The sequence below is a fragment of the Phascolarctos cinereus genome, unplaced genomic scaffold (assembly GCF_003287225.1).
Source record: "Phascolarctos cinereus isolate Bilbo 61053 unplaced genomic scaffold, phaCin_HiC Scaffold_5;HRSCAF=322, whole genome shotgun sequence".
NCBI lineage: Eukaryota > Metazoa > Chordata > Mammalia > Diprotodontia > Phascolarctidae > Phascolarctos > Phascolarctos cinereus.
The window spans coordinates 371,566,200-371,617,737 of NW_027555958.1; the positions used below are offsets into that span (position 1 = coordinate 371,566,200).

The following is a 51,538-nucleotide window of genomic DNA, read 5'->3' on the forward strand; positions in this document are numbered from 1 at the left end:
GGGAATGGGTGTTGGGATAACACTCATACTATCTACCTTTGTAGCTCCTGAGCCTCCATCAATGTGCTTCCCATTTACCCAAAATCAGTCATTCGCAGTGACAACACCATTAACCTTTGTGCACCAATGTGCATAGGAGATAGTGGGCACAGCCTCATTGAAATCTAGGAGGATGGTGTATGAATGGAGCACCCCTGTACCCTGGTGCAACTCACAACTGTGAAGTGCAGGCCATAATTTTCTTGGGCTTTTCAGGAACAATATGCACCAGACCAAACTGCTCTTCTGCTATCTACTCCCCATTTGGTTCTCAACCTCTATACTATTGGGCAATCTGATCTTCTGCTCTAAAGCTAGCGAAGCAGTATATGGTAGGAGGAATATCCTAACCCTTGCCCTCATCCAGGTTAGGCTAGTTTTTCCTTAAATGATGTGGAAAACATTCTTGAGACTTGATTGGCTCAGGGGACTGGCAACTAGGGGGCACAGAGGGTAAGAGTGCTAGATTTGGAGTCAGAAGACTGGAGTTCAAATCTCTCCTCTGACTCTTCTTAGCTGTATGACCCTGAGCAAACCACTTAAACTCTCTCAGCTTCAGCTTCTTCAATTGTAAAACAGAGATAATATTAGTGTTGTTGTGAGTATCAAACGAGATAACATATCATCACAAAGTAACAGCACTTGGCAAACCATAACTCACTATATAAATGCTAGCTATTATCATTACTTTTCATCATTGCTGTTTGCCCAAGTATGACACAGTCACGAGGAGCTCAAGGAATCCTGTCAGATGCTTGGCTGCTAACTCAGGCAAGAGAGCATCCTTCCATCAGCTGAGTCAACTCAATGTCAGGGGGTCTGTCCTTATTGCCTATTCTAAATATCTTTCTCCTGCCATGGCTAAGAGGATCTCTTTTTATTAACTGTTGAATGACCTATGAATGTCTTGTTTTGTTCCGAATACCCAAAATAACCTATGAGGATTAAGCACAAGCACTTCAGCCTGAGTCAAGTACAGCCCAGAGCTTACGTAGTTGTGCCAGCCTGAAACAGAATGATCTCACCAAAGTAGGGACTGGGTTGCGCAGAGGAAGATAAATCCAGACTGGCCTTTGTGCTTCTAGTGGTGCATTTGTTATTGCTTCTAGAGATGGTGATTGCTTACTGTGAAGCACCCCCTACTCCTGGGAAATTAGAGCCTAAACTTCCTGTTTATGCAAGTGCATTGATGGAGGCTCAGGAGCTACAAAGGTAGGAGAGGATGATGAGAATATGTTCTGTGTGCTTAAGAACTGTACCTTAAAGACAACTATGATAAACTCTCTTTTACACCCACCAGGTGTATTCTCCCTGTGCCTTCTAGCTTGATAATTTTGCCCTTTGACCAAGTTCTACTAGGGGTTCTCCTCAGAACTCAGTTTATTTTCATAGTGATTAGGATGGATTTTAAAAAGTTTTTTTAGGATTAAAAGTGATTTCCCCATAATAGAAAAAGGACAAATTCAGAGGAATAAGATGTGCCCCACCTTTGTATTGCTAATGGTTATCATTTAATTACCTTTGGGAGAATCTGTGGAAAAAAGGCCCCTCCCAACTTGGAGGAAGTCTAGTCACCATTTGTGTGTGAATGGGGAAATAACTGGTTTTGAATGGCTTTGGAAATGATAGTCCAGAAGAACAAGCAGTCCTCAGTCCTGTCATTGCATATAGATGTGTTTTGCCTTTGAGCAGTGGCATAATGTACCTGGCAGTGAAAGAATGCAAACAAAGGCAGATCCCTGAAATTTTAGGACTGTCTAACTACTGTGCTGAAGGAACTGCTTGAATTTGGTTTTGTCCTTTTTTTTAAAAGTTGGCATCTGAGAGGCCAACTGGAATTTTGCCACATGGACTTTGTTGCTATTCTTTGGTGCAAGCCATTGGGGGAAGGACTTAAGAAGACAATGTTTAATTTTCACAAGGAGTCCAGAGACATTTCTGGAATTGGAGATATGGACAAATGTGTTAAATGCATGGCCTCCTTCACCCCCACCAGATAATTTGTGGAAGATGGGCAGGGATGCTGCATGCATCAGATTAAAATGTTTCTATTCTCAGCTCTGACTATGAACTGTGAATTATAACTATCTCTGTCTGTCTCTGTCTCTCTGTCTCTCTGTCTGTCGCTGTCTCTCTCTGTCTCTGTCTGTCTCTGTCTCTGTCTGTCTCTGTCTGTCTCTGTCTCTCTCTGTCTCTGTCTCTTGCGCGTGCTTTCTCCTTGGTGCTCAGGCCACCATGGCAGGAAGAGATGTTGTCTGCACAATAGGGCACAAGTACTGACCTAAAGGTCTCTGGCTTGGTTGGTTTTTGTTTTGCTCTCTGCCTTTTCTGGGCAGAAGTGGCAATCCTCAGCTGGACATTCCTAGGCTTGGTGGCAACCTGGTGGGTTTGAGGTGTCAGATGCTCCTGGGTCCTTCAGTGGAGGCTAACTTGAAGCAGGAAGAATTTTCTGAATTGGAGAGGATGGTTGCTGAGAAGAGTGGGAAACCCAACCCCAGTAGGATAGGCCAGAATCCTTTTGAGTAACTTGACTTATCACACACACATGACAGTTTCTGAATTCAGTGACTATGGTAGACCAGTCAGGGGCAGTGACACTAAAGCCTGCAGCACCTGGCCCCAGCTCTGGAGGGCAGGACTGGGCTTTAGTAATCTAGTAGCATCCGCAGTGCTCTTGGCAAACATAGGAGGGAAAGTGCAGGCTTACCACCTAAGGGGAGGGGAATAAGGCCTGCCATTGCGTGAGCAGAGTTAGGCCTTAGCACCTAAGCCTAGAGTAACACAAACCCAGCCTGGGAGGAAGGGCTCAGACCTGCCTAGTAATGGCAATTATTCTGCTCTCATACAGGGCAGTAGTAACTGACCTTGACAAAAGTGATAGTGGGCAGTAGATCCCAGAGGCAGTGGACAGTAAAGCTATTTATTAATGTAATAAATCTCTTACTCAGTTTTATTACAAAGCAGTGGCAGGGACAGAAGCAGACAGAGGAGTAGCTTACAGTGGAAGAAAAGTGGGCATTGGCCTGTGTAGTAGCAGAAGGTGCCTCCACTGTAGCCTATTGCTTCCTCTCTAGAATGTGATCTAGAACTGATTGACCTTCTCCCAGTTGCTACCAGTAAAATATCCAGTGGTTATTATGCTACTTGTCCCCAGGGAGGGATTGGAGGGATAATTTTGCACTTAATAAGCAATTAATAGATGCTTTTTTCATTCATTCATTCAGTTCAGGTCAGTTCAGCTCTAAAGCTGAATCAGCTCAAAGTGTCCTCAATGCCTATCACTGCTGAACATCATTCTCAAGCTATGGCTAAGTAGGTCTCATTATTTGAATTCATACTATTCAAAGATATAATAATATGTAAAATATAGTAATTGACTCCAGCCCAATGGAAATATGCAATGAAAAAATTTTTAAATATATTTTTAATCTGTTCACTAATCGCGAAGGATAAGAAAAATATTTGGTTCAAATTTATTACAAAGTAATGAGTAGTTATAGAAAGCAAAAATAAAATATAGAATATATTTTATATAGAATATATATTCTATATAAATTTATATAGAATTTTATATAGAATGTAGAATAGAAAAATATAGAAAGCAAAAATAAAAAATACTGAATATATCTAAATATGAGCCTATGCTGATGATTATAGAAACATAATTATTGTGGTTTAAAATATTTTAATATAGATTGAATTGTCTTCTGTTTAAATCTTCATACACATTCTAGGAGGAACAAAGAGCTTTATTCAATCTCTGCAAATTTGCATGCTCACGTTGCATGACCTAGGCACTATCTAAAATCAGTAATATTTTAAACAGGATATTCTTGACCTTGCAATATTTTTTCAACAACTAGGCTAAAATAACTTGAAAACCAGTCTTCAAAAATAGCTTTAAGTCAACCATACTTTCTTATTTGATCTCCAAAGAACTAGAAATGATTGATGGTTGTAGCTCCTCAGAGCTTTCAAGAATGATAAACAAGAATTGGTTTTAATTTAAAATCCCCTTCTCTATTCCCTCCCAATAAAAGTGTTAGGTAGTGGACACTTTAAATCTAGGTTTAAGTTTTTTCTTTCTTAGATATGTAAGCTCTAGAAAGCATCCTTTTCTAGAATAAGCCTGTTTCACCCACATTAAACTTTTATTAATCAGTGTATTCATGTTTTTTGAATATTTTCTTAAAAATATCAGAATATTTAGCTGCCACATCCTCATTTGCATTGGCTACCTCTCTGATAATTTTAACATTATTCAATTATCTTGATTTCTAAACTGATGAACTAATATTTGCAGTAAAAGTTTCTTCACTGTCCATTTCATTTCTCTTCTCTTTCATTGCTTTAAATAAATGTGAAGCACTTTCCTGAAAGACTGCTCTGCTAAGAGTAGTGCATTTTGGATTGCTTTCAATTTACATAGTTAAAAGATTGCTCATTTCTATTACTATAACATATCCATTCCTTGTAGTTGTTTTGCAACCACAAAAAGCTGATGTCACTGTGTTTTTCTTTTATTTCACCTCTGTGTTTTGTAATATCCATAGATATCGTAGAGTTAGACATTCTGACATCTCATCCTATTTTAGAGTTAATAATAATAATGACAGCAGCTAGCATTTCTTTAACACTTACTGTGTGCCAGGCACTGTGCTAAATGCTTTACAAAATATCTCACTGAATCCTCACTACAACTCATGAAGGTAAGTGCTAATATTACATCTGTGGAAATGGAGGAAAACAAAGGTTAAGGGACTTGCCCAGGGTCACACAGCTAGTTAGTGTCTGAGGCCAGATTTGAACTCAGATCTATCCTGACTCCAGGCCCAGTGCTCGCTCTACTTTACCACTTAGCAACTCACAGAGTTACTCTGACCGTATTCATATCATTCAATTCCAGTAAATTTTTATTTCATGTAACAAGAAGTTCCTTCTCCTCTGTTTGCAATGGTAGTGTCCTACCTGAAATATTCTTGCTTTGGTCCATTTCGTTTTTGTTGTTGTGTAGTCATTCAGTTATCTCTGATTCTTTGAGACTCCAGGGATCATAGAACAACAGGCCCTTCTATTCTCCACTGTCTCCTGAAGCCTGTCCAAGCTCATGTTGGTTCCTTCCATGACACTATCTGTCCATCTTATATCTGCTGCTGTCCCTTTGCCTTTTGCTTTCAATCTTTCCCAACATCAGTCTTTTCCAATGAGTCCTGTCTTATGTGGCCAAAGTATTTAAGTTTCAGCTTTAGTATTTGACCTTCCAGTAAATAGTCTGAATTAATTTCTTTAAGTATTGACTGCTTTCATCTCCTTGCTGTCCAAGTTGCTCTCAAAAGTCTTCTCTAGCACCACAGTTTGAAAGCCTTGATTCTGTGGTGCTCAGCTTTGCTTATAGTCCAACTCTCACAGCCATACATTACTACTGGAAAAACCATAGCTTTGAGTATATGGACCTTTGCCAGCAAGTTGATGTCTCTGCCTTTTGGTATGCTGTCAGGCTCTTACAAAACATAACACAATTGTTGGTGATATTGTACGTAGCAGTGCATCACATCCACACTTGACGATAAGCAAGTTCAGACAGACAACATAGCATATTAAAATCTTGATTGTCTTATGTGCTTCTACATTAATTCAATTTTGTCTGTATTAAGTGCAACCTGATATTTTCTTATAAATTCACACCAAATCAAATTTCACATTATTGTAACTCAAATTAATTGAGACCTAGCAGCTAATCTCTTTTTCTTTCTTTTTCTTTTTCTTTTTTGGCTAGGCAACGAGGTTAAGTGACTTGCCCAGGGTCACACAGCTAGTAAGTGGTGTGTGTCTGAGGCTGGATTTGAATTCAGGTACTCCTGACTCCAGGGCCAGTGATCTATTCACCGTGCCACCTAGCTGCCCCATATCTCTTTTTCTAAACTGCTGAGTGACCTATCTTATTTTGTTCTAACACTAACCCAAAACTACCGAGGTACTGGCCTGAGTCAAGCCTAGTAAGAAAACAGTGACAAGCTCTTTTAACAGGGTACTAAGAACTTGTTATGCTCCTGTAGTGATAAGCAGTTCCTTTGATCCAGAGAACTGCCAGACTCTTCCTATTGGTTCAGGGACAATGCAGAAGAGTCCAGTCAGATCTTCACTCAGTGGGATTCTATTTTGTCCCATCAGGCCCTCTTCTAATTGCAAAACTCCTTGGATTTGCAAATAGCAGGGGTTTCTGCTTTGTCCAATCAGCCTTAAGTCTCTTCACAGCAAAATAGATGGGAAGACTATTGTCTTCTCAATGTGGAAAAATTGGAACACTAATACATTATTGGTGGAGTTGTGAAATGATCCAACCATTTTGGATAGCAATTTGGAAAGCTGCTCAAAGGGCTATAAAATTGTGCATACCATTTGACCTAGCAATACCACTTCTAGGTCTGTATCCCAAAGAGATCATAAAAATAGGAAAAGGACCCACATGTACAAAATATTAATAGCAGCTCTTTTTGTGGTGGCAAAGAAATGGAAATTGAGGGGATGCCTATCAACTGGGGAATGGATGAACAAGTTATGGTATATAAATGTAATGGAATACTACTGTGCTATATGAAATGATGAGCAGGCAGACTTAAAAAAAACCCTGGAAAGACTTACATGAATGGATGCTGAGTGAAATGAGCAGAACCAGGATAACATTGTACACAGTTAACAGCCACATTGTAAGATGACTGACTTTGATAGACTTGGCTCTTCATAGCAATGCAAGAATCTAAGACAACTCCAAAAAACTCATTATGGAAATTGCTGTCCACATCTAGAGAAAGAACTGTGGAGTCTGAATGCAGATGGAGGCATACTATTCGCTCTCCTTTTCCTTTGCTGTTTTTGTTTTATTGCTTTATTCTTGTGGTTCCTCCCATTAGTTCTAATTGTTCTTTACATCATGACTAATGGAAAAATATGCTTAATATAAATGTATAAGTAGAGCCTATATCAGATTGCATGCCATGGTGGGGGGAGAGGAATGGGAGGGGGAAAATTTAAAACTCAAAAGCTTATAGAAGTGAATGTTGAAAACTAAAAATAAATAAATTAATTATCAAGAAAAAAAAAGACTATTTTCTTCTCCTTTTTGTTTCTTCCACTCCCACCATAAAGGCAATAGAGAGCAACCAGGTATCTCTGAGAGATTCCCCTCTTGCAGGCTGGTGCCAAACAGCAGCAGAATTCAGTTTTCTTAATAAGCTTCCTAGAAATTCTTCCAGTCAAATAGCAAAGTAATGCCTCTCTACCAATTAGCAGACTCAGAAGCAAACCAGTTGAGGCCCTCCTATCAGTTTACTCTCTTTGTAGCTTCTTAATAGGTGGCTTTTCCCTTTGTTCTCATTCCTCAAATCAGGTAATACTGGTGGTCAGTGACTCATTTTTACCTTATGATGTAAAACCTATATCTACCTTTAATTTACCTTATGATGTAAAACTCACATCTACCAAAAACTAAATCTACTTTTCTGTTGGACATGAACCTGATTTTTAATTTTTAATCTTCCCCTAGTCTCTAAACATTATTTTATTGAAGACTTTGTCAACTGAAAACACTCCCATGCAAATGAACTGATGGACCACAGTGTCCTGTAGCCATCTCTACCTTCAAAGAAGTCTTTTCATCTGAAGAGCAGTTTTCTGTCCAGTCCTCCTAACTGTTCCCCTTTACATTTTATCTGAGAAAAAATTTCTTCAAAAGTGGATTTCATCCTTTTTTCTGTGCACCAAATTTCTTTTTTTTTTTACCCATTTCAGTAACCAAACTGTTCACATAGGAAAGTGCTAAAGTTAGTAGTAGCTTATTTCCTGGCTCAGTGTCTTTGCATAGATTATTTATGTTTGGAAAATGCTTCCTTTCTCACTTCTGCCGCTTAGAATCCTAAGCTTATTTCAAGAACCAGATCACCAACCACATCCTCTGTGAGGCCCTAGTTTTCAATGCTTTCTCCTTCCTCAAATTGCTTTGTGTTTACCTAGAGTAGACACTACATGTTTGTATGCCCCAGTAGAATGTAAGCTTTTTAAAGGCACAGCCTGAAATTGTTTTTCCCTCCTTTCACAGTGTCTTGCTCATAGTGTTTAATTAATGCTTGTTAAATTGAATAGATCACAGTTTCTAGTCGGGGTTTAAAAGAAATTCTTGTTGCTTTCCTTTTCAAAGCCCCTTATTAATATGCTACTGAGTCAACAGAAATAGTTGCATCTTGGTACCACTGCTGTTCTCATGACCCTGGGACAATTGAGGGGTTGGTAGCCCACAACTCCATCAACATTAAGTTTAGTCCCCTTCCAACAACAGAATATAAGCTCCTTAATCGCAGGAAGGTTTTTTAGCTCCTTTGGTATTCCCAAACATCTTGAATATATGTAAGAGTAGTTGATAGAGGTAAGCAATCAACTTACTCCACCCCACTTAACCCAAATGATAAAATGGTATGCCCTACTAGCTTAAACAAATGGGAATACAGCTTTATTGAATCAGAGCAATCAAAGGCATTCCAACTAAGTGTGCAAAGGCCTTGACCAATTTAGATGTCTCTGGCCATTGGATGAGCTGGAAGTGATGTTGCGTGGGGTATGTTCAATTTGGCTAAGGAAACTTCATCACACTCTAGGGGTCTTTTATAAAATATCAAGGCAGTTCAGCTAGAGGGAAATTTGACATACAGCAAAAAGTAGAAATGTAGAAGTGCCACTTCCAGGAATAAATCTGTTTTGGGGGGTGAGGAGGAAAACACCTCAGTCTTAACTTCCTTCCTCTATGCTAGGGCTGCAAAACATATGGATTTCAGGTGGACTGAGAAAAATGTAGAGCATGTAAAAGAAAGTAAAGATGTAATGAGTGCTTTGTCTGTGCCCCACTTAACCTGTCTTCCACTAATCACTATTGTGCCCATCATGTAACTTGGTGAGTGGGTTGCCTCTGAATACTCTCTCCTGTTTATCACATGACCACAGCAACCAACTTTTGTCAGTCTGTCTCTAGTCTGAGAGGATCGATTTCATGATAAATAAAAATCTTAAGTAATAAGTGTAATTAATTTATTATTAATTAAAATTCCCCTTTTAAAAAATATGGTTTATTTGCAAAATAGTTTAATCATTATTTATACCTTTACTTGGAAAGTGAGCCACTAAAAACCTCTCTGCTGCTCGAAGAAGTTTAGCCTATTTTAATTTTTGCCCCTATCTATTGACAAGTTGTGTAGGTCTGCTCTATCCCTTCCCCAGTCATGGCCATAGAAGGACCTTGAGGACTTTGGAGATCTGAAGGAATTCCCCTGAGATCCTGGCAGCGTCCTTATTAGAGCTATCATCAGTTTCTGCACGGAGGGCCAAGGACAGACCTGACAAAAGATTGGCAACTCCATAAGGATCCCAGAAAAGAAGACTCACCACCCCCAAGAGAAACTCCTTGAGCACCTCATCCTGTGAATTACCTATTTGCCACTTGTTTTTCTAATTGTGAGCCCACTTTTCCTTAGACTCTGTACGTACTTGTGGGAGAGTGTGACTTTTGGTGGAGCGTGTTTTGTACCAATTGCTATTACAATGCCACCTTGGTAAATATCTTTTCCTAAACGCTAATTAAGTCTGGCTGACTATTAATCAATTCATAATCATGGAAGGAAGCTCATCAATAGGAACTTATGAGTAGTAACACTAAGAAGCACCCCACTCTGAAAAAAAAAAGCCCTTAGATCTACCCCTAGAATCCCGGTGGGGGACACAGTAGTCATGTTCTGGGGACCTGACTCATCAGAGCAAATGAGAATTGGGATAGTCATTCCAGAGCATGGGACACACATGAACACACATACATATGTATTTTCTGGTTTGACAATGTTCTTTCCTAAGTATGGGGAACTTCCACTGTTATGAACTGGTAATTTAGTAATTTATAATTTTAGAGTAGGGGTCTTAACTATTTTTATGTCATGGACCCCTTCTCAGAACAGCATTTTTAAATGCATAAAACAAAATACATACAATCACAAATGGAACCAATTTGTTATCAACCTGTTGAAAAAACCCAAATAAGTTCACTTGATCCCAAGTTATGGACTTTCCTTTTCCTTATGGACTGTCTAGACTAAGGGATTTGCCCAGGTCCCACAGCCAATCAGTGTCTGAAGCAAAACTTCAGCCCATGCCTTCTTGCCTCAATTGCCTGTCTTCTGTGTGCTCCATGGTCCCCATCCCACCGCCATTAGTAAATTTGCCGGCTCCATATCACCTCCAGAATCTAATATAAAATTCTCTCTTTACCATTCAAAGTCATTTATAAAGTAACCCTTCCTGGTTCATAGTAAGTGCTATATAAATGTTAGCTTTTTTATATAGAAACATGTTTTGCATGACTTTATATGTATAACTGATATTATATTGCTTTCCTTTTCAGTGGCTGGGGTCAAGTGGCAGAGGGGCAAGAAGGAGAGAACACGGAACTAAAAAAATTCTTTTTACTGAATGTTAAAACTGAATGTTAAAAAAAATAAAAATTTTGAAAAAGAAAAATACATTAGCTATTATTAGTAGTGCCTAATAAAACTTGATTTTCCTCAATTATTACCAATCTAAAGCAAACTGCATCCTTCCTAATCTCTCACAAAATGGGGAAAACGACAGTCTTCTGGAATAAAATAAAAATAATGATAATAGCCAGCCTTGATGAAGGTTTGCAAAGCGCTTTGTAAGTTTTAAATTATTATATAATTTTGTACTACGCTAGTCACATCCCTTCAAAAGATGGGGAAGACCCCGTACACTATAGGATTTTAATAAAAAAAAACCCGAGCTTCATTTCTTCAATGTTTTCCTTTAAAGTTTTTCATTTGCAGGTAAACACGACGGCAGGATGAGCCAATCAACACCGTCTCTCGCAGGCCTGGGGAGCAGAAGTGGTGCACGTGAGCGCGGGGGCGGGGCCCTGGCCAGGGAGGAAGAGGCGGGACCACGCCGCCGCTCGCACTTCCGGTGAGCCGAGCTTGGCGCTCCGTTACCAGGTGTGTGAGCCGGGAAAGTGGGGGAAGGGCGCGGGAGGGAGAAGCGGGGAGCCGGTTCGTGCCCGCGCGTCGGCCTGAGTGCACATGCGCGCTGTAGTGCTGAGCCAGGGGAGTCCATTTCATCCGAGGCGGGAAGCTGGGCTCGGCTCCGGGGGAAGGGGGGAGGGCAGGACCAGAAGCACCCTGCCTTCTAGGGCTTCTAACCATTCGTAGTTTACTGTCGATTTTCAGTGATATCTGAGTCCTCCTGACCCCATTTGGGGTTTCCTTGGTAAGGATACTGGACTGGTTTGCCATTTTCTTCTTCAGCTCATTTTACAGATGAGGAAACTGAGGCAGAGTTAAGTGACTTTGCCCAGGGTCACACAGCTAACAGATGTCTGAGGCCCGATTTGATATCAGAAAGAAGAGTCTTCCTGACTGCAGGCTTGGCACCGTATTCACTGCCTCAGCTAGCTATCCCTAATCATAGATTACAATAGACAGATTTAATCAGTTATCTTCTGACACCTAGCTGAGATCTGAATTTTGATCTGGGTGTGGTGAATTGAGAGCTGGAGAAGACCTGGGACAAAGAAGTGTCATCTTGATTATGACACAGGTCATAATCGTCAAAGATTACGTTGAGAGTGGTAGGCACTTAAATTAGACAGTGGCTCAACAAGTGGCATATAATTGTGATGGAATATTATTGTTCTGTAAGAAATGACAAAGTTTCAGAAAAATCTAGGAAGGCTTATATGAACTCATACAGAGTGAAGTAAGTAGATCCAGGAGAACATTGTGCACAAAAGAAATAGATGTGAAAATTAGACAAAGTTGAATCCTTGACCTCTGACACATTTGACACTGTTGACTCAGTCTTCCAGTGTACTCTCTCCTATCTGTTTTTAGTACACAGCTCTTTCCTTGTTCTACTTTTATCTGTCTGATCCATTTCAGTTTCTCTTCCTGGGTCTTCATCTGTGTCCTGCCTCCTATGAGCAGGGGCTCCATCTTGGTCCTTCTCTTTCTACAGTTTTCTCAGAGATCTCATCAGCAATCCTAGATCCAGTTACCATCTAAATTGAAAGAACAATGAAATCTCCGTATCTAGCTCCATTTTCTCTCCTGAGCTCCATTCCCCAATTACTATCTACCTAGGGTACATCTCTACCTGGATGTTACATAGATCTTTCAAACTCAACATGTTCAAGTCAGAACGTATTATCTTTTTCCTTAAACCCACCCCTCTTTTCTTGACATCTTGATTTCCATCAAGGGCAACTCCTTCCCCCTTTTGAGCCCTTAATCAGTTGCCTAGTCTTTTCATTACTACTTCCATAACATTTCTGATATCTGTTTCTCTTTACTCAGATGGCCACTACCTTGTCTAGACAATTGAAATATCCTCCTTAATAGGTTTCCCTGCCTCTTTCTCCCCTCTTAAATACATCCTCCATATAGCTACCAAAATAATCTTTCTAAAACATGGGTGTATTCTTTTCACTCCCCTACTCAAGTAGATTCTGTGGCTCTCTATTTACTCTGAATATGATAAAAACTTCACTGTTTATCATTTAAAGCTGTTCACCCTCTGATTCCAGCCTTCCCCCTCCCCCCCAGGCTTTCTATTTTTTTAACATTGATTTTTAATTTTTCAGTTCCAAATTCTGTCCCTTCCAGCCTCTCCTGGACCCATTGAGAAGGCAAGCTATGATACTTATTATACATGTGAAGTCATGCAAAACATTTCCATATAAGTCATGTTGCAAAAAAAAAAAGAAACAAGAAAAATAAAGTAAAAAAAATATGCATCAATCTGCATTCAGAGTTACTAGTTTTCTGGAGGTGGATAGCAGGTTTTATCGTGAGTCTTTTGGAATTATTATTGGTCATCCTATTGATCAGAATAGCTGTCTTTCATGGTTTGTTATTGTTATAATATTATTGTTAACCATTTACAGTGTTTTCCTGGTTCTGCTTACTTCACTTTGCATGAATTCGTGTATGTCTTCCTAGGTTTTTCTAAAACTATTCTTATTGTCATTTCTTATAGCACAATAGTATTCCCTCATAGTCATATGCCTCAACTTGTTCAGCCATCTCCTGATTTCCACTTCTTTGCCATCACAAAAAGAGCTGCTATAAATATTTTGCGCATATAGGTCCTTTTCCTTTTTCTTGGATCTCTGGGGTACTGGGAGTGATATTGTCCAGCCTATCTCTCTAGACTGATTTCACATTCCTTGCTTCCCCATCCCCATCTCCATTCCAGCTTATTTGCTGTTCCCCCTTGAATTATATTACAATTTTCATTCTCTATGCCTCTGCACACACAAATTGGCTCCCATGCCTGGAGTGCTGTCCTTCCTCATCTTTATCTGTTGGAATCCTTATCTCCCTTCAAGGCCTAGTTTAAATGCCATCTACATGAGGTCCTTCCTGATCCCCTCCATTTTTAGTGTGCTCTCTCCCCTTCAATATTACTTTGCATTCATTTTATATATATTTTATATTTATTTGCCTGTAAACCTGTTGCATAGAGTAGGCATCTGATAATAAATGCTTATTGAATTGAAGAAAAAGGACTTAAGGTGTAAGAACCGAGTCAAGGTTACATTTGAATTTATAATAACAGCTAACATTTATATAGTGTTTACTTTGTGTTAGGCACTGTGCTAAGTGTTTTACAATTATTGTCTTATTTGGTCTTCACAACAGCTCTGAAAAGTAGGTGCTATTATCATTACCTCCACTTTACAGATGAGGAAACTGAGGCAAACAGGGTTAAGTGACCCTGGGCTCACATAGCTAGTAAGTGTCTTGAGGCCAGATTTGAACTCAGGTCTTCCTGACTCTAGGTCTAGCACTCTCTCCACTGTGCTACCTAAAGTCATAAGTCTTCTTTTCTTAATAACTTGAAACATTTGAGAGAACCTTAACTTTGGAATGAATTGAGATGTCAGGGTAGAGAGCTGGATAATCACCTTTGAAAGGTAATGGTAAACCAGTAGGAAGACTGTGTTGGAAGAGTGCTGAGATATGTCATTGGTTCTCCATAATTATCTTGTGTTCATTTGCTTTCAGGTCCTTTCTTCAGTGCGTAAAGTCTGACAAGTTGAATTGTTAGAGTTGGCCCAGGGAAATTATGTCAGGTCCTTCCAGATCTTGTCCAAGGCCTTGATGTCAGCACTGAATCCTCAAGCATTGGTGGCAGTAGCTCAGAAGACCCTGGGTGTGGGAAAAAGAAGGGGTCCCCCTCGAGCAGTCTGCCTACACCTAGCTGGAGAAGTCAGAGCTGTAGCCAGGGGGCTGAAGCCAGCAATTACTGTATGATTGCAATGCTGCAGATGCTGACCAGATTCAGAGATATTTGGGAGAGCTACAAAGGCTGGGCCTTTTGTTCCAGGCACTGCACATTCTGGAGTTGGGGGGAAACATCCTGATTGTCAATCCTGTGCAAGTGTGTCAGCATATACAGCAGGTGCTGTGCAGCCCTGTGACCTTCATGGACATTTCAAGCTTCAGATCTCACCCTGCCCTCTGCCCACTTGATGAGCTTGGAGATTTGAAGGACCACTTGGCTGAGATCATGACCCATTTACAGAGCCTGGAGGGGAAGCCCCTCTTGCCCATCTCTCGAAGTGAGCTCTCTTCTGCTGGCTGGAATCTTTGCACAGTATTTGGGATTCTCCTGGGCTATCCTGTCCCCTATTTTTTCCACCCAGCCCAAGGGGACAGCAATTGTTTGGCCCTGGTCCCACTGCGTGTGTTTACTGCTCGAACTTCATGCTGTTGGCTCACAGGCCTCCCCCAGATTCAGCTGTATTCTTTCAGTGTCCCAGAGAGCTTGTACCCATCCCTGAAAGACATACTAGACATGTGGGGGGAGGACCTCAGGGCTCGACATGAGGCTCAGGGTGATTTTGTTGACCTTACCATTTCCACTGAGGTTGTCACATTGCCTTCAGTGGTACTGTGATTCTGATCTATTTCTACCTGGTAGGCACTCAATAAATGATGATGATTAGCTGTGTGATCATAGGCAATTCCCTTAGCATCTCTGAATGTGGTTCGTTATCTGTAAAATGGGAGTAATAATACTTGCACTGCCTACCTCACAAAGTGGTTGTGAGGAAAAATGTGTTATAATTATGAAGTATGGACATCGTAAGGGGGGGCCAGCCTATGATGGCAGATACTATCCTTTCTTTGGTGTCTTGTTTCCTGTCCAATAGAAAGAGGGCAGGAATGATGAGATGGTGGGGAGTGGATTATCTTTTCTGGGGAGAACAGTTTTTGACCCAAGATATTTTGCTCTTTTTTATAGTAAACTTGCAAACAACAAATTACAAATTCCACCTATTGTTTGCTTTTTGTTGCGATCTCTGGGGTAAAACTGAATAAATCTAGATTTTCTTCCATGAGACAGCTGCAGTATTCTCCCCCCCCCGCCCCCAATCCCACTCCCACTCTCCCAGTATTCTCTTCTTTAGGCTAAACATCTCCAGTTCTTTTGTGTAATCCTTATTTGGTTTGAACCCAAGGCCCTTTCGCTATCCTAGTGTCCTTTTAGATACTTTGCAGCTAATCAACGTCCTTCTTAAAATGTGGTTACCAGAAATGAACATGATACTACAGATGAGGTCTGACCACATCTAGTAAAGTTACTGATCAGATGTCACGTGTCAGCAGTACACAGTGCACACTGAAGAACTGAGGTTATATACAATCTGGTGGAATTTATTGACATATCTCACAATTAGTCCCCAAAGTAAAACGGTCAGAATCTTCCCCCAGCAGCATGAAAAGGAACAAAACAAAAAACCCTCTTTAAATCTTCAGCTGCTTCACTTGCCTTTTCTCTCAAGGTGGTTCTCCTTTCCAGCTGTTGCAGGACATTCAGATCACCACGCTGTCTGTGTTGGCCAGAAATGCTGCTAGTGCTGTAGCAATCACTACTATTAGCGCAGGGAGCCAACAGCCACATCGTCTCTGAAATGGGGAAAATAAATAAATTGGGTGGAGCCTGGATGTTCCTCTCTTTTGGCAGAAGGAAAGCTAAGCCCCATCCTGTTGCCTGACACGTTGCAGTGTGCCTTGCAGATGGCCACCAGCCCACAGGCCTTAGCAGAGGCATGGCAGGGCTCTGTTGATAGGATGCTCATGTAAGATTGACCTCATTACAGTTATGGAGTGTTTTACAAAAAAATAGATCAGCAGCATTTACTTTGTCCTCATTCACATTTTCCACATTTCCTGTCCTCTTCTAGCCATTTCCATCTCTTTTTGGTCCCTACTTCCCATGTTATTTGTCTCAGAATATTACACCTGTTCTGAATAGGGACTGAACCTGTGATCTTATTGGTAGAGGCAACTCGTGGGTGAAGAAACTCCTTTGACTAATGCAGGTTGGCACCCTCAATGTATTTTGTAATTTTAGAGAGTTGCCTAGAGAACACTGAGGTATTAAGTGACTCGCTGATAGTTACACAGCCACTATGTGTTAGTGGTAGTACTAGAACTCAGGTCTTGACTTAAAGGCCAGTAGATACGACGTTTTTCATGTCTGTAATCCTTTTTTTTTTTCTTCTAGTTTTAGAGTCTCAAGAAATCTAAATTCATAAGAAACAGAATGGATAAGCTACTGAGATTTTAAACTTCGTTTGTTACCTAATTCTTTTAGGCTCTTGGTACCTGGGCCAGCCTTACTCTTTATGTAGCATGTGGTAGAGACAGTGGGACAGAATAGTTAGGTAGTGTGGGCTGGTAAGTTTTATCTGCAGTGAGTTACAGCAGGCATCTTTGGGCTGGAGGGTCAGTGGCAGAGGGTGCCTCAGTCTTACTCTGTGGGGTGGCTGTTGACCCCGGTTCAGCTCCTCCCGGCATTGCTGTAGCTTCCTCAGACAAGAGAGGTACTCATCGCTCAGGCTGTCCAGCTCCGAATGTAACTCTCCACACTGAAGATATAATAATATGACCAAAGTCATTGTTACTTCCTTTGCTATCTTCCTATAATTCACAGTCTTTCTAGGCATTTCTAGTTTTCCTCACAATGTGGCAGCTACTTTAGGACTTTAAAGAAGTAGCTGGCCATGACCTGGGTCTGGTGATAACGAGAGCTGACATAGAGCTTTAAGACTTGTACATCAGACATTACTTTTCAAGATTTATTATTTTCCCTGGGGGGTGTGTGTGTGTGTGTGTGTGTGTGTGTGTGTGTGTGTGTGTACATACACATATGTGAGAAACACATCATGGCATCACAGTATAGGGAAAGAACACTGGACTAGGAGTCCAAAGAAACCAATAAGTAATTTATATAAGGGTTTATAGTTTATAAAGTGTTTTCCTCACTGGGAGGTAGTTAGGACAAGGAGTATTACCAACACCATTTCACAGCTGAGGAAAGTGGCCCTCAGAAAAATGACCTACCCATGATCACATGGGTCAAGACTCTAACCAGATTCCTTCCATGACACCTTAGCTGCCTCTCAACGGATCTAGAAGCTTCATGGAAAACTCAGTTGTTGTGCAAATGTGAGGCATTGTGTCTGAATGTAATTGGAGAAATATTTAACAAATAAAAATACAATAAAACATAGATAACATTGCATTTAAAAATTAAGTCCAGATGAGGGCCTGCAGGAATCATTATGTGTGATTTAGTGGCCTCTGTTTCTCTTTGAAATTAAAGGACCACTCATACAGTACAGGGACTTTTATTGGACTGAGACATGTACTTCTGGTTAGCTGGTATTCACTAGTTAACCTATTTCTGAATTGTGCCATGAAAATCCAAAGGTTACTGTTGAGAAAAGCGTGAGCTATGTGTCTTGTGTCCTAACAAGAGATTGGTTCAGGAAAATGGAAAGGAAAATGTTAAGATGTTCATAATTCAAGGAAAAGATGTCTTAAATGACTACCTTTGGCAAGATGCATATACTTAGGTACAACATGTGAGTCTGGGAATTGTTCTTTTGGCTTATATTGTTACAGAAGCAGCTGAATCTCCTCCCACACAATCGAACCCCCTTCTCACCTCCTTGTCTTTGGCTTGGAGCTGCAAATTTCTCTCTTGCAGCTGATCCCTGAGATTCTTTTCTCTCTCTTCCCCTGAACCCTTGGACTTCTCTTCCAGATTGGTGGGGGTTGAACTCCATGTAGCACAAGTCTGACCTAGAAAATCAGCCAGACTATCTGTGAGCATGTTATCCATGCCTTGGAGAAGGAGGGGGCTGGTCTGTGAGCAATAAGAGCCACAAACTTTGGGTTGGGAGGACCTTGCTCTCAACAGGATTCATCTAATAGGCACCTCCATCTTTAAAGGTATCCTATGAAGGAGACTCCACATCCTTTATAGTCCTGTTTGGTATCTAACCTGAGCCTTGTTGCTTTGTCTTGAACCTATTCCTTCTTGTTCTAACTTCAGCAGCGATGGCAAATTAGCTGGTCACCTTTAAGAGGTAGCAGCTAGCTGGCAAGACATTTGTGCTTTATGGACTTATGTTTTCTCATAACATGAATGAGGTAGCCTAGATAATTTATAAATTCTCTTCTAGTTCCGAGTCTCATGGTTCCCAAAACAAATCTTCACATATGTGAAGACAATTATTCTAACATCCCTCTGTCTTCTCTTCTTTAGACTAGTTAAAAAAAAATCCCAGGGGTACAGCATAACACAGTAGAAAGAACATTGGGACAGGAGTTTGGAGTTTTGATTTCTTACTTGGACCTTGCCACCAGTAGTTGCATGACCAGAAGCAAGTTACTCTCTTTCTCAGTTTCCTAATTTGTAAAATGGGCATTATAATCCTTGCTCTTCCTAAAGATGATAAAGTGTTTTGTGTTCCAGCTCTGTACTTCCTAGCTATCTGCCTTAAGTCACTTAACCTTTAATATCACTGAGATACGAAAGCAACTGGAAACAAGTTAGGGAGTGCTATATGGATTAGAGAAAGGTCCTGAAACTGTGATTTTCTTGGTATGGGGAATTCTCTCTACCAATGCAGATGGACATTTTCTCAGCAACATAGAGTTTTAGAGTTGCCGAGAGCACTGAGAGAGAAGTTAAGTGACTTGCCTAGTATCACACAAGCTAGGATGTGTCAGAGGCAGGACTTGAACTGAAGTCTTCATGACTGAGGATAGCTTGCTCTCTACTATGGCACGCTGTCTTTTGAATATCTGGCTGTGAGACCCAGTAATTGATTTCCACTCCTTTCCTTTCCTACCCTTTGCCAAGGAGCACCTTCGCTTTCTAATTAAGTGGCAGTAGGCAACGGAGTACATGGATTGGTCCGTGAGGATTCTGTTGCCAGTCTCCACTGTGGAGGGTTTCCTGGTGTTACTTGGTGGTATGTGGGCAGAGAGGCAGAACTGTGAAAGTGGTTTAGTGGATCACAATCACAGCCTCAGTCAAGGGAGTAAGAATTGACATAGGAATCCTGAGGTCAAAATCAATTTATTTTGCATGTTCACCATCACACACACAGGTTTTCACAGAGAACAGAAATCTCATTTCACAGTGGCTGAACATCTTACTGTCTTAGAAACAGAAGGCTTCCTGAAGAGCAAACTAGTTCGCTGCTGCACAAGAGTACTTTGAACATTCTCTTGGTCTAGAGTAATAGAATCCCAGGGCTGGGAAGGGACCTTAAGTAGTCTTCTAGCCTCCAGGCAAACAAGACAATTATAGAAGTCTTAGACTTGGGTGGAGGGAATTGGCTGACCTTTCTGTGGCATAGGTTCCTCTTGGATGTGAAGCTGGATGGATTGGCTCTGGAGAAGATCTGTAAAAACAGAACAAAACAGGATGCTCTGATCTTTTCTAGGCTGAGCATGCTTGCTTCATTGAGTTTTGTTTAGGCCCCTTCCTTTGACCTGAATGAAGCTCTTCTGTTTCTGAATGAGATTTCTAGATGATGCCAGAAGTCATGTAGTCCAACCTTCTCTTTTTTTTTTTTTTGGCCAGGCAGTCAGGGTTAAGTGACTTGCCCAAGGCCGCATAGCTAGTAAGTGTCAAGTGTCTGGAGCTTGATTTGAACTCAGGTCCTCCTGACTCCAAGGCTGGAGCTTTATCCACTTTGCCACCTAACTGCCCCCCTCCTCTCTTTATAAATGAGAAAGCGTGGGTCCAGACCTGGTCTTCTGTCCTAGCAGAAGACTACCAAGCCTTGTTTCTGAAATGCTCATAATTAGTAGCACGGCTCTTTCCAAATGATGCATTTGACCAAGCTCCTCTTAAGCATCCTGACCAAGGATATTTCTGTCCTTTCTATCTCTTCTCATCACATCCTTAGTTGAACATATTTACCTGCATAGCTTCTGCTATGTGAGTAGCTCTGCTGCCTCTATCCCCAAGGAAGCATCTAAACACGTCCCATCTTTTTTCGTTGGGAATGGGATCAAAGATGGTAATGGGGGAGGAGCGTTGATTAAAACGTGTTTTTCAGCTGTGCCCAGGAGCACCCTCGTACCCACAACCTTAGAAAAATACTCTTTAAGGGAAAATACATGTACATACTCAATTGTTAATATAAATCTATCTTACCCAGCCAGAAAGATAGAAGGGAAAGGGATAAGAGAAAGGGGGAAATGATAAAAGGGAGGGCAGATAAAGGAAGGCAGAGGTCAGAAGCAAAATAGACTTTAGAGGAGAGACAGGATAAAAAGAGAGGATAAACAGAAGAAAATAGGATGAAGGAAAATGTGCAATTAGTAATCATAACTGTGAATGGGATGAATTCACCCATAAAAAAAATGGAAGCAGATAGTAGAATGAATTAGAAACCAGAATCCAACAATATGTTGTTTACAAGAAATAAAATTAAAGCAGAGAGATACACACAGAGTTAAATGAAGAGGCTGGAGCAGAATCTATTAATGCTTCAGCTGAAGTAAAAAAGCAGGGGTAGCAATCATGATCTCAGACAAAGCAAAAGCAAAAGCAAAAATACGCCTAATTAAAAGGGATAAGCAGGGAAACTACATCTTGCTAAAAGGAACTAGACTAGTATGCACCAAATGACATAGCATTAAAATTATTAAAAGAAAAGAAAATGAATTGCAAGAAGAAATAAATAGTAAAACTGTACTAGTGAGGGACAAGATAATTCTAACCATAAAATAAATAAGAAAGAAGTCAAGGAAATAAATAGAATCTTAGAAAAGTTAGGTATGATAGGCCTCTGGAGAAAACAATAGGAATAGAAAGGAGTATACCTCTTTCTCAGCTGTACATGGCACCTTCACAAAAACTGTCCATGTATTAGGACATAAAAACCTCACAATCAAATGCAAAAAAGCAGAAATATCAAATGCACCCTTTTCAGACTATAATTCAGTAAAAAAGATTTACATTTAATAAAATGCCATGGAAGCATAGGTTAAAGATTAATTGGAAACTAAATAGTTTAACTGTAAAGAATGAGTGGGTCAAAAACAAATCATAGAGTCAATGATTTGTTGAAACAATGAAACAATATTCCAAAATTTGTGGGACGCAGTCAAAGCAGTACTTAGGGGAAAATTTTATTTCTAAATGCGTGTATCAATAAAAAAGAGAAAGAACAGATCAATGAATTGGGCATGCAACTAAAAAAAAAACTAGAAAAAGAACAAATTAAAAATCCCCAATTAAAAACCAAAATGGAAATCCTGAAAAATCAAAGGAGAGATTAAGAAAATTGAAAGGAAAAAACATTGAACTAATAAATAAAACTAGGAGCTAGTTTTATGAAAAAAATAATAAAATAGATAAACCATTGGTTAGTTTCATTAAAAAAAAAAAAGAAAACCAAATTGCTAATTTCAAAAAAAGGAAAAGGGTAAATGTACCACCAGTGAAGTTGAAATTGAAGCAATTTTTTAGAAGTTATTTTGTTTAATTATATGCCAGTAAAACTGACAATCTAAGCAAAATGAATGAATATTTATGAAAATGAAAACTGCCCAGATAAAATAGATGAGGAAATAGAATAATTAAATATTCCTATTTTAGAAAAATTCATTAATGAGCTCCATAACAACCTCAGGACTAGAAGAGTTGTACAATTGAATTCTGCCAAACATATACGAAATAATTAATCCCAATACCATATAAATGATTTGAAAAAATAGGCAAAGAAGGAATCCTATCAAATTCCTTTTATGACACAAATAAATTTTAATACCTAAACCAGGAAGAGCAAAAACAGAAAAAGAAAAGTATAGACCAATTTCCTTAGTGAATATTGATGCAACAATTTTAAATAAAATACTAGCAAGGAGATTATAGCAATATATCACAAAGATCATACACTATGACTAGGTTGGAGTTAATACCAGGAATACAGGGCTGGTTCAGTATTAGGAAAACTATCAGCATAATTGACCATATCAAGAACAAAAACAACAAAAGGCATATGATTATATCACTAGATACAAAAAAAGGCTTTTACAAAATATAATACACATTCCTATTAAAAACACTAGAAAGCATATGAAACAATGGAGTCTTTCATAAAATAGTAAGTAATATCTATCTGAAACCAAGAGGAAACCTCTTTTTTTTTTTAAAAGGGGGATAAACTTGAAGCCTTCCCAGCAAGATCAGGAATGAAGAAAGGATGTCCATTATCACCACTATTACTCAATATTGTACTAAAAATTCTAGTATAGTAATGAGACAAGAAAAAACCTGAAAGAATAAAAATAGGCAATGGGGAAACAAAACTATCACTTTGCAGATGTTATGATGGTATACTTAGAGAATCAACTAAAAAACTAATTTAAATAATTAGCAATTTCAGCAAAGTCGCAGGATATGAAATAAAACCACATAAATCATCTGTATTTCTATATACTACCAACAAAGTCCAACAGGAAGAGATAGAAAAAGAAATTTCATTTAAAATAACGGCAGACAATATAAAATATTTGTGAGTCTATCTGCCAAGACAAATCCTAGGATTATATGAACACAATTACAAAACACTTTTCACACAAATAAAGACAGATCTAAACAATATAGAAATATTAATTGCGCGTGGGTAGACCAACCCACTATAATAAAAATGACAATCCTACCTAAGTTAATCTACTTACTCAGTGCCATACCAAACTACCAAAGAATTATTTTATAGAGCTAGGGAAAAAAAATCATAAAATTCATTTAGAGGGACAAAAGGTCAAGAATGTCAAGGAAATCAGTGAAAAATGTGAAGGAAGCCTAGCAGTTCCAGATTTCAAACAATATTACAAAATGATAATCATCAAAATAATCAGGTATGGCTAAGAAATAGAGTGGTGGATCAGTGGAATAGATTAGATACATAATACATAGTAGCAAATGACCTTAGTAATCTAGTGTTTGATAAACCCAAAGACCCCAGCTTTTGGGGTAGGAATTCACCATTTGACAAAAATTGCTGGGAAAACTGGAAAGCAGTTGGATGGAAACTAGGTAATAGACCAACTTCTCACACCGTATACCAAAGGATAAATGATTTAGACATAGAGGATGATATCATAAGTAAATTAGGGGAGCATGGAAAAATATACCTGCTCAGATCTATGGATAAGGGAAGAGTTCATGATCAAGCAAGATAGAAAGGATGATAGGAAGTAAAACATAATTTTGATTACATGAAATATAAAAGCTTTTATACAAACAAAACAAATGCAGCCAAAATTAGAAGGAAAATAGGAAACTGCAGAAAAAAAATTTTACAGCAAGTTTCTCTGATAAAGGCCTCATTTCTCAAATACATAAGGAACTGAGCCAAATTTATAAAAAATAAGAGCCATTCCACAGTTGTCAAATGGTCAAAGAATACGAAAAGACACTTTTCAGAAGGAATCAAAGCTATCAGTAGTCACATAGAAAAATGCTCTAAATCAATACTGATTAGAGAAATGCACATTAAAACAACCCTGAGGTACCACCTCACACCTGTCAGATTGGATAACATTGACAGAAAAGGAAAATGACAAATGCTAGAGGGGATGTGGAAAAATTGGGATAGTAAGCAGTCTTAGTGGAGTTGTAAATTAGTCCAATCATACTGGAGAACAATTTGGAAATGCCCAAAGAGCTACAAAATTGTGCATACCATTTGACCCATACTACTAGATCTGTATTATGAAGAGATCAAAGAAAAGAGAAAAACGACTTAATTGTACCAAAATATTTATAGCAGTGCTTTTTGTGGTGGTGAAGAATTGGAAATTGAGAGGTTGCCTATCAGTTGGGGAATGGCTGAACAAATTGTGGTACGTGATTGTGATGGAATACTATTGTGCTTTAAGAAATGACAAAGAGGATAGTTTCAGAAAAACCTAGGAAGAAGTGTAAGAAGTTGTGCAAAGTGAAATGAGCAGAACTAGAGTAACATTGTACCCAGGAACAGCAATATTGTAACAATGATCAACTGCAAAAGACTTGGCTAAGTCATCAAGACAATGATCCAAGACAGTTCCCAAGGACCCACGATAAAAAATGCTTTCCACCCCAGAGAGAGAACTGATGCACTGTGAATGCAGATTAAAGCGTACTTTAAAAAAAAAAACTTTATTTTTATTGTTTTAGTTTGTTTGTGTTTTCTTTTGCAAAATGACTAATATGGAAATGTGTTTTGTACTCCACATGTATTATCACTATCAAATTGCTTATCTTCTCAAGGAGAGGGGAAGGGGCAGGAGAGAGTGAGAGAATTTGGAACTCAAAATTAAAAAAAAAAAGATTGTTAAATTTTTTTTTACTTAATTGGGAAATGGTTAATGAAGTAAATAAAATAAATAAAATTTTTAAAAGAAAAATACTCTTTAGATGTGAAGTTATCAGGAGAAGCAAAAAAAAAACTGGCCTCGTGTTCTTTTTTCCTCTGAGGTTTTAGGAGAATGCAAGTGAGGCAACCAGGTGGATAGAGTACTGGGCCAGGAGTCAGGAAGACTCATCTTCTGAGTTCAAATCTGACCTCAGACACTTCCTAGCTGTGTGACCCTGTGCAAGTAATTTAACCCTGTTTGCCTCAGTTTCCTTAACTGTAAAATGAGCTGGAGAAGGAAATGGCAAACCCCTCCAGTATCTTTGCCAGGAAAATGCCAAATGGGGTCATGAAGAGTCAGGCACAACTGAAAAATGACTGAACAACAACAAAGTGAGAGTATGAGAGAGGAGAGGGATAGGGACACGGACTGGACCTGTGATTTCATTGGTATGAAGTATGGAACTTTGGGATGAAGAAACTCACCTTCTCTGCAGCTTGTCTAGCACACTTAGATGTTAAACAACTTGCTCAGGAACATATAGTAGATGTCAGAGATAGGACTTGAATCCAAGTCTTCCAAGGGGGAAGGCCAGCTCTCTATTAATGGGCTTGGGAAGGATACTTAAGAGTTCAAATGCATCACTTGTGAAGAGTTATGCAATTAATTAATAATTAATAATTATGGGCACTACAAGGACATGACCTAGTAGTTTTCTGTTATGACAGAAGGCCTAAGTCTAGACCTCAATTTTCTCTCTGTAAGGCAAGAAAGCTGGACTAGATATTTATCTCTGTAAGATCATATCTCTCTTATCCCAACATTCCAGGTAGGACCCTAGGGCTGATAAAGTCAGTAAATCTCTGCCTATTTGGGGCTGCCCCTGCCTTATCAATAGCAAATCTTCCAACTCAGGTCTCATCCCCCTACATCCCTGGTTTTGGATTACTGTCCACCAATACCAATGGCTGCCCAGGCACAAAATCTGTTTTCTAGCTACTTCTCCCCAAGCTTGACCCCATCCATGCTATCCTTTTCCCTCTAGTCCCTGTGCATCTCCCTTTTTGTCACTGCTACAAGCTCTCTCCTATCTTTCCAAGGTGGGAAGTTCCTGACTGCTTTCCAGAAGTGTCCAGCTTGCATGGGTCTGCATCATGGAAAACCAGTTGGAGCCTAGCTTCAGATGGCCAGTTTAGGGGGAATTATTTTGTATGGGAATGGGAAGAACTGCAGGATTGGAAGGGAGGACTTACTCTGCAAGTGCTCAACTGTAGCCTTCAGGGCAAGCTTTTCCTCTTCTGACCTTCGTAGTTGCCCTGGAAGTAGAAAAGCACAAGCAAAAAGAGAGAAGAATCTTCAGTGCCAACACATTCAGTCCATGAGGTTGCATTTGCTAGCGTGTAACCTTCCTGTGGGCAGGGACCAAGGCCTTTTTTTTCTATCTCCCTCAGAAGCTGGGTACCCTGTACCTGTATTAGGTGATTAGTAAATATCTGATGAATTAGGAATTTACAGTGGTATCTTTCTTGCTGGGAGTTGTTGCACTGGTTAAATTCAATAGATGCTGGATTTACCATTCCCTTGTCACATCATGAGGAAAAAAGAATCTGAATACCTCAGATTTAATAAGTAATAGCTAACATTTATATAGACTTTTAAGGTTTTCAAAGTGCTAGTGTTTTCTCATTTGATTTAGCAGCTTCACATGAGGCTAGCTGGATTAATTACTACAGTTAGCTGTGATTTGGTCCTCACAATTGGCATAGCTGGAGTAGGTTCTAAAACTTCATGGAATGTCAGGGTTGGCAAGGACTTAAAAGGACATTTTATTCAACCTCTCCCTCAGTACAGGAATCCCTTCTAGATTGAGGACGCTTATATCTTCCATGCCTTATCCTTTCTTTTTTTAGCTGAGAATACGGGTGGTCACAACAAGTTATGTAAGCAACTACATACAACAGGGCATACAAAAAGGTGGCTGGGGGATGGGGGTGGAGGATGGTAAGGGGAGAGGAGGTGAGAACTGTGAGGGAGGGAAGCTGCAAGAGAAATGAGACCTCAAGATTCTTAAATACAGTGGAGCTGTATTTTCAAACCAAGATACAGCCCCATTATTTTTCCCTAATAAAGTTCTGGAACAATACTAATTTAAATTTATATAGCCATAGTGATATAGTGGATAGAATGCTGTACTGATCTGAGTTTAAATTCTGCCTCTGACATTTAGTAACTCTGCTCACATTCAAGTGACTTGACCTCTCTGAGAATCAGTTTCTTCATCTGTGAAATGGGAATAATGATAACCATAGTATCTACTTCACAGGGTTGTTGTGAGATTCAAATGAGAAAATGTATTTTTACAAACTTTAAAACCTTATATAAATCTCAGTTATTATTCTACTCATAATGACCTTGTGAGGTAGATAGTATAGGTATTATTATCCCAACTGCACAGGTTGAAAAACTGAGCCTCAGAGAAGTGATTTGTCAGAGACAGGATTCCAAATGTGGCTTGTGTAATTTCAAGTCAAATGTTATAGTATGTTGCCCTCAAATAAAAAAAAATCACACAAAACAAATAAGTGATAAATGGTCAGTCAGTCATGACTCTCAGCTCTGGACTGGAATGGTACCTTGCAAGTCGCTGATGTTAGAACAGCCCAGTTCTCTGTCCCCCTGCAGGCGGTCAATCTGCATCTGGAGATCCTGGTGTTCTCGCTCCAGAAGATGTAGGGCCTGGTTTAGCTGAAAATCTCTGCTGTCTGCTCCCTGCAAGGAGGAGGGACCCCCTCCCAGAGATGAGGGTCAGTGATGGGAGGGGATGAAAAGGTCTGCCTTAACCTGTTCTCATGTCAGATAATCAGAGACTCCTAGAGATGGAAGAGGCTTTTAGCGAAACTAGCAATTTTTGTGCCTAGGGCAAAACCAAAATATTTTGAGAGTGGTGTGGGGAGGCAGAATGGAAAGATGTCAGACCTTGGCTCATAAGGATCTATAGAGGAGGGACTATGGATGCTGAGGAGGAGACAGACTTCCAGACACTGCAAGACTACTGATCCATAACTATGGGGAATGAGAAGGGTGGGATATAGCCTTTAGGCTAAGTATACTTAGTAACTTGGTACTAAGGTGGGTGAATTCTACCTCCTGAGAGATTTTCAGTGCTACTCTCTAAATTTTGGCACCTTGGGGCAAATCTCCATCCTGCCCAAGTTTTAGAGAGCTAGGATTATGGGAAAGAGTAACATACTTCCCTATATTACTAGGAAAATAATCCACGTCACAGAAAAGAGAATTAGTCGTTATTCATTCCTTGTTTTCCTTACTTTGCAACCACTACTATTCTGCCTTTTCAAAAAAATTAGCACAGTTTTGAAGTTGTGTAAAGAGTTAACAACATTTGTTGAGCATCAACTGAGTGTACAGTTCTGTTTGTGCTGGGTTTTGTGTGGGATAGAGTGGGAAAGATACAAAAGAAATAATAAATCCTCTGCTTTTGAGGAGTTGTCAGTCCTCAAAGACAAAGTCCACATAGGTAGAGAGAGAGAGGGCACACACATAAAATAAATGGAAAATTTATAAGGAAACCTATCAATAACTGGAACTTAATATTGGTGAAAAAGTTGCATAAACACAAAATGCTATATGAACACACTTGTAGGATGTTTGATTTTGTTCTTGTGGTGGTTACTCCCTTCACTAGAGCTGTACCTAGGGCAGGGTGGCTGGGGTTTTGTTCCAGGATGGTGAAATTCAGAGGGTACAACACTTTCACTTACACTTAACAAAGCATATGACCGACTGAGGTCAGCATCTAGCTAGTTAAAATAGGAAGCTACTAGGTGGCAAGTGTTTCTTCTCTCTTTTGCACAGTTCCACATACTCTGATAACCTCATTTCTTAGCAATACTAAAGAATTATTCACATAGATCCTTATGAAAATGATAACAACAGAAGCTTATATCTATATAATGCTTTATAATTTAGAAGACACTTTCCTTCCAGCAATCCTATGAGACAGGTTATATAAGTATTATTAGTCCCATTTTGCAGATGAAGAAAGGGCTAGTAACTGGTGGAGGTGGGACTCAAATACAGGGCTTCTGGATTCAAGTCCTTTATGTCATGATGCCTTATTTCTGAACTTCCGTGGCCAAGTAAGGGGCCAAATGGAGGGCGTAGAAACCTGAGTGTGGGACTGAGAGCGAAATTCCCTTAGTTCAGATCTGTGTTTCCTGGCCTAGGTCCTCCCTCTCTTTCCCCATATGTCTCTGGCCTGTACCTGTAATTTGGATTGTAGAACATAGAGCTGACTCTCGAGTTCGCTGTGCTTGGCCCCTAGGTCTCTCCAGTCTTCCTTTAAAGTCTCGTACTGTTCCCTCCACTGCTCACACTTGAGCTCAGCCATGGCCAGGGACCTCTGGGGGAGTGCAAAGAAGGAGAGGGTGACACCTCAGGATGTTCACCTCACCTCCTGTCCTGCCCCTCAGGCCAAGCCCTGTCCAATACCTGAGTGCTCTCCAGCTGCTGCTCGGCAGCTGTTTTCTCCTCCAGCAGTTTCTGCAGGGTCTCCTTTGCCTTTTGCTCATAGCTCTGCTTCTGGTCCTCCATTTCCAGAAGGACCTTTTTTGCACCTTCTTTGGAGTATTTCTGCAAGGGAGAGGGCAAAGCTACCATTGGTCGGTCAGTTATACATACTTTTCCCTCCCAGATGGTGAGAGCTGGAGTGAGCTTTAGTCCACTTTAGATGGACAGGAGAAGGTGAATGGGAGAGAGTAAGGCCTTCTTACCTGACATCCCACTATAGGCACCAGAAAGAAGGGATTTGAATCAAATAGGTCTTACAAATCTATGCTTTTCATGCAGTAGTCATTTAACAAATGCTTGTTGGTTGAATCAATAGCTGACTCTAAAAGCAATCCATCTTTTTTATATCGCATGAATAAAAAAGATGGATTGCTTTTAGAGTCAGCTATTGATTATTTGCATTAATTGGATAGTATCTAGGTATAGATAATTCAAAATGCAAGACAATCCTTATATCCCTTTGTTCAACTTTGAGCACATACATTTAAAACTGGGTGTGTCTAAGAATTCACAGCATATCAGATCAAATGATGAAACCTCTTGGTGAAAAAATACTCAGGAAGAGCTGGTAAGTTTCTAGTTTCTTCATTCTTACCCATTTCCCCCTTTCCTACCCCTCACTTATGCCTACTGCATGTTAAGAATCTATCAGACTACTGCCAAGTACCGCCCTGAATGGAGTGGATCACCCCTCTTCAGCTTGCTTGTTATATGATTAAGTACTTTGCTGTCAAGGAAGGAAACATCAATTCTCCTTCTCTTTTACACCAGCCAAGGAGTTACTAAGATGAGCTGATAATGTTGCAAAAGAGTTGAAAGCAAGATTGGCCATAGATACACTAAATTGTGGGTGATTAGGAGTTAACAGTATTCTACTTCCCTTCCAGGGGCTAGGGCTGGTCTCAGGGTCCCAGTGAGCCAGATACCAGTTTGTCAGACTTCATTAAAAGACCCAAACAATATAATCCTAGTTTGTCAAAACTCAGGGCACAAAAATTGTCAGGTTAATATCTGTGTTTACCAAGTGCCTCTCTTTGTGTTTCTAGTTAGATTTCAGGTTTCTCTTGAGCCCATAATATGCTAAGTATTGAGATTCCTTGGAAAGAAAGGAGGGAAGGAGTAAAGAGTGCAGCTAGGAGAGAAGCCCAGGACTCTGCTGAAGAAAGATGCCATCACAGAGCAAGGTGAGCTGGAATGAGTGTGTATCAGTCACATTGGCCCTTCTGAGACACAGGGACTGAGCTCCCAGACAGGCTTCTCCTTTTACCTGCACTTAAAGGGTCCCTCAAGGCCATTACCTGGGTACAGGTGTGCAGCTGGTTTTCCAGGGATCTCAATTTGCACTTCAGCTTGTCTTCATTCAGCTGTCCCTGGGGAGAGTGTGGGATGAATGAATGTGAGTTTGGGCTAACCTGAAGCCAAGCATAGAACTTTTTACCACTTAGCCAGAGGCTGGTAGGACAGGGAACAGACAAGGGTTATTGGGACAACAGTAGCTCTACCTCTCCTCTGGCTGGAGCAATTACAGGAATTAAGTGGAGAGTTGCTTAACTTTGGAGGTATTAGGGTGTTTGAAGGTATTGGATTCATGTCTAGTGAGAGATGACTGGTGTCAAAACATTTTAAAAGCAGATTTTAAAAAGAGATCTTAGGAACTGGAATGATCCAAAGGGTCTTTCCTAATGGCACAGATATCACAGGATCCCAGATCTAGGGCTGGAAGGGCACTCAGAGGCCATCCAGTCCTAACCACTCATTTTACAGATGACAAAACAGCTCCATGGAAGTCCAGCGTCTCACTTGCGGTCACACGAGGAGCAAACAATCATAGGTTAGGTCTGAACCCATGTCCTCTGATTCTAGAACCAAAGTTCTTTCTCCCATATCACCCTGCCAGACTAAACCCACCTCAAAGGAGGCAAAATTGTGAATTAGGAACCTAGCACTTTGTCTGTGAGTGATGAGCCATCTTTCTCTTTTGGTGCTCTACTTCCCATTTCTGACCTGTTGCTCATTTCCACAGGGCAGCCTATATTTCATTCTAGCTTCTGGGGCCTTAATCTTTAGCGAAGGTGTTAGTTATTAACCTCTGTTAACACTCAAGATATTACCCCTCCCAGAACAATACCAATTTCACTAGTCAGCTCTTGAGGGGGCAGCTAGGTGGTGCAATGGGTAGAACACCCAGCCTGGAGTCTGAGTTGAAATGTGACCTCAAGACATTAACTAGCTATGTGACCCTGGACAAGTCACTTCACCCTGTTTACCTCAGTTTCCTCATCTGTAAAATGAGCTGGAGAAGGAAACGGCAAACCACTCCAGAATCTTTGCCAAGAAAACCCCAAATGGGGTCACGAAGAGTCAGACACAACTGAAAAAATGACTGAACAGCAACAGGTGGCTCTTGAATATTGAAAAGCCTTTATGATCCATAGAACGGAATTTTTCATCACTGGGGGAGATGTAGGCTTGGGACATCCCCAAAATTATATCACATTAGAGCAATAATATTAAACTCAGACAGAAATGGAGCCCTGCAGGCCACGTGTTGACTTAGAAAAAAACAAATTAACATTATCTATGTTTTATTATATTTTCATTTATTTTGTTAAACATTTTCCAATTACATTTTAATCTAGCTCTGGCCACTCTTGGGAGTTTTGCAGGTTGCAAGGACTTTGACACCTCTGCATTAGAGGTCTCCTATTCCACCTATTCTTGGGGTGGCCCCATCTGCTGACTCATTGGAAATTCAATGAGAAAAGTTACCTCCAAGGGTGGGAGTGGAAAAGGATGAGGGGAATGTATATCCATTTCATGAGAACTGTTTTTGTCTAGCATTCCTTAATGATGCTGCATACAAATTTTAGGACTCCCACAACTCAATTGTGAATCTAGAGCCATTTGGGACCCTTAAGAATAATTTAATTCAGCCCCCGTATTTTACAGGTGAGGAGATTCAGGCCTATTGAGGGAGAGTGACTTACCCATGGTCACACAGATGGTGTTGGGGGGGATTCTAACCCAAGTCCTTTGATTTTAGAGTCAGCCCTAGTGTACCACATTGCCCCCCTCCCCCCATCCCTATTTTCGGCTCTAATATTAAGTAGCAACATTTTTGCTAGCTTGGTCTTTGGTCCTCTCAATTTCCCTACACCTTTTGACTTAGCAATTTCATCCCTACTGAGGATTTTTCTGCTTTTCTGATGTTGGACATCATTTCTGGAAGGCTCTTTATGAAGATTAATGATAAGGCATAGTGGATAGAGTGTCAGCTTTATAGCTAGAAGATCTGGATTCAGGTTCTGCCCATTGACAAGCCTGCCTGTGTGACCCTGAACAAGTCTGTTAATTGAAGAGCAGACACTGATGTGCATTAGCAATGAAGTCACAAGTTGGGTCAGTTCCACTACCAGGGAAAAAACCAAACCCTAAACAAACCGTAATAAAACCTTATCTTCCAGAGGAAAAAAACTATCTGTGGTAATTACTAATTGCTCAAGGCTTCCTGCTCCAGCCTCTCCTAGCCTACCCTCAGCTGCACTTCTAAAGCCCTTGTGGGCCATTCATCACATTCTCAACCTTGCCTCTTGCAGTTAGCTTCTACAAATGATCTAAATTTATTTATCATCCATAACCCATCTGGATTTCCTGGTTTAATCCCAGGCTGCAGTAAGCTAGGAAAGGGTAGAATGGGGATATCTTTTCTGCCTTAGACACTCCTCTCCACACAAATTCCCCTTCTCTATCTCCACCTCCATCCAATACCAGAACACCCAAAGCATCAGTGAGATATTTCCTCTCCAGTGAAGATGCTCTTCTCCTTTCTGGTCTTCCCCTTCCCCTAAAGTAGCATCTTTCATCTTCCATTTTGATCTTAGCTAGTGGTCTCTCTTCTAACCAACAGGAACTCCACCCTCTGTCCTTCCTGTCTTACATTTGTAACTTTCAACAACAATAAAAAATGATTTGTTGAAATGAAGCAAAACAAAAACTTCACTTCTGTTTTTTTTTCTTCTCTCTTCTAAAGCCAATGAATAGACAGAAGAATGAGCAAGACATTTTTATTGTTCCAGGTATTTTCAGCTTATCCAAGAGGAGCCCACCAGTAGAGTCTGAGGTCCTTAACTACAGCCTCCTGGGAATTCATTTATCATTTGTGGAACCAAATGCATTCATGGAGTCATAGGTTATGAGCCCCAGAAGAGAAGGCAAGGGTCATCTAGTCCAAGCCCCTCATTTTATAGATGAAGAACCAAATCTTAGGGAATGAAGTGACTTCTCCAAGGCCACACAGCATGTTAGTGACAAGCCAGGCTTTATTATGTGCAGTCTTAGGCTTTTTCTATTATTTTCTGGCTTCTCCGTATACTGACTGTGTCAGATACAATCAGACTGGACCAAAGTGTAAAGTTTACCAGGAGAACAATGTGAGGACAAAGGAGAACTGGGGTAAGCCCTCTCTTCTCTCTTTCTTCCTTGCCATTTACCAATTCAAACAATGCCCTTGTGCTGGTGCTCTCTCCGTAACTATTTTTTTTCTTTATTTTAAGTAAATTTTTAATGATATATTTTGGTTTTGTATTGCCTAAATTTACCCCATGTCATTCCTCTGAGAAGTATTCTTCTTTTCTTTCTTTTCTTTCTTTCTTTTTTTCTTTCTTTCTTTTTTTCTTTCTTTCTTTCTTTCTTTCTTTCTTTCTTTCTTTCTTTCTTTCTTTCTTTCTTTCTTTCTTTCTTTCTTTCTTTCTTTCTTTCTTTCTTTCTTTCTTTCTTTTTGCTAGGCAGTGGGGTTAAGTGACTTGCCCAGGGTCACACAGCTAGTGTCAAGTGTCTGAGGCCGGATTTGAACTTAGGTCAATCCTGACCCCAGGGCCGGCCTCTATCCACTGTGCCACTTAGCTGTGCCGAGAAGTATCTACAAGGGATGTAGATAATTATAACAGACAAAATAGACAATTTCAGTTACCGAAATATAAAAAACTTTCATACAGACAGAATCAATGCATCTAGAAGAGAAATTATGAAAAATTCCTTGCCTCAAACATCTCAGAGGAAAGTCTGATATTCAAGATATATAGGGAATTAACAGACATATGAAAGACCAAAAATCATTCTTTAACAGATAAGTGGTCAAAGAATATAAATAGTTTTTAAAAAGGAATGAAATCTTATAATAATATATGAAAGAATGTTCCAAACTAGAGGTGTTAGACTCCCAGCCCACAAGTTACTGCCTTCAAAACTCTCAAGTGCTTCTTCAACCATGTTAAAGTGTAATTAGGAAATACTTAACAAAGTAAATAAAATACAACACAACACAGATAATGTTAACTTGAGGTTTTCTAAGGCAATATGCTGCCAGTAGGGATCCATTTCTATTTGAATTTGTTACCACTGCTCTAGACCATCAACAAAAGAAAAGCAAATTAAAACAATCCTAATGTTTTACCTCACACTAGCAAATTGGTAAAGATGATAAAAAACAGAAATAGTCAATATTGAAGGAGCTATGGGAAGACAGACATACTAATTAATTGTTGGTAGAAAATTATTTGGAATTATGAGAGAAAAATCACTTAAATATTCTTATCTTTTGATCCATCAAAATTCATACCCTTTGACCCAAGGAGGTCAAAGACAAAAGCAAAAGTGCTATATATACACCAAAGTATTCATCCTCATACTTTATGTGGCCAAAAAAATGTAGTATAGGAAGGCAATGATATATATCCTTGCACTGTAAGAAGCAATGAATACTGACAATTTTATAGGAATATGAAAGACTTGCATGAACTGATGAAGTTAAGAAGGTGGAATCAAGAGAACCATATAGCCTGTGACTACAGTAATCTAAATAACAAAGTTAAAAGGCAACTGAACTCTGATTAAATGCAAGCACTAACTTTACTTTGTTTACAGAAATGGACAGTAAAACTTATCTCATACCTTAGTATGGGGGTGGGGAGGAGGAGTAAGGGAAGTTGGGGCTACTGGTGTGAAATGTTGCCTGTGATGTCAAGTGGGATCTTTTTTGCTTTTCTTTTATTTTAAGGAAAGTCTTAGTGGAGGATGGGGAGAGAAAAGTTGTCCTAAAAAAAGCTGTCCTGAAAGTTGTCTCCCTACCTATTCTAAGGAAAAGTATCTAATATTAGTTACTTATGCTGAATGTGAATTTAAATTAATGCATTAACTCTCCCACCCTTATTTGCATCTAAAAATCTGATCTCTCTTTTATAGGATCATAGAATTTAGCACCAGCAGGCACCACCTTAGAGAGCTAGTCCAATCCCTTCATCTAACAGATGAAGAAACTGAGGCCCAAGGAGGTAAAAGTGTTCAAAGGTCACAGAAGTAGTAAATAGCTGTGGTATCATTCAAATCCAGGTCTTGTTACCCCAGATTCAGTGTTCATTTTGTGCTGATGTCAGGGCTGGAAGAGACCTCAGAATTCAGTTTGTCCAATTCCCTTTCTCTTATAGCCGAGAGACCAAAGGTTCACTGACTCCAATGCTGTCTCCTCACTCCCAGGCCTCTGCTGTCCACAGCAGTTCACAATTTAAAGCAAATCAGGACATTAAATGGTACCAGAAGTCATCCCTTCAAATCATGGTGTAGGAAAATCCAGACCCAAAAGTCTCTGGGAAAGGGACTGATAAGGCTCTATGTACCACACTCCTGTCAGTCACTTGTGGCAGTGAGATGAAAAATAAGGACAAATGAACAGGAAAAAAGCTACCCCCCCAACCCCCAAAACTAAGGCCTTTAAACAGATTTCCTGAAAAGAGTGCTTTCAGGGGTCTCAGAAAGTATATGCTCCTGACAGATTTGTAAAGAAGGGATAATTAATGAAGTGTATTTGATTGAATCTGTGGAACTAAAATGCAAAATGAAGTTTGACATCTATGTACTGTTAAAGGCAGAAACTACAGAGTGCTCTGCACTGTCCTGGCTGCCTGGTTTAACTTGCTCAGAATAAAATGTTGTTTTAAAAAAAGGGTTGTTATCAAACTGCAGTGAAACATGGCCTCATTGTCATTGCTCCAGAAACCAGACCATGTGGTTGCAATATTAAAGAAGAAAATAGCAGATAGGACTTTAGCATTGGTGCTGGCTTCCACGTAAATGCTTCTGAAGAACCTTGAAAAACCAACTGCAGAATGCATAATAGATGAGCTGCTCCAGATGATAAATACTAATTTTCCAGCTTGACCCAGAAAGAATGTCTATTTTTTGGGCCACTTTATAGGAGCCATTAGAATGTTTTAAAAAAAATACAATTTGTGTCAGCATTCTTTTCAGTCTATTCTGACTTTGGCAGCTAAAAGGCCTTTACCCCAACTGATAAACGTCAAAGGGTGTGAACACTTGGTTTTTAAAGAAAGAACTCCGAGCTATCACTATTTACATGAAAAATTACTATTAGAGAAATGCAAACTAAAACAAGTCTGAGTTTCCACCTTAAACTCATTAGATTGACAGAGTTGATGAAAAGAAAATGACAGACTGATGAGCAACCTTTGGGAAAACAACATTGAAATGCACAGTTGGTGGAATTGTGCACTTGGAACTGTCCTCAAACAGTTAACCAGACTGTGTATACCCTTTGATTCAGTCATACAGCTATTAGGCCTATACTCCTAAGAGATGAAAGACAGAAAGAAAGACCCATATGTGCAAAAATATTTATAGTAGCTGTTTTTATAGTGGCAGAGAACCAGAAACCAAGGGGGTACCCATGAATTGAGAAAAGGCTGAGAAAATTACAGCATATACATATTGTGCTATAATAAATACTAAAAGGGATGATTTCAGAGACACCTGGGAAGACTTATATGAATTGATGCAAAGTAAAGTGAGCAGAACTAGGAGAACAATTTATACACAGGACAAAATCAAACCACTTTGAAAGAATTAAGAATTCATATCAATGCAATGACCAACTACCATTCTAGAGTGCCAATGATGAAGGGCATTACTTACCTCCTGTCAAAGAGGTGATGAACTCAAGATGCAAAATGAGATGTAGATTTTTGGACATGGCTAATGTGATAATTTGTTTTACTTGACTATCCATATTTGTTGCAAGATTTCCCTACCCCTGCCCCCCAACCTACCCAAGGTGGGAAGAGATGGGAGGGAGAGAAAATAACTGCTTGTTAATTGAAGAAAATAATTTTTTTTTAACAAAAGGTCATCAATAGATATTTAAGACCAGATCAAAGTAATTAGGAGGTCCATGATACATTCATCTTGTGAAGACCTCTCTAGATTCTCAGTTAACGTAATAGTTGATCATGGCAAAGATGACGAACTAGTTCCTTATAGCAGGACAGTTACTTCTTGACAACTTTATAGCTGCTTGTGCAGAACAGAAAATCCAGTTGTATTTATATTGCAAGATTGTCTCCTACTTCACTGCATCTTTTGTTAATGATCACATCAGACATCATCTAAAATACCTGAATGCATAAAACTTCATTTATGAGAAGTCTCACACTGATAAAAGTTAACATGGAAACAAAACATTTTTGAAAAGATAGGATTATGCATTAAAAATTATTGCCTGTGGAAAGTCCCTTTTAGTTTTGATCAGAAGGCCCATCACCTTGTGAATGAATGAATGAATGAATGCACAAACAAATAAATAATTAAATAATTTTTTCAAGAGAAAGTGCCACGTGGGGAGAGCTACTTCATATGAGATGAATTTCTTGCTGGGTTAAACTGTGCTGAGCTTCAAAACTTCAGTGCTTTTACAAAACCTCCAGTATTCCCATAAGGTTCTATTCCCACAAACCCTTCTTTATCCACCGGTGTTCAGCCCTGTGGATGTCAGCTATTTGGGAGGAATGGACTTCCTAAGGCAGAGGGACAAAGACCAGTCATACACACCTGATACTGTTGCCGTTGCAGAGTATGGGCTTTGCAGTACTCGATTCTTGAAACCATTTCAGTTTTTCCCCCCACTTTGTCTTTGTTCTGTTCACCAGAAACACCAGCACCTCACCTCACGGAAGTGTCAAACCACAGTTCATTTCCCCACACCAGTGAGCCTATGCCAGGGCAGCCAATCGTCCTCCTGTCTACTGGCTCCACATCTGTGCTCATCTGCATTTGGAGGTCTCACCAGATGAAACAGCTCGGCTTTCTCTGCTCACTTTTTCGTCAACATCATATGTTCTCTCTTCTCAGGACTTTCCAGATGAGCCCAGCTTGCCAGGGTCCCCAATAAATAAAGCTAGTTAGAGTCTTGCTTCCTCTAATAGCTAGTTTATGGGGAGGTATGTTGTATGGGGAGAGGTAGGGGCCTCATCTCAGCCAATAAAATATGATAGAACAAACTGCTTGGAGTTTGAGGATGAGCCAGACTCTTAAAATTATTATTTTTTTTTCCAGGCTATGGAGAGGTCTTGATGAGTTACTCATCTTTAGTGAAGCTCAGACCGCTGGGGTAAAAGTCAGTTGAGTATGGGAACAAGTGCTCTCAGGAGCCCAGTAGAAGAATCTGAGAATGTTCTTCTTCAAAACAGGAAGTTGGGGGAGGGGTATTATGGGCACTCAGGCAGAAGAACCACTGCTCCCCATTCCTGGGTCTGGAGTGAAAGCATTTTCTTCTTCTCTTCCTTGATGGATAATATTCATAGCTTGTCCAGGGTCACAAAGCTTGTGAATGTCTGAGGCTAGATGTGAACAGGTCTTTTTGACTCCAGGCCCAGGCCTCTATCCACTTTGCCACCTAGCTGCCTTTAGCCTGCCTCCTACTCATCTTTTAAAACTCAGCTCCTCACTTCCTATCAGAAGCCTTACCAAATCCTTCCATTTTTTCCTTTTTGGACTTCACACAGCCCTTTGCGCATCATCATCTTCCGAATAAACGTTTACTGTTTTTATACTTTTCAGTCTATATTCAGCACTATTCAGGTATTATTTTTTAGGTATGTATTATATCTCCCTCCTCTCCTGTAATTAATCTTAATGAGTGTCAGAAGTGCATCTCATTCAATCTTTATTTCTCCCCCAGTGCCTAGCATATTGCCACATAGATGCTGCTTAAATGCATTGAATTTAATTTGTAGATCTCAACTTAATCCAGGAATTTAGGAATCTGAGCTAGCATTTATATAATGCTTTCAGATGTTCATATTGCTTTACATATGTTATCTCATTCAGTAAAGAACCTCAGGGAGTAACTAGGACTGTCTGCCCCAGCCCTAGGTCCTCACTTTGTAAAAAAAAAAATGTTTCACTTCCCCCCAGCTAAATAGAGATGACCTTGCAATGTAGTTTAATGGCCAAGGGGACACAGAACTAGGGAGTATGATACGATTGAGGGCGTGGGGCTAAGCGGAAAGACTGTGACCTTCCCAAGGCTAGCCTTGGTGCAATTTTACCACTTTACAACTTTTGCTGTTCAGGTGTCTCACTAGTGTGCAGAGAGTCAACTCTTTCAAGGTGGCATAGTATTGTCGAAAGAGCCCTGACTCTGGAGTCAGAGGATTTGAGTTTATAACTTTCTTCTGACACTAGCTGTGTTACTTTGGCTGAGTCACTTAAAATCTTTGGGTCTCAGTTTCCTCATCTGTAGAGCAAGATAGTTAAACTAGGTTCTTCTGTGGCCTCTTCTGATCCTATAACTATGATCCTATCCATCTGCTTAATGAAAGGGAGCAGGAGTGCTGATAACTCAAGTTCTTTTCATCTAAAATGTTTCTGTTGGTGCCACTGATCAACCTTAATCATACCGGAAAATCTGGGTTCCAGTTATTTGTAACCTTTGGGAAGTCTCAGTTTCCTTATTTGTAAAATAAGTGGGTTGGAACCCATCATTAAGTTCACTAAAAGTGCTAACGTTTTATTGTTTTGTATAGACTAAGGAAATGAGTTTGCACTGACTGAGTAATTACTAACTGGGTGGCAGGAAGAGGTAACCACAGAGTGTACTCTGGTACAGTAGAAAGAACACTAGATGAGGAGTGAGAAGATGGGTTTAATCTTGACTTTGTCACTAACTCCTTGTATGGCCTCCTTGAGTAGGGCACATCTCTTCTGGCCTCTGTAAAATGAGAGTGTTGGACTAGATCTGTGAGTTGTCCCTTCCATCTGACAGTCCATGCTGTTGTAAATGTTTGAGTAGGAGGGTGAGGGATGGAACTAGTCTGTGGTTAATCTTGGCTTTGGGTGAGCTGGGAATCAGACTGCTTGTCCCATATGGGGATAATTGAAATTTGATTGCACTCAATGTTTAGAAAACTTCATTCATTTGTTTTGCTGAAAGAAAAAAGGGGAGATTCTTGTTCCTGGTAGATCCCCAGACATTTCTTTCCATGGCAACATTACCTTGAGGTGGGACTCAAGAGGAGGGTTCTGTTTGTACTCATACTGGGCCTTGCTTTACAACCTGAGAAGCTGTTCAGCATCTCTGGGTCTCAGCTTCCCTTACCCCTCCACTTGTCCTTTTCAAAAGTGTTCTTAAACATCTTAGCTTGGCATACAAAGTCCTTCATGGTCTGTCTCCAGCCTAGCTTCTCTTTTCAGATAGTTCACATTAATCCCTGTCACACCCCATTTAGAATTCTTGGCTTCTTTCATGGTTCAGATCAGGTGTCACCTCCTTCACAAAGCTTCCCTTGTTCTCTTAGTAGTTGTTCTCTCCCTCTTCAAGTTATTTTTACTTATCTGTGTAGATGTTCTGTGACTCAGTAGAATGTAATCCCCTTGTGGGCTGGGACTGTTTCCTGATTTGGCTTTGCACTTCTCACAATGCTTTGCATATAATAGCTGCCTAGTAAATGCTTGTTGAGTGAGATGGGCCACATGCATGGAAAGGGATTGTTCTTACCTTCCAGGACCTGTCAGAAGCTTGAAGCAGTGTAGACAGGAGCTCTTGAAGAACCATCATCTTGTGCTTCAGAACCAACTCTCTTTGCAGGGCTTCCTGGAAGTGAAATGAAGCAAGGATAAATTAAACTGAGAGGGACAATAGGGCTGACTGGCAGGGGTGGGGTGGGTGCTGGCTTATTACTTACTTTGAGGTAGTCAGATAGCTGGATAATTTCCTAATGAGAAAGAGAAAGATATTAAAAAGAACTTAATGCTCATGTCCTCAAGTAGGTCACAAGCAGGGTTGAAGTGTGTGTGTGTGTGTGTGTGTGTGTGTGTGTGTGTGTGTGTGTGTACGTACATGTGTCTAGCACACAGTAGACACTTAACAGATGCTTGTTGATTATATGTGACCTTAGGCAAGCGATGCAGTCGAAAGGGCACTGGATTTGAAATAAGTTCTCAATAAATGTTTTTTCACTCACTCATTCATTTGAATCCTAGTTTTGTCATTTCCTACCTGTATGATCCTGGGAAAGTTGCTTAACCTGTATCAATTCTTCATCTATGAAATGAAGGGGTTGGATGAAATGATCTCGTGGGTCCTTTCTAACTCTAAAATCCTATGGGCTTTTGAAATCCATCCTGGATTTTACCAGGGTTGGCTTTTGGGCCCATATTTTTGTCCAACTGCCTCATCAATTTGTTTGCTCTGTAAGGATTGTATCCTATTCGAGCCTGGGTTTCTCTTACCTTATCCAGAACTGCAATCCCGCAACTGAGAAAAGAAAAAATAAAAGGAGATGGCTATTGGATGTGGACAGCTGGGCCAAAGAAACACAAAGTTCATCAGTGAATTAATCCCTTCCATTCTATTCTTTCCCATAGTCTATGATTCCATTCTTTCCTTTAACATTAGAAGGAAAAATATCTATATATCTATATCTACACATATACATATAGACACATACATATAGACACACACACATATATGCATATAAATAAATACACACATATACACTCTCCCATCCTGTGGGGACATGTGATATAGAAGGAGTCTGACTAGGGGAATAGTAATGTGAGAGTTTGGGACCAGGAAATAACCCTGGAAATACTCACTTGGTTTGCTGGCTGGCATCATTTTTAATTGTCAGTTGTAATCCTAATGATTTCGTCTGAGTACCTGAAGAAGAGAGAAGAGTGGGAAAAATTGTTGAAGCTCTGACCCTGAAACTGTCAGAGGAATAGGAGAGAATGATTCTGGAGAAAGTGCAGTTGGGGTGGGTTAGCGTCCATTTCCAGTAAATTGGGGCCATTGCTGGATGTCTCTCTGCATGGCCCTCTATCACTAGGGGAAAGGATCTCCTTCATACCTTGATGGAGTGTGAGTGGCTTTTTGACTAGCCCCTCCACAGGTAAGAGTTCCCAAGGAGAAGGATGGTCAGAGGGATCCCTGTGGTTTCCTGGGGGAGGATGGTGTTGGATTGAAAAGACCTTGGTGCTGGTCCCAAATTCCTGCAAAGAAATCAGGAGATGATAAAGACTAATTCCCAAACCTTAGGAGACTTTCCAACCTGCTACAAAAAACTGAATTAGGAATTTTAGGCTCAAGAACTCTCAGAATGATCCAAGAAAACTTTGTTTTTACTTACTCCTCTGCCATGGCTTTCAAGGCACTAGAGTCATTCTAGAAATAACCTTTGTTGACATGGAAAATGAACACCTCAGTCAACCCCTTGATCCTAGGCAGTACTACTGTTCCCTAGTTCAGACAGATAATAGTCAGGGCTGTCCAATGGTTTGTGTTCTCTCAGACCAGGCTTTCATTGCTCCATTCACAGTATTTGGGGTCCTTGTCCTTTTTATGTAGTTTACATAGCCATTGTGGTGCAGTGGATTGAATACTGAACCAAGAGTCAGGAAATCTGTCTCAGCTCTCCCACAAACTAGCTCTGTGACTTTGGTGAGGCACTTAATCTCATCACCAGAAGCTAGTTGAACCAGGTGTGAAGGTATGTCTATGTAATCCCACTTACTAAGGAGCTAGTGGAGACCCTGACCTTGGAAATTCTGACCTGCAATGGGTCAAGCTGATCAAGTGTCTGCATAAGTCCAGTATCAATGTGGTGAGTCCCTAGGATGGGAGATTCACCACGTTGCCTAAGGAGGGGTAAACCTGCCCAGGTCAGATATGGAAGAGGTCGAAGCTTCTATGTCACTTGGTAGTAAGAGCAGGCCTGTAAGCAGCCCCTGTACTTCCAGTCTGGGCAAGAGAGGGAAAACTAGTCTTTAAAAAAGAAAAGAAAAAAAGAAGCTAGATGAACATTTGTCATGGACGTTGTAGATGGGATTCATGATTTGGTCTAGATGATCTGTGAAATCTCTTCCAACTCTAAAAGTCTATGTCTTTCTCCATGCATCAAGTTTCTCATCAATAAAGTGAGTGAGTGTTTTGGACACTGAAGGCATGCTTATCAAATGAGATTCTTATTTGGGAGAGTTAGCTAATTGGATGACCAAATTAGGATCAAGTCAGGTCAACAAGCATTTAACTCAGCAAGCATTGTCAAAATACAAAGACAAGCTGGAACAGTGATATGACATTTAAGTTAAAAAATAGTGGCATAAATAGAAGACAAAGAGTAACATGGTTAGAGTGCAGAAAGAAGAGGGGCTGAGGGAGAGGTACAAAGGTTTGGAGATAAGAATGAACATTCTAAATATTAGGGGATATCAAAAAGGTCAACTTGACTGTTCATGAGAGTTGGTATGGAGGAATAATGTAGATGTAAAAGGTATAGTTGATTAGACTGGCTATGAACTGAATGTGGGGTATATACCGTGGGAATAATTTTACTGAGTCTAAACATTAATGTGATACAGAGGAAGGAGGACTGACTATGGGGTCAGAGGACCTGTGTTTATATCTCACTTCTGATGTGCCTTTGGGGAAGTCATTCACCATCCCTGAGCTGGCTTTCTCATCTATGAAATGAATGAGCTGGACTAGTTGGCCTCTGAGGGCTCTTCTGACTCTAGATCTGCTCTATGGCCATTTCCCTTTCTCCAGGCCCAGCTCAAGTGACGCCTCCTCTTACTGCAAGAAGTGATGGCTTCTTCCATGGAATGCTCACTTTTCTCCTTTGACCTTTCTTATCTAGTAATAAGTGATATTTAGTGACTTATAGCTCTTGTGCCCTTAGCAGGCTGTGAATTCCTTAAAGGGCAGACACAATATCATTTTTTATCTTTACGTCTTTTGTGCCTAGCATAGTGCACTTGTGTTGAAATGAATAGGAGCATGGAAGGAAAAAAAAATCTCATGTTCAGAATGATAGTCCTAAGGACCCACAAGATCCTCCATTAACCAAACAGCAGCAACCACAACAACAAAACCCTTCCCTCTACATTATCAATATAACCTTCGATTCTGTATTATCCTTACCAAGGAAGGTCATGTATTTGATTTTAGGAAGATCTTCAAGAAGTTTTGAAATAAAAAGGATTGGCCAGGCACATTGGGACGCAGCTATGATCTGTGCTACCAGGGAGGCTGAGGCTTCTGGATTGCTTGAGCTCAGGAATTCTGAACTGTAGTAGATCTAAAGACAATTAGGTATCTACACTGAGTCTAGTACTCAGTGGGGAGCTCCCAGAAGCAGAAAATTGGTTGAGGACTCTGATTAGGTTGGTCATGTTAAATTGCAGCTTTGCTATATTGCTGAAGGAAAGGGGATTGATTTTAAATCACTTTTAAGTGAGTTTACTCTCTCTTCAGCTGCAGACTAGTGCAAATAGTGTGGAGAACATCCCTCCATGGCGGCTACCTGTTGTCCAGATGATGACTCCATGCCACTGAAGAGCTTGGATACCTTGAGGTCACCTTCCTGGCCTTCCTTTCTTAAGAGCCTCAGGGTCTCAGATAATGAGCCTTTCACTTTTCCTTCTTCTACTTCCAGGTGCCTTCTCTTAAGAAATTGCTGTTGACGAGGGCTCTGGGTCTGCTCACTGCCAGGCCTTTTTCTGGTCCTCATCTGGCGACATGTAGTCACGTTGGGGCGGCGGCGACGGCTTTCTCGAATCTCTTGTCGACGCTCACACTTTGCCTCATAGGTCTCAGCTACCCGGGCTGGTCCAGCTGATGGCTTGGGGTTTGGGTAGATCATGATGCTTTAGTAACCTGTCCTGCTTGGCTCTTGATTCCTGGGACAGCTCTCTTATCCTAGAGCAAGCCAAGAGGTATGAAGAGGGACAAGGACTTTGTATGAGTGGAGCAGAAAAACCAAACCAAACCAACCCCCCCCAAACCCTTTTACTGTAAGTTAGAGAGACAAACATGGGCAGAGTGGGGTGCTGTTTTGGAGTCTGACCTCCTGAGTCCATTGACAACTTCTGTCTTCTAGGCAAGTTCCTACTTTTCTCTTGCCTTTAGTCTACTGTTGTAAAATGGGAAGTGTTATCTTTCCCTTTCCATCCTTCTTAGTCAGGAATGTCATGAGCATGGATTAAGTAAAAACTGTAATGAGTTTTCAGATTTTTGGGGATATAAGTTGTTAGTTGAGGCTAGATTTCATTCTTTAAAAATAAATTTTTATTCATGTTTTTAGTTTTATATCTCCTAGATTTCCCAACATGTCTCTGCCCCACCCCCCAAAGTCATTTCTTATAACAAATAAAAAAGGAGGGGAAAAAAATTCTGCTTTACTGAAAAGTGTACCGTCATATGCAACGTTTTACACTCTGAGTTCCCCACCTCTAGAGCAAGCCTTTATTAAGCACCTATTATGTTCCAGTCACCATGCTAACCACTTTACATTTGATCCTCACAACAACTCAGGGAATTAGGTATTGTTTTACATTTTACAGCTGAAGAAACTGAGGCAAACAGAGTTGAAGTGACTTGCCCAGCATCACACAGCTAATAAGTGTCTGAGGCCACATTTTGAACTCAGGTCTTCCTGTCTCCAGGCCCAGTATTTTATCCATTTTGCCTAGCCGCCCTTAACTGTGGCAGTCAAGCTTCATTTTTCAGGGCCTTAATAAGATTTACTTGAAGTTTTCCTTCTTTGTTCTCTGGATTCTGTAGAGTTCTGCCCTGAGAAGGGAGTTAACATCTTTATCCCATGTTGTACAATAAACTTGTTACTAGAGACTGGCAAGGACTGTTCTTAAGGCAAGTAGGCCTGGTCTCAGCCCAAGTTCTAGATTGGAAATCCTACTGCTGTTCCTCCATGGTGGAACCCTAAATTAGGGTTCTTCTTCCATCCCAAGCCCCAGTCTCAGCTCATGAGGTAGGACCTGACTTTTAGCCTCATTTCAAGTAATCATTAAGCATTTGTTAGATTACTGCTTTTTGCAAAAAAAGGTTATATAATTCAAGCCTCAGATTTCAATTTCTGGAAAGGGGACTCCTATTTAAAGGCAATCTGCCTACTAAGGCTGTGCCTGTCTCTTTCCTAAATCTGTGTTAGAACTGCTTGCCAACCCTCCCTGGATCACACACCCTTAGCATCACCAAACTTCATTAGATCACAGGATGATAGATATAGAGCTAACTCCTCCAAGGACCCTTGCCAGGGGCAAAGGTGATACTGCTGTGCCTCTGCATGGTCTAACTTCTTTTTTTTATTTAATATGTCCACATTAGTCATGTTGTGAAAGAAGAATCAGAACAAAAGGAAAAAATAAACATGAGAAAGAACAAACAAAAAAAGTGAAAATAATATGTTTTGATCTGCTTTCAGACTCCATAGTTCTTTCTCTAGATGTGAATAGCATTTTCAATTGTGAGTCTTTTGGAATTGTCTTAGATCATTGTATTGCTGAGAAGAGCAAAGTCTATCGAAGTTGATCATCATACAGTGTTTTCATTATTGTGTACAATGTTCTTCTGGCTCTGCTCACTTCACTCAGCATGTTCATGTCTTTCCAGGTTTTTCTGAAATCCTCCTGCTCATTATTTCTTATAGCACAATAGTATTCCATTACATTCATACACCACCACTTATTAAGCCATTCGCCAATCAATGGGCATCCCCTTAATTTCAAATTTTTTGCTACATGGTCTCACTTCTGATGTACTGTCTAGCTCCCAGACCTAAGGCTCTTGGTTTTTTTTCCTCTTCTCCCCTCCTATTCCCCTTCCCCCACCTACCAATTCTTGCCCCACCTACCTTCCCTCTATATCCTGCCTTGTGGTTATCATACAGGCCTTTCATTTCCCTCTCTAGCAGCTGCTGAAATAGAGATGGATGAACCCCAATGAATTTAAGCCTGCTGTAGATTAAGGGAAATTGCGTATCCTGTCCTTTCCCCTCCCTGACTACTTTAGGACGTGATATTCACTAGCCTGGGTGGGGAGTGGATATTTGCCCAAAGTTAGAGGTGGCCTGTAATCTTTGGACAGGGTGAAGATTGGGGAGTGTTCCCCTTTAGCCTGGGTAAAGTTGCTGTCCAGGCTGGACCAGTCAGGTGGGCACAAACATGACTAGGGTAGGAAGAGGGTGATTGGGAGGTAGGCAACAGGCTGCCTGAAGTCCACTTTGTCTGAGGTGGTGTTCTAGGTCACCACCCTATCCTGCCTCTGACTTTTACTGATTCTTACTGATGCCAATTGACTCTGAGGCTCTGTAGCTGAGATAAACGATCTGAATAATTGAGATGATTCCCCTTCTTCACACTATAGAGAATTATAGAGGTGGTGGTGGGACAGAGGGAGATGACACAATACTCTAGCTCAGCTGGCTACACTGATCCAATTAATTTCTCACCTCCCTCCAGGTACAGTTAGTGACCAAAGAAGGGGTCCTAGCAGAAAGGACTCCTCAAGAAGGGGAAAATTCCTAGATTTCCATGGTCTCAGAACCTTTGCTAGCTTTGCCCTGTCCCCATATCATCGCTTATGTATACTTACATGTGTGATAATTATCGTAGCTAACATTTATATAGGCAGACTCTGTGCCAGGCGTATATGTACATAGTGTTTCCCCTGATAGAATGTAAACTCTGACTCCTTGAGGACAGAGACTTTTTTTTAAAACCCTTTTGCTTGTATTTCTAGTACCTGTCACAGTGCTTGGCATGTTAGAGAAGCCCATGGACCTATAGATTGACTGACATATCTAGCCTCTCAGGTAGATTCTTCTGAACAGTAGTGAACGGAGCTAGCCTTAGCCCTAGAGATACTTCTGGCCCTGTAGTGCCAGCAGCAGAATAGACCCAAGCCCTGGGATTTCCCAGGAACAGGAAACCTGCCAATCAAGGCACTGGAGACACAGGCAAGGGAAGAGAAAGGAAATGGAGAGCCTATGGTACTCTGTACTCTGGTTCACAAAAGGGCCAGACTGAGAAGATACTCACTCTTGGTTAAGTGTCTGGTTTGTGGCATCTGGAAGGAATACCTGGTGCTCAATGAGTAGTGTGGGCTGCAGTGAATCCAGGAAGAGAAGCTGTGGTTTTGTTGGTTCCCCTCTTCCAATCCTCCTTCCTAAGAAGTGTGTCAAGGGGAGGTGCTCCTAACGGGTGGGGAAGCTGGTGTTTTTAGGTTGAGTAGCATCTACCTCTCACCTGGGTCAGCACTCCATTCTCCCCCTGGGTTGGCACCCCCCATTCCTGAGGGACTTTATGCTAACAAGTCAGTTTGCTGAATCATCAGGATTTCCTGCATGAGTAAGGGCCCTTTCTGTCTACGTCTTAGGAGTAAGAGATAGTGGGGGAAACCTCTGAAAGGCACCATGGAATAAAGCGTAGAATGCCCGATTTGGAGTCAGGAAGTTGATGGTTGTTGTCATCGTCGTTGTCGTTGAGTCGTTTCAGTTGTGTCTGACTCTTCTTGACCCTGTTTGGATTTTTGGGCAGTGCTACTGGAGTGGTTTGCCATTTCCCTTTACAGCTCATTTTACAGATGAGGAAACTGAGACAAATTGGGTTAAGTGACTTGCCCAGGGTCTTACAGCTACTAAGTGTCTATGAGACCAGATTTGAACTCAGGAAGATGAGTCTTTCTGATTCCAAGGCTGGCATTCTGTCCACTGTGCCACCTAACTGCCCAGAGTCAGGAAGATCTGGGTTCAAATCTTGCCTTAATTGCTTATAAGCTGTATGATCCTGAACAAATCAATTAATCTTTCTAGGTTTCAGTCCTTTACCTATAAAAATGAGGGGATTGAACTGGATGGTCTTTTTTAGCCCTGAATATGAATTTCCACAGTCCCTCCAGCAGTAGAACCACTGCTTAGTAGTTATTATATGAAATTCATTCTGGAAGGGAGCCTTGAGAGAACATCTGCTCCATTTACCTATCTTCAAATAGCCTGATCCCTAAGCCTTTGGCTGGGGGTGGGGGGGTGGGGGGGAATTGTATTTCATTCATTCATTCATTCATTCATTCATTCTTCATTCATTCATTCTTCATTCATTCATTCATTCATCATAATTGAGTAGTGGAAAGAATGCTGAATTTGTAATCAGAGGACTTAAATTCTTGACTTTTCCATTTATTACTTATTACCCATTGGGCTAGTTACTTAATCTCTCTGAGTCTTAGCTGCCTTATCTATAAAATGAGGGCGTTGGACTAGATGACCTCTAAGATCCTTTTCAGTTTTAAATGTGTGATCTTATGAGATCCTGTGAATATATTTGTTTCCTTTCTTACATATCATATAGAGGAGAGATGAAAACTAACCTTTGTTGTCATTGACTGGAGCTTTTGGAATTTAATTCTATTTTTTTCTGCTCTTCAGATCACCCAACAGTATTCATTTTAGTGTTTCTTTCTTCTGCCCCAGGCAGATCAAATATGAAAACCTCCTCTGACCCACCCCAAAGTCAGAGGCCAAAATGCGGATATGGGCAAAAACACACAAGCTTCTTCCCCAGTTACCTTTTTGTCCCAGATGCTTTCAGGCCAGCAGCAGAAGGGAGTATTCTTAGGAGCAGCAATGTTGGGGCCTTAACCTTCCTGTTCTCTAGGGGATCAAATTTGACTCTGGTCTCAGATGGGGCAAGAGAAATGGTTGAAGTTTGGGGTTTTCAATCTGCCGTTCCAATCCTTGCTGACATTTCCCTCCTCCACCGACCTTTCTCTTTTCAGTAGTCCTGTTGAAACAGGAAACAGATGAAGTCACAGCACTTACAAACCCTAGTTCCTCTCTTACTTATTGCTACAGCAAGGGGGAACTCTCAGCCCTTGAATTCTTGAGGACTGGGTTTAGGAGTCTCTCAGTTTTGGTTGTTGGGTCTGTGATCATCCTTTCACTGGCTAGTCTTCTTTTCTGGCTGTTGGGTCTGCTAAATTGTAGGGTAGCTGGGCAGGGAGTTTTCATTCTGGGAATACAAGAGAATGATACTTTAGGTCTGGATTAAACTTTGTGTTTGTGAAAAAGACAGATGACTTAACAGTGTTTTTATTGGAATATCTTTTGTTTTACATCATTGTGATTTCCAAATATACCCTTTTTTTCTCTACCCAGAGATCATCTTTTATAACAAAGAATAAAAAAGAAAGCTGAAAAAGCAATTGAGTAAGCTGCACAGAACTGAGTCTGACAGTATGTGAAATGTTCCATTATCCACGGTACCCCTTCAAAGAAGTGGGAGATGTCCCTTTTCTCATTTCTTTGTAAAGCCCACACTTGTTCATTATCATTATGCAACACTCAGGACTTTTTTTTTCTTTCTTTGTAGTAGTTATTGAGTACGTTGCTTTCCTGATTATGATTATTTCACTTTAAATCAATTCATGTCTTTCCATGCTCCTCTGATTTCTTTATATTCATTGTTTCTTATAATGCAGTAATATTGCCAAGATTACTTTGGCTGGGAGTTGTTCCCCATGCAGGTCTCTGTTAAGCCACGTATTCAGATATGGTAGGAAGAAGTGGTCTAGGAGATGAATCACTCATGTGGAGGAATATATCTTCCATTAGATTGTGAACTCCTCTTAGCTGTCCTCCTGGCATATAGTAGGTGCTTAATAGATGTTTGTTCCCTTCCCAACAAGTAGTCATTTAGCCTTTACTGTGAAACACACTGGAGAGCTTACTATCATGCCACTTTTGGATAGTACTAATTATTAAGAAGCTTTTCCTTATGGTTAGCTGAAATCTGCCATTCTGAAGCTGGTTCTAGATCTGCCTTGTGGTGACAGGTTGAATAAGTTTTACTCCTTTTTCATATGACAGTCTTTCAGATTTTTGATGAATACCATCATTTTTCTCAAACAAAACCCTTTTCTACATTTTCTCCAGTTCTATTAATGGACTAAGTGGCAGTGTTCTGTGGCCCCTCACTACCATCTTGACTGCCCCTTCCTGGAC

The 51,538-nt window shown here is 40.4% G+C and overlaps 2 protein-coding genes across 4 annotated transcripts; one reads left to right on the plus strand and one right to left on the minus strand.

The window, feature by feature from the left end:
* The first annotated feature begins 10,995 nt into the window (after positions 1-10,995).
* On the plus strand, positions 10,996-15,109 carry CUNH1orf74 (chromosome unknown C1orf74 homolog). Its single transcript, XM_021007775.2, is given in 3 exon segments — positions 10,996-11,078; positions 14,148-14,387; positions 14,389-15,109. Coding segments are annotated over 2 exon segments (798 nt in total). The 5' UTR covers positions 10,996-11,078; positions 14,148-14,243; the 3' UTR covers positions 15,043-15,109.
* A 673-nt stretch (positions 15,110-15,782) lies between these two features.
* On the minus strand, positions 15,783-50,335 carry TRAF3IP3 (TRAF3 interacting protein 3). Of its 3 annotated transcripts, none has more exons than XM_021007766.2 (16): positions 50,104-50,335; positions 45,047-45,441; positions 42,593-42,734; positions 42,339-42,402; positions 41,973-41,997; positions 41,426-41,455; positions 41,239-41,334; positions 30,695-30,766; positions 29,319-29,459; positions 29,092-29,229; positions 27,443-27,578; positions 26,063-26,125; positions 19,793-19,852; positions 18,103-18,239; positions 16,907-17,020; positions 15,783-16,055 (listed from the first exon to the last, which is right to left on the minus strand). In XM_021007766.2, the coding sequence occupies exons 2-16, from the start codon at positions 45,383-45,385 to the stop codon at positions 15,963-15,965; spliced, it is 1,650 nt and encodes a 549-aa protein (XP_020863425.1). In that variant the 5' UTR covers positions 45,386-45,441; positions 50,104-50,335; the 3' UTR covers positions 15,783-15,962. The 3 variants fall into 3 exon arrangements, with proteins under 3 accessions (XP_020863425.1, XP_020863426.1, XP_020863428.1); XM_021007767.2 differs by lacking the exon at positions 50,104-50,335 and adding an exon at positions 48,579-48,741; XM_021007769.2 differs by lacking the exons at positions 41,239-41,334; positions 41,426-41,455; positions 41,973-41,997; ... (2 more) ...; positions 45,047-45,441; positions 50,104-50,335 and adding an exon at positions 38,292-39,297.
* Positions 50,336-51,538: the final 1,203 nt, after the last annotated feature.

Excerpts from the sequence above, each read along its gene's own strand:
- TRAF3IP3 (XM_021007766.2), bottom strand. The coding sequence starts at position 45,385 with ATGATCTACCCAAACCCCAAGCCATCAGCTGGACCAGCCCGGGTAGCT. Across the intron at positions 42,735-45,046 it reads AGTCATCATCTGGACAACAG|GAATTTGGGACCAGCACCAA; the intron begins GTAGCCGCCATG and ends ATTTCTTTGCAG. Across the intron at positions 16,056-16,906 it reads GTCAACAGCCACCCCACAGA|AGACGATGTGGCTGTTGGCT; the intron begins GTAAGACTGAGG and ends TCCCCATTTCAG.